At 39.6% G+C, this 53614-nt stretch overlaps 2 protein-coding genes across 3 annotated transcripts; both read left to right on the top strand.

Moving 5' to 3' along the window:
• The first annotated feature begins 2722 nt into the window (after positions 1-2722).
• On the top strand, positions 2723-7285 carry SPP1 (secreted phosphoprotein 1). The gene is made up of 7 exons (XM_026064843.1): positions 2723-2769; positions 4042-4108; positions 4212-4262; positions 5327-5431; positions 5579-5623; positions 5859-6110; positions 6597-7285. Exons 2-7 carry the CDS (start codon positions 4055-4057, stop codon positions 7008-7010), a joined length of 921 nt encoding a protein of 306 aa, XP_025920628.1. The 5' UTR covers positions 2723-2769; positions 4042-4054; the 3' UTR covers positions 7011-7285.
• Positions 7286-8044: 759 nt separating this feature from the next.
• On the top strand, positions 8045-35987 carry PKD2 (polycystin 2, transient receptor potential cation channel). Of its 2 annotated transcripts, XM_026064855.1 has the most exons (16): positions 8235-8320; positions 15010-15123; positions 18235-18368; positions 18736-18986; positions 19733-19957; positions 20664-20892; positions 22774-22944; positions 24133-24314; positions 25409-25529; positions 28101-28199; positions 29217-29338; positions 30247-30364; positions 30602-30765; positions 31507-31654; positions 32711-32897; positions 32978-32994. In XM_026064855.1, exons 2-16 carry the CDS (start codon positions 15030-15032, stop codon positions 32986-32988), a joined length of 2256 nt encoding a protein of 751 aa, XP_025920640.1. In that variant the 5' UTR covers positions 8235-8320; positions 15010-15029; the 3' UTR covers positions 32989-32994. The 2 variants fall into 2 exon arrangements, with proteins under 2 accessions (XP_025920649.1, XP_025920640.1); XM_026064864.1 differs by having other exon boundaries at positions 8045-8320; positions 32711-35987.
• The last annotated feature ends 17627 nt before the right edge of the window (positions 35988-53614 follow it).

Consider the following 53614-nt stretch of genomic DNA (forward strand, 5'->3'; position numbering starts at 1 on the left):
GGACATTGCAGATCACTGCAGGCAGGCTGGGATTTCCCACGCAGGCCAGAGATATTACTGGGCACTGTGCTGGTGTCTCAGCTCAGGATTTTAGGTACGCATGGGAGGTTGCACGGGGAAGCACTGATAGCGCTTCTGTACAATAGAAAACAGCAGTCTAACCACGTGGTCCTAATGTAGCCCAAGATGGAACAAAGTGTGGTCAAAAGCTTTGTTCAGCCAGATAGCAGGATAGAAAATCTCACCTACAGGTAACAAATTACAGCCTGCCATGGTCGTCTTCTGCACAGACCCTGACAGTTAGTTCTTGAAAGCTAAATAATGTATCCTCCTACCTGTACAGATTCAAGTAAGCTGCTTCTGCTGCGCCTCTGCCAGCCAAGCACTCTCTCCAGAATTAAGCATTTTAATATGGGAAGTGAAAACGGTGAAAGTCCCCCCATTCTGCTCTGCTTGTTCCTTATCTCTGAGAGGACAAGCACTACCCTTCTGCCCAGGCAGAGGAATTTCTCAGCTAGACAATGATTTACAGGGTGAATAACCACATAATGATAGGCATGAGACAAGTGCTAAATTTACTACAGTTCTGCATTGGCTGATCTTGCATAAAATGAAGCCATTTAGAAACTGTCACTTCACGTCCTGCTTCTGGATTACTGCAAAATATCACTATTGTTCCTTAGTTCTTACGAAATCAACCATATAGCTTTGGCAGCAGGGCTCAGAAACGCTGCCATCTCCCGGTACTTTGGAAATATCAGTTGTTTACCAGAAACAAATCCCTGGGGGTCACACAATGTCTCTGCTGGAGAAAGGTGTTCCAGGTACTCAAAAAACATTTGCTTTAAATAGCCACAGTTTTAATTTACTTGTACAGTAGGGTATTTAACAAACTGCGGGAAAACTATTTCTAATGGATCTGGGCTTCTCYGTCAGCATGACTGATTTCTGCTGCTTAACTTGGTGAGAAAAAAAAAAACTCACAAATTTTGAAATATGTATTTTACTAAGGCTAAAGATCTGATAGACAATAATACACCATTTTGCATATGGTATGCTCTGGAAGATCTCATGGTTCTTGTTCTGCTCAAAGAACAGCTCTAGGGCATTTTTCGGTATAATGTTGTTGTTCAGTCTCATGTTTCTTGATTAATGGTTGGCACAAAGTAGATTTTTACAGGCTCAAAATGGGATTCAGTGTATGCATTCTCCCAATTCTCCTCCCGCATATTAGAATACTCTATTAAACCAGACTAAGTTAAACCTCCAATTGTTGTTAATCTCAGCTCACCAACATAATTAGATAGATCCATGTGATGCTGTGATGGGCAGCCGCAGAACTAACTTGGGTATGTTTCTCATGGTGTTTCTAAATGTGCAACAGAAATGCTAGGTACAGAATAACTGGTTACGTGAGTTGTGACAACCAAGTGTCTATTGCGTCACTGCTTGACTAAGGACAAATATCAATTCCATCACAGTACTAAAATATTCACTGATGTTAAACTACATAATTAAACATTAGCTGGGTATCAGAAATGAGGAGAAAGATACCAGCTTCAAAACAGTCATGAATATTTTGCCTTCTCAAAGAACTAGTTGTAAGGTCTTTCTGTGTTTGGATGGCACACGCAATTCTTATTTTAAAGGAACAGCAATGGGAAGAGGGTGTGTGAGTCTTACAACACATTACAGACAAAGGAGAATCTATCCAAAGCTATGGATATCTAGGCAAGGCATTGCTAGAATAGATCTGTCACCCACCAGCAGGGATGTGGCACTCAGCAGCAAACAGGGGACGTCATCCCATGTTGTCCCTTGCTTCCCAATGCTAGCCATGTCACTTCTCCTACGGGAGCTGCGGCTGCTTTTTGCTTTCTTTAGTATTCAGAACCTAGTCCCAGAAAAAGGTTCTGGAACAGGCTTGGTGTGACAGACAACTGCAGCAGATGACTGACCTGAACCCCCTGAAAGGGTGAATGAAACCAGAAAGGACTCAGATGATGTACCAACTGAATAGAAAAGAAGGGAGAAATTTAAATAAYGGTGCAAAAACCTTTTTTAATTAGAGTGTCAGTGACTCTTGTATACCTTTCCCATCAAGTTTCTGGAAGCAGAATACTTGTTGAGACACATCAATACTATTTTGACTCTGTATAGCTTGAAAAGGCAGAATGCCATAATCTACACCCTGTCTTTGCAGTTCCTTTTGAAATATGTACCCTGGAGATCAACGCTACATCTTTATGGAAGCATTAATACTTTTTTGGAGAGTTTTATGATCAGGTCTCCTTCTTCCTACCAACTTTACATATTCTTACCCCAGACAGAACAGGCAGTGAAAGGTTTCTGGGAAACTGGATACAGCCTTTTCACAAAAGTAGGATAGATGTGCCCCGAAGTCCTCCTACATGATACCAAATGCTGTGTGCATTCAACAGACCTGCTGGTTAATGATCTTGCACATAAGTAATGTTTTAACCATACAGTAGCTTTTGTTTGCTTCAAAAGCCACAAAGCCAAAGAGGAAGTGTAGGAGAACGTGGGCAGTACGGTGGCAAGAAGCCTCATGACCTCATCCTTTTCCGCCACACGGGGATTGGCAGCCGGTCGCTGGGACAGGGTTTAAATTCCCCGAGGTCGGAGATGTCAGGCAGTCTGGGGGACGAGGGGAGAAAGCCTGAGCTACTCAGAGGCAACTGACTGGAGCTGTTGCTGGGAACGCTAACAGAGCTCCTGTCGCAACTGACTCTTCCAGCATCCGAACAGGTAATTTCTCATTTTCTTACCTGACATGTGCTATTATGTCCATAGCTTTAGTCAAGGAAGCCTTGGGCAGGAGGGCTTCCAAAACTGCTTTGCTGAACAAGAATGTTTAATGTTTTTCTGTGGAAAAAGGTTTGCTTCTAGAGCAACAAGGTTGCTTTAGAGATGCAAGGTACTATAAAGAATTGCAATTTTAAATCTCCGACTGCTGATAGATGTCAGGAGGAGGTTACTGAAATCCCTGCCACTGAATCAAGTGCTAGAAACTTGAAGCTGGTACTTGAGCTTAGAAAGCTTCTTCGCTCATGTAACCACTGCCTTGCAATATCCCAGTTTATCCTGGCAGGCTTGCAGTTTGTGCTGCGCACTACTGAATGGATGGGGCCAATTCTTCTTTATTTAACTCTTGAAATTGCAATGCTTCAAATACAGTGTCCTTTTCCAGAGCCAGCCTTATATATGCATTCTAAATGTGTCTGTATCCTTCTCTCCTGCTGTGATTTACTCAGGTTGTAAATGCTTCTTGTTCAACACTGAATCAGCTTAACTTCTCAGAGATGTTGTTTATCCTGGAGATTGGTCAATCAGCACCAAACTTTAGCTCAGCACTGCCTATGTTTCATCAGGAGTCATTCATCTAATAAATTGCTAAAACTGCAATGTGAGCAGATAAATTTCACTTCATCTCTTGCTGGAAACACAGGTTGCTTTGTTCCAATTTCTGGAGGGGAAAAAAAGTCTATCAATAAAGGCAGTTTCTGTTTGTATAAATTGAAGTTACTTACAGCCACTGCAGTTAATAATTCTGAAAACTAGTTTTAAAATAAACAGAGAGAGTCCGAGCTGGGTTTGTTTTGGTCTCTCTCATTTTTGACGAAATGCTTTGATAAACCTAAGCTGGTCCTTTATCAGCACTTTGTTTTTCAAAGCTTTGTCTTTTACCAACTCAGATCAGTAGATAACAGAAGTAGTCTATTCATCTTCTCAGTGGGGTGCTCTCAACACTGCTCAGCACTTTTCTGGTTTTTAAATTCCTGTAGCTCTTGAGTTGAGTTGCCAAGTCATTAAGAAGAATCTTGTATTCCTGCCCTGCAGTTAAATGGGAGGTGGTGATGGGGGGGGGGGCAGAGAGAGGAAAAAGATAGGCACAGACAGCTTGAATCCTTATTAGAAAGTTCATCTCAGCACAGTGAAGTACAACAGGAGAAAGAAATAGCCTGTGGCATGTTTGCAGTATTTTATTTTGTTGACTCACAGTTCCAAAATACTTTCTAGGTAGAACATCACAATGAAGGTGGCAGTGCTTTGTTTGTGCCTTATCAGCATCACCGTTGCATGGCCAGTGAGTAAATCATAGATGTATATTAGCATTCGCTTACATATTTCCTTTGCACATTAGCAAGGAATTATTACTGACAAACTCTTTTCTCTTTCCTCCCTTCAAGGTGAGCAAATCCAAGCGGCACGCCATTTCTGCCAGCTCTGAAGAAAAATATGTAAGCTCCTTTTGTCTTTCTTGCCTATATTCTAGTTATTTTCTTTAATGATGCCATTTTGATTTATGCTAATACACATTGTGTGATACACACTTTATGATTGTAGCCGCTTGCAGAACATACCCTAACCTGGATATTATGAGCCAGTTTCTCAGCTAGACAAATTGGGGGATTTCCACTGACTTCAGTAGAATTATGCTATGTTAGGCAGCCTGGTATCTGGTCTTGTCTCTTAATAAGGTCCATCTCTGGACCACCACTGGAGAGCTTTTTTTCTTTTTTAACAAAAAATGTGTAAATGTGACCTCTCAGTTTGAAAAAAAAAAMCCAAAACACCTACAGTATAGCATAGCTCTTATAACCCACATTCATTACTGTGGATCAGATAATAATAATTGATGTCAGAAGAGCATTTTGGTCCAATTTCCATTAATTTTTGGAATTGTGTGAGTGCAGACGTTAGAGCCTTCTCTATCAAACTGCCACCTRTTCTTTTGAGTTAGCACAGAAATGAGCTAATACTATGCAAAGATGAAGAATATTGTCATATAAAGGATACTAGTCTTGCATATAGCTCTTTGATTTATACTGCATAGTAGGTTGCTACTAAAGTAAAATTATTTATCTATTTACTCTGAGAATCAGCTATTGAATTTTCTTATAGAGTTTCGATGATGTGGAGATAAAACATTGCTGGGAAGAGAACCTGAAAATTAGTAGAAGCCATGATGCTTAGTAGATTAGTAGAAGCTTAGATCCAGCTCCAAATTTCATCAGATTAAAATGAGCTGGAAAAACTGATCTGAAATTCTCCAGGCTCTGCCACCAGCAGTCTGAGAGGCACATCTTCAGTATTGTACTGTTTGGGTATAGTGTTAATCTGGGATTGTGGCTAGTTCTGAATTCTCTTCCTATTGCAATGAATAGTTGAAGACACATCTCATACCAAAAGAGTGTGTATTGCAGATGCCACACCTGCACAAAAAGAGATCCTGTGGTGCATGCAGCTTTACCTGCTCCTGTATGCTCCTTTGTGGATTAAGACCTCAGTTTTTCTTTTGAAGGACTCCAGGGGCCATCGTTCACACAGACAGCACCACCACCACGTGAATTCTCAGTCTCATGAGAGTCTTCTGCGTCCACGAGATGACCTGGCATCACCTCAGCAGGTACCTGTGACTAGTTGGAAGACAAAGTAGAGCATCCTTCAATGCAGACTTGCAAATTATGATTGAGTCCTTAAACTGCCAACATTTTCTATCAGCTCTATTGTATGTGCCTCTGTGTGCTAGTAATGAGTTTTCTATTGCTTTCAGACTCTTTATTCTTCAGAAGAAAGAGCTGATGTCCTCGTACACCCGGTAAGTGTTTTCAACACCAGCTAAATGAGTGCTGCGTGGCAGGCAGTGTGTAGCAGTATTCATTCTCCTTACTCAAATGCAGTTCTTGTGCTAACATCTCCCCCTAAATAAAACAAAGTCTCAGACAGGATGAGGCAAATTTAGAGCAATTTGTCCACTTAGATCTGCAACAGTGCATGAGCACTGTACATCCTGTATATGCTCTCTTGCATGATGCATCCTAAATGTTTTTCAGCGTTTTCCTGGCTTGTTAAGCAAGAGCCGTGAAGATCCAGATGACGATGTAGATGATGATGATTCCAATGACACAGATGAATCTGATGAGGTTGTCACAGATTTTCCCACCGACGCTCCTGTAACTGCACCCTTCCCTCCCTACCCTTTCACCCGGGGAGACAACTCAGGCAGAGGTGACAGCGTGGCATACAGAATTAAGGCAAAAGCCACAGTGGTGAAGTCCAGCAAGCTCCACAAAGCTGCAAGAAAGGTAAAGAGCACTGAGCAGTGGTGCCTAGGTTATTGTAAAAGGGTAGCAAAGTTCAAAATGGACAAGTGCTTTTGTGGGAATCAGCTGTGAAAGGGATTGGGAGGGGGGAAAGTTGGCAAAACTGAAAGAATGCATTTCTGCTCTCTGCAGATGCCCCAAATCGGTGAGGGCTATATACACACACTGAGGCAGAAGTGTAGCCTGCTACTGCAGGCTGCGTGATATTGTGAGTTGCGCTGTCATGATGTACTTGCACATGAAATCTGAGGCCAGTATCAAATTGAGTTTGCGATACTGTGAAAGCTTCATGCAACTCCATAAAAGTGCACAAAGCTTCAGAGCAGAGACATAGGCTAGAGGCTTTGAGTATCCCTGGGACCCACCCAGGACAGCTCGCTTGGGTGCGGTACTGCGATACCTGGTGATGGATCAGTTGCTCAGAAGTGACAACAGCTCTTTGGCTGTTTTGCTGTTTGTGTAACGCAGCTGATCGTACACGATGCCACCGAGGAGGATGAGAGCGCCCTGGTCGCGGACAGCCACCAAGCGGGGCTCTCCCAGGAAGACCTCGGGGCACGCCACCTCGCCGGGAAGTACGCTGACAGCGGGGAATGGGGGCACAAGAGCCGCGGGCGGGACAGCAACGAGGTGGTCCGCAAGCTGCCCGACTGGAGCGTGGAAAATGACAGCCGGCAGAAATTTGACAGCCCCGAGGTCGAGAGAGACAGCAGCGAGCGGGGGGCCAGAGGCGGCATCCCCCTGAGCAGGGAAAGCAGGGAGAGCCCGGCCCACGTTTTAACTCGGGTCATTGTAGTTGACGATAACAGCAATCAAACCTTTGAGAGTGCTGAAGATGTTCAAGATCTTCGCAGCATTAAAAACAATGAAGTCGCCCTTTAAAGGGAAACGAATCTAATTTTTCTTTCTCTCTGTAATTTTTACTTGAGGGGGGAGTAGTTTCATTTCAGTAATTGTTTGTAAATGTAGAACATGTGGTGATTTTTTTTCCCCCAAGTTTGGGGCAGAAGTTAGAGGCAGTTTTATTACCCAGGCAGTCTCCTGTATGCAATGCTAGCTCTGCTTTCTATTACGCAAGTGTAAGCCCTCCTCGCTGCATCTGTTACTGTTCTGTTTGAATGTGATAAAGTATGTAGGAGCGAAACAAATGCTGGTTTACGCACAGAATGAATGTTACCTCCTTGTGATACTGTACTCCATAATGCCAGTGTATATTTTGCTGTAACTGAATTTAAATAAAACGACAAAATCCTGTACCCCTGGGCTGTGTTGCTACATGCTGGGCGGCTGGTGAGGGGGGAGTAGGGGCAAAGAACTTCCACCTTTTTCAAGTTAGGGAACGGTTACTCCCCAGCATGGATGAGGTGGTTAACCCCCCTCTTAGGGGCTTGCTTCTGCTACTGCCACGAGTTAGCAGCGAGGGGGCCTGTCAGAAATGGGTTGCTGCGGTTCCCTCCGCCCGGGGGGGGAGGCAGCGGGGGCGGGGCCCGCGCGCGCCGCACCAACGGTCGCGCTAACGGTCGCGCCGCTGCCCCACGGCCATGTCGGGGTGGGCGGGCGCCGCGGGGAGGTGGCGGGGGCGTGGGGATGGAGGCGCGGCGCGGCCGCGGCCGCGGCCCCGCTCGGAGGCAGGACAACTACATCTCCCTCCGTGCTCCGGGCTTTCCGGGCTGGCGCTGGAGCCGGGCCGCGTTGGAGGGCGGGGAGGGGGCGGAGGCGGCGGCGTCCCGCCCCGGGCAGTGGCGGCGGCGGGCTCATGGCGGGCCGCGGGGGCTGCCGGCGCGGGCGGGAGCAGCTGGAGCTGGAGCGGCTGGGCGAGCCGGCGCGGGCCGGCTCCTGCCCGCCGTCGCCGCCGCTCTCCTCCTGCTCGCGGCAGGCCTGGAGCCGGGACAACCCGGGCTTCGAGCCCGAGGAGGAGGAGGCGGCGACGGCGGCGGGGCCGGTGGTGGAGATGGACGTGGAGTGGGGCAGCCCCGGAGCCGGTGCTTCGTCGTCGTTAGGCAGCGTCGTGGCGGGGCGCGGCGGCAGCGGGCGGCGGCAGCGGCGACTCCCCGCGGGGCGCGGCGGGGCGGCGGCGGCGGCGGCGGCTGCAGCGGGCGGGACGGAGGCGCCGGGCCGCCACCAAGTGCCGCCCGACGGGGTCGCGCCGCACCGAGCGGCCTGGGCCAAGCGTCTGGCGCGGCGCCTGCGAGGTGAGAGCCGTCCGCCCGGCCTCCGTGCCCCGACCCCCCCGCGCTCCCCCTCCGCTGGTAGCGGGCTCCCGGCCTGCCTCGGTCGGACAGCGCGGTTGCCTTTTCCTGGAGATTTACGTGGAGAGGAATACTTAGGAGGGTTGTTTATTTTTTTTTAATTCCTTTTGCTCTTTCTTCCACCCACCTCTTTGCCACTTGTTCTCTTTTTCTTCCACCTGTCTACTTTYCTATCCCACATCTCTCCATCCATGCTCACCCTTTCCCTTCTCCCCACATGTTCATATGCATCTGTCTCCTGCTCTCTGATCTGGTTATTGCTCCCATCACACACATAAACACCCACCTCCCCCCTGTTTTTCCTTTTCTACGTAGCAGAGAAGTCTCTGCTCCCCTCTCCCTCCCCTGCTAGCCCTAGTCCTGGCTGCTTTCRGTGTCAAAGACTGTCCTGGCTAAGGTTTCAGAAACGTGGATTTCCTGATCCAACACCAGGTTTCCGGGGGGGGGGGGGACGGAGTACTTGTGTTTCTCTCTTTTTTGGCATTCTCTATCTTATAAAGAGGCTTTGGGGGAGATGCTGATGCTTTAAGAGTGGGGTTGTTGGGAGGGTGTTACACTTGCCTCGTTTTTGTGCAGTATTGTGCAGTGCTCTGTGAGTGCCTTCAGTTGGTGAGAGCTGCCTGTTGAAGTACAGCTGGTGACCAGGAACGTAGCCTGAAACATAAACCAAATGAGCTTTATACGCTCACCGTGGTAACTCAGTCCTGAGCTGATGGTGTACAGAGCTGACTTGACACAGCAGAGAAAATAGTGGTTGGGGAGTTCCCTGGGTTTAAGGTTAAGGGGGCTCATGTGAGAAGCCCCCTTTCCTCTTCAGAGAAGCCTAAAATTTCAGCATCAGGACCTGAGGATTATAAATGTAGCATTTGTTTACAGTGTCGGAGAAAATGTTTTGAATTACAAAGCTGTGGCAAAAGTAAGCTCCTCTTATAAAATAAGGCTTCTTCTTATAAAACATGGATTTCCTGAAGTGATGCAAAGCAGCGTTGTTGACTGTCACCACATCAGCAGAAGTGTTTTAAGCAGGGACTTGCAAATTGAACTATTATGTATCATTTATATGTTCATTTTGTGTCTCATGCACATTCAAAAATCACTTGCTATAATGATTTCTGTGACTTGAGCTGTATTGCACCAAAATAAATCCCTCTTGATCACTGTAGTATTTTACTTGGATGCAAGTCAAACCTTCAGAGATTATGGAATAGACTATGTTGTCTTTGCAGCAGATTTTATAGGGAGACTGTTCAATGAAATGAGTCACTTTATAGCAAGAGACTGGAATGTCCAGGAAAAAGTATCAATGAGAGTTATGCCTCTTATGAGGCATATGAGCTAACTGACATTGCTGTGTCCAGTCTGTCCCTGAGGTACATAAATGCTTAAGAAAGGAGCTGCTTAACATGGAGAAAGTGAAATCTTTTTATTAAAAAAAGAAAAAAAACCATCAACACACAGCTAAATAGTAACATAACTGTTCAAATATTCCCTTTCTGCTAGCTGTTGCTATTGATGAGAAGGAACCGTCTGTATTTGCTTTAAACTAGTGAAAAATAGTGTTGCTTGAACATGAGCATGACAGTGATTTCCAGATGATTATACAACATGGCTTGTCTAAATTGCTGCTATTTGGTCTCAGTCATGGCTTCTGGGGTAAAATTGAAAATAGATTATCTGCATTTGGACTGTTTTTGGTGCTGGTATCAGAGTCATGCTGAACTTGAAGGCAGAGCTTAAGGAGAGACCATTCTAACAAAGGTTTGAAAAAAATGCCATATTAAATTGTCGATAGTTTATCTGTTTCTACAGTTTAGGAGAGATTTTGGGGAATGAGGGGTTCTTTTTAGTATGTGGTTTTTTTGTTTTGTTTTTTTTTTAAATCCGCTCTTGCATTTTCACCTATTTCAGCTGAGTGAGCAGTAGAACCAAGAGGAGTTGGTTTCTGGAGAAGCCATCTGCTGAGCTGGGCAGGATGAATGGAGCTGAAGCCTTCAGTGGCATCAGCATCAGGCAGAAGTTGCCAGAGGAGGAGATGTTTAGGCCCTGTTCTGACAGACTGGTCCCTTGCCTGGCCTGCTGCCTAAGCAACAGATCTTGGGCTAAAGTAAGCAGTTTGGGAACTGATGCACAATCAGTAACTTGAACTTTTAATTTCTGTTTGCAAATCAAAAGGTGAGAACCACCTTTGATATTGGAACGTTATGCATCCTTTTGAATGGTGATGTTCCCTTTGTGCATCTGGGTGTGAGTATATTAATAAAGTTTGTGCTCTGTGGAAAATAGTGGAAGTTACATGTTCTTGAAATGGAAGAAAGCAAAAAGAAAACTTTCAGTCATTGCTATATACCAAACTGCTTCTTGGTGTTTGAGACAGTCAGTGTGCAGTACTAATGTTCTACTTTTAGCTGCAAAATAAAAAGACTTGGTTTTGTGTTCTATGAATATTGGGACTAGATTTATTCATGTGCTTGCTATCCACAGTTTCTGTTGACTTTTTTGACCTGTTTATTTTGTGTTTGTAGCCAAGCGTAGCCAAAGTTACCGTAGTAGACGTGTCCCTTTCTAGTTCCTTAACATAGAGAATGTTGCTGCCATTAATTTCATAGGCACAGGAAATGGCTAGACGTGACTTTAGTGCTGTTACGCAGGGTGCTGGACTTGCCTGGTGCATAGGTAACTAACCTTCTCTAAAGAATGTGATCATTGCAGACTGTGTAGTGAAAGGGTGATTTCATGCCTGAAATTATAATAGGGTATTTGAAGGATAACTTAAACTGAGGTTATATTACTGGAAACAGAGCTTGACAGTTCTTTTGATATTTCATGTATAACAGCAAAGACCTTTGACTGGAAAATGGCAAACTGAGTGCTCTGTTTTTAGATCTAACAGAGATCTAAAAAACAAGTTATACTGCAGTCTGAAAAGAAAGTAGGTAAAGTTTTAGTTGAGTTTTTGTGGAATTGTTGAAATGAAACTGGTAGTTGCTTTAGAAGATAACTAGAGGAAAGTTAGCATGGATTTATTGAATGAAATGCTGTTTGACTGGACAGAATTGAACACAAGAGGGAGTAATCATTTGGATATCGAATATGATAGTGTTACCATGGCTAAACATGTTGCCACTCATCATCTGAGTGATATTAAATGACAGCTTATGTTTTTATTGCTGTCAGCTGTGAAATAAAAATGCCTGCAAAGAGAATTTAAGGTAATGGGTTTTGGTAAATGTGATGGACAGGAAGACTGTGCACCATCGTAAGTGAACAGAAACTCAATCGCATATGATTACCTACCTTTTAGTGTCTTGATTTTGGGGATTCTTTTAAAATTCCAGTGCAAGTCTCAGTGAAGTTCCTTTAGTCCCTCTAGCTTTGCAGGTCTGTTTATCAGGCGTCCTGTCTGTTTTGGGGGAGGGGGTGACTGTTCATCTCAGCTAATGAGAAAATCATTAGCAGTTTTGATGGATGAGACTAAGGTCCATTTCCAGAGCCACACCAGGAAGGGAATCTTCCCCTAAGTGCTTTATTCTGACACCCAGTGTTACTAGATCCACATGTTCATCAATACTGAGCAGTGTACGCAGGGGTTTTCTGGAAAGATTTTATTAGTTATTGTTAATTGGAARTATCACATACTATTTTCATTCATTCATCAACTGTAATTTTCACAAAGAATGCACCATCGGAATTTTTTTGAGCTGAACTAGTGCAGGCTCTGGTAGTACCTTTCTAAAGAATGTGAGCTTCCAGTTGAATGTAAGACTTACTTTTTTTTGTTTTGGGAGAAAGCAGCTCTGTCTGAGGATCGTATTCCTCTCCTGCCCTCAGCCCCTTCCTTCCCTGTAATCTTTCTGTATAGGCAATTTAGTTATTTATAAGTATCAATATCATATGTATTGGATGTGTACTGGATGTATTGCTTGCTTTTGTCATGTTGTAGGATTTTTTAAATTGTCTTTACATAACTACTGAGAACTTTCAGAATTCAAGTTAGGTAACTTTTTCATAAATCTAAATTATTTTATATGCTTTCTATACCACATAAACTCATTCATGAATATAAAGGTATGTAGATATGAAAACAGAAAGGYTTTTGTTTCTTGTGTTGCCTGGAAAGTTAGAGTTTTTATTGCAAGATGAAATTTTATCTTCTTTTTTTTTTAGTTCCCTTTAATTTTTTTCTCTCTTTTCTGAATTAGTACATTCTTTAGGTAAGCCATTTGGGCTACAGAAYGGGTATGAGAGAAGCATTAGTTGCAGACATGTTTGATAAATGAATGAGTACACAGATCCTTCCAAAAGTTGATGAGTAGCAAATTAATGTAAGGCATGAACTGAAAATGATTGATCAAGGCTAGAAATGAAATGTTTTTGTTGCTCACAGTAAATGTCARCTTAAATCCACCACTGTGTGCTGCCACTGTTCTTGATGCATCTTAAACAATATTCTAATATGACAAAGAGGCTAAAAAATATATGYGTCTTCTAAAAACGTGGCCACTAATGAAAGCTTCGGGCTAGTGGTTGGATAAATGCAGAGTTCATTTAATGCAAAGATGACTGTGTGATCTYGGGTGCTTTATTTTTTTCACATATAACTTTCCGTTCCTTGCTGACTTGTAATAATGTTCTAATATGACAGAATTGGAGCTTGCAAACTTTCTGCTCGCTACATTTCTTTTCAGTGAGTAATGTGCTGACAGCCGGGACTCTGCTCTCGTGCCAGCTCAGCTCACTGGTCCTTCCAGCCTTTTCTCTGCTCTGCAGTGTTTTCCTTCCTTTATTATGAACGTTGCTAGTGCAACGTGCTGTATTAAAGGCTGGACTTGTAGAGTTCTTTATTACTAGTGACTCTGTAAATGTTTTTGTGTTTCTGTCTTCTAGAATGACCTAATGGTGAGAATTTGGCATTTTGTGTTGTAAAGCTGCAGTCTTTATCTCCAAGTTTTCAGACTTAGTCTTAAAGAACAGCTTTGAAAAARTTCTCTTCTTTTGGGGCAGGCATCACATATTAATGATAGACATTAGTGAAGGGTATAATTGACTAATTAAAGAGTATGAACAGAGGGAAATTAATGCGGAGACCGTTAATACTTGCAGTGCTTATGCTGGAGAACTTTCCCAGTTGACTTTGTGGCTAGATCCCATCTTGAACTGCAATAGCTGAGAAGTCTTTATAAATATCTGGCGTGTTAATCTCTTCTTGAACCTCAGCTTGCAGGTAGATGGAAGAGCTCACTTATTCCTGTCTCTTTGTTAGCAATGAAGTTCTGCAGCAGGCAGCTTAGCCATTTGCCTTTCTTAGTCTTTGCAGCAATGGCTGGCACTAAACTTCCACTTCACTGTTGGCTTTATAATCTGTTTTGGCTATCCCTTGTTGCTTTTCCATTTGACTTCAAATTACTGTGGTATGTTTGATGGATCCAAGATCTTTTCCAAGGGATTTTGAGGTTACTTCATTTCCATCCGCTAGGAACATAAAGGATGTTTTCAAGGGCTGGCCATTTAAAATACCTGAAAAGGAAAAGGGTGGAAGCTTGGCAATGATTTGCAAGAGTGAATTTAGTTATGTACGCACAATTGTAAATGCAATTTATATACACATATACTACTCTCACACACACACATTTCTGCTGTCTTTCCGCCCCCGTAAACTAAGGTCATATTGACTTGCTTTATTTAATCTGAAATAAAGAGAAGTTGCTGGAAGGTAGCAGTTCTGGACTGAACTTCAGCAGCTGTTCCCAGCTTTTCTCTGTTCTGTATTAAACACAGGAAATACATATGATGGTTACTAACTGCTTTCTATTCTCAGATTGTTGTTTCTTTTGGTGACTCCATTTAAAAGCCAYTTTTGCTTCACTGTTACCCTTTTGGAAGGGATAACCAAAGTTCAGTAAGTTCTCTTATACGATCTTCTTGAGAATGTCAAGTATAATGTCATGAAGCTAGTGACATCCCCAAATAGTTCAGTTAATACAGTTGCCCAGTTTGACAGCTAAATGGCAGCTGTTCGTTAAGACCACTAGTAACATTTCAGTGATAATTCTTTGTTGTGCAGGGAAAGAAATTCATGTAGCAAACCTCACCAAGATCCCTACTGTCTCATTAGTGGACATGTCTTTCCTGTCAGGGAGAGGAACGTTACAGTTTTTTTGTGTTTTCTGTGTTTGTTTTAAACATATGTTTGACTGACCTATCCTCCTTTCAGGTAGAAAGTTAATGCTTTCATAGGCGTATTTTAAAAAAACCCACTGCATTGCATTTCTTGAAGGTCGGCTGTCAATGTGTGTCTTTGTATACTTAATTTTTTTTCATGCCATCTGGTTTTAAATGACAGCATTCTTGGCAAATATTCAACAAATTCTGTAGAGTTCTGCTGAGCTGTTACTAAATAAATATATGTGAGATGACATGGGTCTCCTTGGACCTACAGGAGGGCAAGCCAAAGAAGTTGTTCTTACGGTAACTTAGATCAGTTCAAAATCTATAGGAGAACCTGCAGCAGACACAACACGRGTTAAGTGTTCAAAGCCAGCTGCCCAAGCAAGGCATCTCTTGATTARTTAGGTATCTAGCACATCTAGTATCAGACACTGTATTTATATCATTATGCATGTTTTTCTTGAAAGGTCTGTGGGGCACAAGACTCATGGAAGAAAACAACACTAGCAGAGAGCGATATCTGAAAAGTGTTTTACGGGAGCTGATAACATACCTGATTTTTCTTGTGGTCTTGTGTGTCCGTAAGTACCGTTCAGTGTTGATGCTTGCAATTCTGTACTACCTGTATGCCATCTGTAATTCCAGAATTAAAGTTGTGTCAATGATGTAGGAGAATAATTAACGGGTAGGTGTGGAGGCAAAAACTTGGAATTACTGTTTTGTTCTTTTTTCTTGTTTCTACACTCACTGTTGCTTGAGATTGAAAATATTAAACTTTCCGTGCCTTAATATTTTTTGAATCTTTAAGTGGGATGATAATGTGCATGTTCTTTGCTTTTTAGGGAGCATTTTGAGATCCTAGGGTTGAAGCATTTTTTTGTGTAGTACTGGATTGGGGTGTAATGCTTCTGTTATGCATTATGAAATTACTAAATGGAACTGTCTTTTGTTAAAGTAGGAGTTAACCACCTAGGGCAAAAAATTAAACATAAAAAATCACTGAGTTTCAAATGTATCACCAAATTTATGTACAGATCCTTAAGAGTAGAAGTTCTTGATGGTGACTGGAAAGCCAAGGATAATGCTAGCTACTTAGAAATATTTGATAATCTGAGTTTGCCTGACACTGGATGTTTTAAACACATCTGCAGTCTCACTTAAGTGTTGGGCATGAATTATGGCTGAAGACTTCCATGCTTTAAGTGTGTCATTTGTTGTCTATGGTAGTATATGAAGCACAGTAACACTGTAGCTCTGGGAGTTGCGTACAAGTGCATGAGATAACAGTGTCTGATTTAGGAGTTTATTGATCAGTTACAGGGGAAGCAGAAGGCAAACCTCAGCCTGTTCTCCTTTTACTTTTTTTGTTTTTAATAATTTTTATTTGGGGCTTTTAGAGAGGAGATTTAATCCCTGCTTCTGTAGTCAACATGGAAGAGACTATTAATCCATTGTATTAAATATGAACTTACTACACAAGTGAGCCTGATGGRTCTCCAGCCTAATACCCAGCAATATTCCTGTACCCAGGGTAGTCTGAAGCATGCAGAATAGAAATGGAGTTTAAGAATGCAGTCTGCACTGAGCTTTTTGTTCTTTTTTGAGAGGTGAAGAACCTTAGAGATGTTGGAGCATCGATCGTATAGGATGCTTCTCACAGGCCTCACATAGCACCATGAAGGCTTATGGCCTGAATGTCTAAACTTGGTATATAGTATAACAGTTCTGAGAACAGTTGTCTTTTCTGGTCTTGGAAACTTGAAGCCATTATACAATTTTATTTCAATATTTAAAAGTTTTTTTATATTTATAGTCAAGGCAATTTCATGTATATATATATAACACTTAGTAAGACAGCTCAAAATAAAACTTACTACAGTATTGATGGAATAAATGTTTTATTTGGTTATTGGGGGGGAAAAAAACAACAAAAACTGTGTGCATTAAGTTAGCATAACTTTGGAAAGCTGATGTTGTGTTTCAAGCCCCCAATTTTTAGCATGGACAATTCTATTCTATGTGCCTGACTTGTCAGTGACTTTTRAGCTGTCTTTTATGATTAGTTGTAACAGGACAAGTTTTTGTTTGGTTGGTTTTTGGATTTTTTTGTGAGAGTGAATCTTAATTTTTTTTTTTTTTTAAACTATATTTGTAGACTGGCTTTGAGAGCAAGTCTGCCTGGATTGTCTTTAGCAGAATTATAAAAACAAAGCAAAACAAACCCTTCATATGGTTGGCACAGCTATTTTGGTGTTGTATTGTGGGCATGCTTATATACTAAATGTCAAGCTTATTTCCTTCTTGAGTCATTTAAGAATGCCTAGTGCAGGTTTATGGATATAAGGTAGCAAGAATGCCTGTGGCTGGTATGCTGTATCACCAGGAGAGGTGTAGCAGTGAGGGATTTGAATTAAAATAAAATGAAAATTCCTAAGTCGTCAGTTTACATAACTTACATTTTTACATAATAGTCAGCTGAATAATTTGATGTGAACTTGCAAATGAAATTATCGTCAGTGGAAAAGATTTGTTCATGATTTATTTTACTATAAAAAAGGTTTTGGTAACAGAGTGAAGGAAAAGTGTAGTATGTTAAATATCTACAGACATTTCTAACAAACTAGCCTCTTAAAGTTCTGTCCTTTTCAGTTTTACACTTAAGCAATAGCTATGAGACATACCGGTCTTTGGTTTGGCACAACGTACTAGCGAGCTTTCCAGCGCAGGCTAAATGCTATTGACATTTCTTGTGCTCTTGTATTTTTGAAAGAGCGTATTTAGAGACAATCCAGGTATTTCACAATCAAGTCACACATTCCCTGTGCCACAGCAGAAGTTTTTTACAAATAGTTTGTGTTCTCTGCTTGCTAAAGAAAACATGTTTTGTCCCTGTAATAAACATTTTTATCAAACTGTCAAAACTAATGACAAATTGTGCAGTCTGGTYGTAACCAGTCCTCTCCAGAGTTGTCACAGAATCGGGCTTCAYAGAGGTCTAGTCTTGAAGCATTTTTAAGTAATTATAGGCAGTAAAAGCATCTGTGCCAAAGACTGCTCTCTTAAGCCATCTTGGCTTTGTACATCACTTTATGCTCTGTGGTCTTCGGCCAAATATTTGGCCTTGYGTGAGGAAGAGAAGTAATGCGTAGCCATTATTTTCTATGGAGAGAGTCTCTTAGAACCARTGCATGTCTGAGAGGGAGTTTAGTTGTCTAACCACAGGTGTCTAGCATCATTTGAGATGCCCTGGGATATCCTGGTTGACCATCGTTTTCTGCTCAAGCAGGGCATGGTTCTCCTGAGGTCTTGTCATTCGTGCCAGCTCTCTACAGATGCCTTGGATACCACAAGACAGCTAAARTGGCTCTAGCTTCCTCTGTTTAGGCTGCTGCATCCCACCTTTGTGTTTCTTGAAGTTGACTTTTGTAGAAATATTAATAACAGATAAAACTTGGGAAGGGAGAATTTGGTATTTTAAACTGATTGACTGATCTGTTCTTTGCAGATTTTATATTATAATCACTTCTTGAAGACAAACGCTGCTTACTGTGGATTTCGTTCTGTTCTGATGCTTAGACTTCTCAGTGCAAAATCTATTCAAATACAACCTGATGTATTCAAAATAAGCAAATAAGTACTTTTGTTTTGTTTTTCCACCTCCTACCCCTCACCCTATACCAAATCTTGTGCAGTGACTTACGGGACAGTGAGTTCCAGTATGTACTATTACACGAGGGTAATGTCGCAGCTCTTCCTGGAAACACCTGTATCAAAAATGGAGAAAACTGATTTCAAAACTTTGTCCACAATGGATGACTTCTGGAAGGTACTCTATAAAAAAATTGGTATTTYGCTGTTGCTGTGATTTGTCCTGTCTGGATCTGTGAGCTTAATCTGCAAGGTCTTTTTTCAACATAGAGGATTTGTCCATAAAGATCTCTGTGTATGGAYGATGTCAAAGCACTAGAGTAAAACTGGCCTTTCATAGGTCAAAGTTTAGGATTTAGATAATGCCAATGGGGCAGGGCAGGGCAAGGTTAGGGAATGTCTTTGGAGGACAGGTAACATAAAGGCAGATACTTTGCCTTAACATCAGAAGAATTATCAATTGCAATCCTCACATTTCAGCAGAATTAAGATCTATGAAAACAGTGCTGGCAACATGCAAACTAAAATTCTCTCTTCCTTCCCAGTTCACCGAAGGCCCTTTGCTGGATGGTCTTTACTGGGAGATGTGGTATAACAACAAAACCATGGCTGAAAACAAAAGCTTCATTTATTATGAGAACCTGCTTCTAGGGGTGCCTCGCATTCGGCAGCTGAAAGTGAGAAATGGTTCGTGCTCAATACCTGAAGATTTAAAGGATGAAATCAAAGACTGCTATGATGTCTATTCTGTAGCTAATGAAGACACTGCTCCTTTTGGGCTTCGAAACGGAACAGCGTACGTAGTACTCTTGTAGACACATAGGCAGATGTGTATTTCCGTGCCCTGGATATACTGAATTTCTGCTTCACAGAGGCAACTCTGTAATCACCACATGTTCTGTCTGTAAGGCTAGCTAAATATGGAGCTGCCAATTCTGTTTACGGAGAAACCTTACCAAACCTSAAGAGGTCTGTGTTCTTAACCCACTTGAGTTTAGGTGCCATCATTGTGCCATCGGTGGCTGTTTTGTTTCAGCACGTGGCAAATGCAGTGTGGTCTAGGTACAGCTCTCGGAGTCATGAGCACCTGTTCCYTATTTCATGATTGTATTACTGGAATGGGTTTTGATGAATCATTTTCCCYGGCCAAAAAACGGGGATAGTACTGTTTCTCTTGGAGGACAATGTGTGGGTTACATTATAAAGGGTAGCTATGTAAATGTTGATTTTTATTTCCCCYAAGGGGATATAAATGTTGTAAAAGTGGATTGAAATGTTCTGTTTTCACAGATAATTGACTTGTGACCTGTCTCTATCTTATTTTCTTGTTTCTGTTTGTAAAATGAGCTTTGTAAACCCTTTTTCCGGGGTACAAACATCAAAACTTTCTACAAGTATCTCTTAAATGAAAGCAACTTTAAGTAATTGATCCAGGGTATTCTGTTGTTGGTTTGTGGGGTTCTTTGTTTTGTGGGTTTTTTGGGGGTTAATGATAAGTAGAAACTAGAAAGACTAATCTGCTCTGTCTCACTGCTAAACTAGTTGGACATACACCAATGAGAAGGATTTGAATGGGAGCAGCCACTGGGGCTTGATTGCCACATACAGTGGAGCTGGTTATTATCAAGACCTGTCAAGGACCAGAGAAGTGACAGCTGTGCAAATTGCTAGCCTTAAGAAGAACCTGTGGCTGGACAGAGGGACAAGGGCAGCTTTCATTGATTTCTCCGTATACAATGCAAACATCAACCTATTTTGTGTTGTTAGGTACGTACAAAACCATTGACAGTGTTCACATAGCACAGTTGGGGATTTACCTGTGATTACTTTGTTTTGAGGGCATAGGTAAGTGTATATGTTACTTAAGCAGTTTGGAACAAGTTCTCCTTTAAGTGCCTCCCACTTGATTCTTTCAAACTGTGTTTTGGATGTCCCTGAAAGTAGAGCTGTGTTCTCTTTGATCTGGATAGGACTTTTTCCTTTCTGTCTTCTCACTGGCATGCTTCTGGTAGTGCTTTGTGGCAGGCTTCCCTGTTCAAAGAAGTGGGACTCCATATTGCAGCTGCACTCAACATCTGGAGACAGTTGTGCTTCTCCTGATGCCCCAAGAGTTTGGGTACATTTCAGTTTGCAGGTGACTTCTCTAATGACCTGGCTCACTAAAGTACACAAGGTAGATATGCAACATGAGTCTTTCATTTAGATAGCACGTGAGAGATGGAGATGCAGACGGGTCGTTCTGTCTCTTGTTTGCTCACTGTTCTTGAAATGTCTTAGGTTTAGTCAAAATTGAGTGAGCGGTACCSAGGTTTACACCCTCTCTTCTGCATAATGTCTTACTTGAATCATATATGGACTTTTTCCTGTCTCCAAAATAAAAACAAGTATTTTAAGTATATTCAGTAGTGCTTTTCAAGGACATTCTTTCAGTGAAATGGTTTTCTGTGTTTTTTTTTTTTTTTTCTTTTAACAGGTTGTTAGTGGAGTTTCCAGCAACTGGAGGCCTTGTTACATCTTGGCAGTTTCAGCCAGTGAAGCTGATTCACTACATCTCCACTTTCGATTTTTTCCTGGCAGCCTGTGAAATGGCATTTTGTCTTTTTGTTCTTTATTATATGGTGGAAGAGATCTTAGAAATTCACATTCATAAACTGCACTACTTCAGGAGTCTCTGGAATTGTCTTGATATCCTAATCATTGTGGTAGGTAATATTTATAATAGGGTTAAAATTGCTTTCTGGAATGCTTTCTGTGGGAGACATTAGTGACTCAGCATTCATATTGTGGGTTTAAGGGATAGGGCCATCATCCTCTTTGTCCTRTTTGTCATTAGTGTCATCAGGCTAGTGAGCTGTTCGGTCTGAGTAGGACAAGTTTAGTCTGTGCTTTTGAGTATTTGTTCAGTATACTTTCTCCCAGTTATTGTGAATATAGACACAGCCCTTATGGGAGATAAGAAACCTCCCCATGTTTCTTCTCCGTGTATCTGACATAATATATTGCAGCAGAAAATCATAAAGTGGTGCTTGGCAGTTGGAGAAATGGGACGGGGTTCTGAATATATTTGCAAAGAACAGCTAACAAATTTTATTTGATATTAAAATACTGGCCAGCTAATAGCAAGTTTGAAGAATAGCGTCTTGTAATTGTRGAGTCCTAGCAACTGTCAGGATTGTTTTCTTGGTAAAGTAGACAGTGTTACCAATAAATAGTGTCTATCTAGCAGAAAATCTGGGCTTTGAATTTAAAGCTGCACAGTATAAATCACTCTACTTATATCAAGCTGTTCTTACCAAAAGTATACGAAGCCAGCAATGCTGAAACAATTCCAGTCTTATGCTCATCTTTTATGTTCAGGCTTGGACAAATCTAAGGTTTAAGTATTGAATTTGACACCTCTAAGCTGGAGAAAATATGCTTGCATCACAAGGGTTTGTAAGTGAAGAACTATTTAGGAGGATGTTTACTTGAACCATGTGCCATTTTTATACTTACCAAGGGGAAAATGAGACATTTTGCTGCTATGATCAGTGAGGTATATTTGAGTCTGAAATTCAGTTCACATAGAGGGTTGAATTCTATGTTTATACTTTGTCTGAGGGACCTTGTTTAAATTTAGGATTATATACTTCCTGACTGTTTACAGTGAAAAATTCACTTATGCTAATAAAAAAAAGATGTTTGCAGAGATCAGGGAAAGAACTTTWTCTATATGGTAAAACTACAGATTCTGTTTTTACTTTCTATGGGCAGTATTGATCAGTTTGTACTCTGGAGGAGAAACTCTATTTTTTGGGGGGGGCGGGCACTGCTGTGTGTCTGCTCTTTACTCTCTTTCCCCTTTGTCTTCCTGAGTCTTCGCAGGTTGGGGCAGGGGGGTGGCGGGGGGCGTGGGCACTCTTTTGCTTTCGTATATGCTTACTTCTCTGCAAAGACTGCATTTCTGAGCCCACTAGGCTTCACCATGATCTTGTTCTCCCACTGTGGCAAGGGAAAGGTTTGCATATAATCTTATTCCCAGGCTATTTGTCTGTAGTCTGGTCACGGTTGCCTTATGGAATGCATTTCCTGGTTTATCCAAACATCCTACTTTTGGATCCTATCTCATATAGCAGCCACTGTGCTGTTTAATTGCTCTTGAGGGAAAGGTGGCGAACTCCAGCCTTCCCTGTCCCTGCAATTGCCTGACTGTCAGCACTGATGTCCTCAGCGACAAGTTGGGTTGACCCTGAAGGGTCAGGAGAAGCTGATATCTCTGACCTGATCCTGGCTCTGTGCAGTCACTAGCAGATATTTTCCCATTTAGAAGTTCAGCTCTGCAGCCAGGAGACCTTGAAGCAAAAAAAAAAAAAAAATATATATATATATATATAAATAATAATAATAAAATATATATATACACACACACACTTTTTTTGCTTTTACTTAAAGCTCACACTGTAGCACTGTTATGAATARCATGAAGTTCATCATATCTATCTTTATCTTTATCTTACATACCTGGCTAAAACCAATTGCTTTAAAACTGTACTTCTAAATCACTTCTAAATCTAAATATGTTTTTATGTTTCTTTTCTACTCAGCTCTCTGTGGTAGCTATAGGAATTAACATCTATAGGACATCAACTGTAGATATGCTCCTGAAGAAACTGCTGGAAGATCAAAACTCATTYCCCAATTTTGAACCTTTGGCATATTGGCAAATACAGTTCAACAATATTGCTGCAGTCACTGTGTTTTTTGTCTGGATTAAGGTAACTTCAAGACATATATCCTTACTCTAACATTAGAATGGAAGCATTTGAAATGTTCTGAATTTTGTGTGTTTATTTCAATGAGTTTTGTCATGTTTCTCCTAAAATTGGTCATGGGAGAAAGTCAGAGCGGAAGGGTGACTTCTTGCAGATTAAAAACAAGGTTATCATTTTGTCACTGGGTYAGACAGTCCTTGTTTAAATCTAGAAAATACAATCAGTGGTAGTGCTTTGTCACGGCATATATGTGAAGAAATGGTTTTATTATTCTTGAGTTGGTAAGTCAGTACTTCTTATTAAAGGACTATTTATTGTAAGTACTTCTTATTATAGTACTATTTTTTCCCAGCCTGGTTTAACTGTACCTGTTTTCTGTCTTCAAAATTTCTGAATCATTAGAAGAAGTAGTGTAAGTCCAATTCATATCCAAACCAGCTACAATGCAGTAGTTAATCTCTCTATTTTACTGTCTCCTTTCTGATGCTACTGCTCTTCAAGTCCACACTCATTTTGCTGTCCTCCATATGTAAAAAGTTGCAGAGGAATGTTTAGTTAATAAATATCTAATAGAAAACTTAAAAATGATGACTTGAATTTCCACTCTACTCCAAATTGATCCATATGTTATCAAGTAAGTGTTCTCCTACTGTGTTATAAAACAAAGTTGCATGTAATTTTTACACCACAGTTTAAAAATTAAAGTGGCTCATTGYAAGAAATAACAATTAATTGCATAATCACAGAATAATTCAGGTGAGAGGGGACTTCAGGAGGTCATTCAATCACCTGCTCAAAGCAAGGTCAGCTCCGAGATCAAAGCAGGTTGCTCATGGCTTCATCCATCAGGGGTCATCATTCTTGGCTTTTTAATACTTGACTTMTAAAATCTGCATTGAAAATTTAAAAATAAAGGCCTCGTTCCTTTTGCCCTTCAGATAAATAAACAGGCTTTTGCTAGCATCTCGGTAACACTGCTATAAAACCAGGGGAATGGAGGAGTGCAAGCGGACAGGCTTTTCTTCACATTTCAAGCCTTAGTGTGTTTGGAAAGTGATATATTTCTAAATGTGGATTGACTGACTTTTTGTTTCCAATTGAATTCAGAAGGACACTTCACGTGTAAAGCCCTTGTGGTAATAAATAGTTGTCTTCCTTGTCTTCACAGTTRCTTCTTTTCTCTTTTAACAGCTTTTCAAATTTGTGAACTTCAACAGAACGATGAGTCAGTTATCCACTACCATGTCTCGCTGTGTCAAAGATGTCATTGGCTTTGCTATTATGTTTTTTATTATTTTCTTAGCATATGCTCAGTTGGCCTATCTTGTCTTTGGCACTCAAATTGATGACTTCAGCACTTTCCAGGACTGCGTGTAAGTACAGTAATAAATGCAAAGAATTTCTCAGTACTTTGGTAAATGGATTTGGCTGCTTCATCAGAGACTAAACAAATCCTGTAACAGCCTTCTAAACAGATAAGCTCTAGGGATCTCACTGTTGATATAGCTCAGTATCAATAACTTTTTTAGAGAGGCTTTTTTTTTTTTTTAATCATTTGTTGAAGAACTGTCTCCAAAGCCAGGTTAAAAATAGAATATAATTAAGTCAGTGAGCTAAAAATGGCAGGTTTTAGCTGGCGGAAGTGACAGGGTTCTTACAGCAATCGGTCACATTCCTAGACAAAGCAGCAACTGTATCTTCAGCAGACGAATTACTGTACAGCACCCTATAATGCTTGCTAAAACTTTGCATGCCTAATAATGCTGTGTTCCTGATTTTATGTTTAACTGGTTGATTCACAAGGGGATTCTGTGTTTAACAGCCAACTAATAACATCCTGAGTAACTGGCAGAGTCCATGAAAAAGAGGGGACTTAGCTGAGGGTTGTTAATCAGTTTTTCCTTTCCTGATGTCATGCAGTGTAATCTGATTCCAAGTGAAGTAATTATCAGGTTGTCCTGTTACAGGATTTATTTTATTTTACGTTATTCCCACCCTGCCTGCTGCCCATACTGTGGAAGAGTGTTGCAGAGTTTCCTGTGGAGAAGTGGRGGAACTTGAAATATGCTGGTAGTGCTGAGAGCCTCTTTCAGCCTTGGCACTGTATGGGCACACTTCAGAGGGCAAAAAGTTGGGTTTATATATATGTGAGAGGCAAAGGGATAGGGGAGGGGCAAGGTGGGGTCTTTACGCTTCAAAATGGTAATCATTACTTGTCACTGCTTCCTCTTGCCCCCATCATCAGTTGTGACCAAAAGCCAGAATTAACCATCTTAGTTTTGCTGAATGTGTTGCGGAGTTCAGTTGTATGGGCATGAAGGTTTGACGACTGCAATGCCTGATCAGTATTAAAATAGTGCAGACCTCTGTGCTGCCCATCAGCCAGGCTGTTACACTAAAACAGACTGAAAACTGCACAGCTCCAAAAGCATTCTTCTCARCTCCTGCATGTGTTTTGTTTTTTAAGATTTACTCAGTTCCGCATCATTTTGGGAGACTTTAACTTCACAGAGGTTGAAGAAGCTAATCGAATTTTGGGACCAATTTATTTCACTACATTTGTGTTCTTTATGTTCTTCATTCTTTTGGTATGTACACCTTTGTTTATGCGGGRTGGGACATTTGTTTTTAGGTAAATTGCCATTTTTGTGTCTCTTGTTCTTTGGGGGTTTTTTTGTTTCTTTGTTTTTTCCTGTTACCTGAGGCTTATTTTGGTAATGGTATGTGTGCAGTATGCATAGGAGTCTAACCTTTGCRTAGCCTGTCGCTACACTCTCTTTTACTTCATCTAAAATAGATTTGTAGTGTGTGTTGTCACTCCCTTATAGTGCTCCATGTTGTTGTTTTTCATTATTATTATTACCAAGATTTTTGTTAGCATTTCTACAGTGTAAGCACTGACTTGCTTGTAAACAGCGTGCACAGCAAGCCCATACCTTTTGGTGAAAAGTAGCAGTACTGTTCCATACAGGCTCTTTGTTTATAAAATGCTCTAATGTGTGGCCAGCGGTTTCACAATTGTGTAGTTTGTGCATGCAACACACAGCTTGCCTGTAGAAGAACCGAACTCAGCAGCAACGCAGCAACTTTCAGATGTGGAAGTTTTCCAGCAAAGGCCTCTCTTTCCTCTCTTCCTTTTCCRGGGCAGAGTTGAGCCCTGTCTTTCTCTCCATAGCACAAATGGGAGCTCACCTTCCCTGTGCAGCATACCTAAGTATTTTTTGAYGAACAGTATTTTAAGAGGCTCAGTTTATCTGGGAGGCAGTTTGTGGACATGATAGTCTGCCAAATAAATTCAAACAGCGAGTATATTGGTAGTGAGCATTGTTTTTTTTTTTTGTGTATCCTCTATTAACCCTGGTATTGAATTCATATTAGTCTTTTTAATAAGGTATATAATATGAAGTAGAGGGAGGAGAACCCCCTCATAGATACCTAGGAGAACAAATAAACTCATTTTTTATGCCAATGCAGGTAAAGAGCTGCAGTGTCTTCTACCTGTACATAGTTCTCAGTTGGTACTAGCATTACGAAGTAGTAACCTCATTTCTAATGATATCACTGGAGTGACATTATTGATGTGAACTACAAATCCTCAGATTATTCCCAGAACTGGGTATCTCTTGGTGCTTTGATAAGCTGATAACTATTAAAGCAGGTTTTTATTAACATTAAAGTTGGCCATCAATCCTGYGTCATCCTAACTATGATGATAATGACCTCTTATACCTAATGAGGCTTTTTATTATTCCTTGGGAGGAGGAGAAATGGGGCTTAGATGCTATTTGTGCATATGATGGGAGAAGACTTTATCTAGGCTATTCACTAGTAATGAATTGGAGAACCTTACGTGTTCAGTGGGATGGAAAAAAAAAAATCAATTGGCAAATAATACATGGGTCACTCTAACCAAAGAAGAACATGAAGCAGGTTTCAGACTTGCCCTGAAGCGCTTCACAAAATCCAGAGAAGTGGAGGCTAGTGATCAGCGAAGGGGGAGTAACATTTTTATTTTTTCTAATGGGCAGCAGGAGAGTGCTAGTTAGATTGCGAAGGCACCACAGGTTATCCGAAATACTAACTACAGGTTGTGTGCTTATTAATGTGTGCAGATCCTGCAATTTGTGTGGAGTGAAATGTTGGTGTGGGCTCCTTAAAACCAGTCTGAAACCTGGTTGAAACAAAGCTAGAGAAGACAGGCAGAAAGCAGCATCCTTAGCTCTTACTGTTGGGCAGCTGAAAGCAAAATGAATGCTAGTAAAGTTATCTCTTATTTTTCTGTTATTGGGCAAGAATCGATAAAGACAATGAAAGATTGTTTTTCTAAGAGGATTTTTTTTTAATTCATGGGGAAATACTGGCTAACACAGCCTTTCTGCAGGAGAATGGCACATTTGATATGCCAATAACTTGACTGATTCCTTCTGACTTGAATGTCTGGCTTGTAATGTAGTGGTGTTTGTTCCATGTTCAGCAGGACCCTTTCAGTAATAACAGTATAGGCCTAGCAAATTAAAAGTTGGGCACAGCAGCAGTAAGACTAATTTCTTTTCTTTTTCTCCTTTTGTCTGAACAAGCAGCCAAACTCTTGTCAGAATTTGTGGCGCACATGCCAAGTAGCTGATTTTAATCCATTTTCTTCATCTCTASTCTGAACCACAAGCAGACCTGTAGCCAGATAAGCATCTTGTGTGTGTGTGCTGGTTACTACAGAATAAATAGTTAACTTGCATCCTCAGGCATTTCTGTTGGTAATCCAGCTGTGTTGCTTAGATGAAGTCACAGGTGCTAAATGGGAAAGTTGGGCCTCACAGGTAGAACAGTTTGTTGCAACTGCTGTGTGTAGACATGAACTCTCTTTGGAATGTAATCTCCCAGTTATGTCCTTAACTAGTAGTCTTGATTAAAAGTTCTGGTACTGCAGGTCATCATGTTTTCAATATCTCAGGTGTTTGATATTACTGCTAATTAAACACCCCACCATTTTCTGCTGGCCCCTTTTAAGAAAAAAATTCAGATGCAGGTCTGTATATGAAGGTCATGGGAGTAGTGGGGCTCAGGCTTATGGATATATATATATATATATATATATAAAATTGTGTGTGTGTATATATGTATATATATTTTTTAAGTGGGCTTTTTATTTCTCTTCTGAACAGAACATGTTTTTGGCCATTATCAATGATACATATTCCGAAGTCAAATCAGATATGGCACACCAGAAGGCAGAAATGGAACTGTCTGACCTTATCAGAAAGGTAAAAGTTGTGTTTCGTTTGTCTCGTGTCTTGTTCCTCACATCTGAACTTATTCCATAAAATGCTGCATAAACTATACAAAGTAAAATTGGCAACAGCTAATGAAAATGTACACCTCTTAGTTAAAATAAATAATTCAGAGCTGAACATAAATTAAAAGTATGAAAACTTTGCATCGCAACTCATTTTAGTCACTTTAAAACACAGCTTTGCATCAAAGGATCGGCCTACTGAATACGAGATAGGATATGCCTATCCAGGTAGATACTGAAATATTAAACTGATGAAGCTAAACCACAATTGAGTTTGGTGACAGAATTCTGAATTACTTCTTACTTCGGTCATGCCTCATTCTGTGCAATAAGATGACTCAAGTCTTGGATTATGTGTTGGGAGCTCCCAAGGGCAGCTGCCAGTAAGACTGTCTAATACACAGTTAAGAACTTGACCTGAATCCCAGTTTAGGGGAAACACATGCACCTGCTGGCATGGGTACAAGTGCTGTACCATGTGCAGAAATGTCTAAATGCACGCTCAGCATGACCAGTAATTCAGTCTTTAGAACTTGGAGACTGGTTGTTGAAACCAATTTAATTAAAACCAGTTTATTAGAAAGTCATTCCTCAAACTGAGGAATCAGAAATATTCAAAATGACCACAATAAGTTGTATCTGGCTTGTCCTCATTATTTAATGCTGTCACTTAACTATTGTCAGTAACTGCCAAAGGTGTCTCGCTGGGACAAAACATCCCATTCCTGCTGATCTGTAATGCAAATTGAATGATGAAAACCTTACCTTTAGCTGCAAGGGTATTTATGTGTTGTTCATTTAAATACTGAAATAAAAAATAGATAAACTGGAGGAAAAGATAGATTTGTGCAGAACTTTTGGAACACACTGAATGGAAGTGTACACTAGTGGGTTTTTGTGTTCTTAAAAAAAAATGCGGTCATGAGAAATAAAATGTTAAAATTTCATGAGAGGTAAAACATTAGAATTCCACTTTTTCTTCTAGGGCTACAACAAAGCCATGATCAAACTTAAATTGAAGAAAACTACTGTTGATGACATTTCAGAAAGCCTGAGACAAGGTGGGGGGAAATTAAATTTTGATGAACTCCGACAAGATCTAAAAGGGTAAGGAAGCTGGTATTAATCTTGAATAGTGCCTTCACAGACTTGTGATGCAGAGTCTTTGGTTCAAGCCTCTCTTGCCTCTGTAATGCGGCAAAAGTGCATGCTAATGCATATAAAGACAACACAGAAGAGTGCTTTTTGTTTCTGTTGGTGAGTGGGAAACAAAGCATTTGCTTTTCCTGTGTCTGATGGGAGGTTCATGTAAGCAAAGAGAAGTTTACAGGCAAACATTGTCTTCATATGGATCTGTGGGCACTGCAAAAAGGAGAATTAAAAAAACTGTGGCGTGAGATTGGGGAAGGAGGGAAGAGGAAAAAAATGTGAGGTGAATGGCATATCAGTTTGAGATGACAGACAAATCTTGGCTAACGAGCTCTACTGAGCTGTGGACTCTGTACTATGGCTGGTGTCACTGCAAAGAGGCAGTATCCCACACTGGAGGAAGGAGTTGGTGCTTTGGGGACCACCTTCCTCAAGCTGGTGTATTGTGGGGAAGAGAGGATTTGAGGAAGCAGAGGTCTAAACCCTTTGAAGCATTAGTAATGTTTCTGTGCGAGCGGGAACAGGAACTTGTGAAGAGGCAGAAGCCCAAGGAAAGGGGAAGAATCAAGGAGATATAAAAGTGTGAGTTGGGAAGGAGCAGGGTACAGTCTAGGGGAACTTGATGCTGTTAAGAAAAAGAAAAGAAAAAAGGAAGATAAGGTAGAGGTAAGGGCTGAGCTTTTTGTTGCAGTCAGTGCTTTGAATTCCTGGTGGGGAGAATTTATAGGCAGTTCTGGATTCAGTTGTGTCTTTGGCTTGAGGATGAAATGTTTTGTTAGGATGAAATTGTTTTTCTAAGACGTGACGTTTGTTCAACGTCTGAAAAACTAAAAGAAGTAAGGGATCTGTTTATATGGCCTTTTCAGGAAGGGTCACACTGATGCAGAGATTGAAGCAATATTTACCAAATACGACCAGGATGGGGACCAGGAACTGACAGAGCACGAACATCAGCAGATGAGAGATGACTTGGAGAAAGAGAGGGTGAGCTCACCATTGGGAGTGGTATACCAACCGCACCATCAGCCAGTCTGTTCCCCATGCTGGTTTGCTTGTTTCTTTTCACATTTGCTTTCATCCCTGGCTGTCTGAGCAGAACTGTAAAAAGGCAAGAGGAGATCATGGAGGGCAGGCTGTCTTCAGCCTTGCCACCCCCTGTCCCCTGTGTACAGATGAAAGTCTTTTATATCTTGTCTGTCTGTGGCTTGTGTTTTCATGAAGGAGGATCTCGATCTGGATAGGAGCTCTCTGCCACGTCCTCTGAGCAGCCGCAGCTTCCCCCGGAGCTTGGATGACTCTGAGGAGGATGAGGATGAAGACAGTGGACATAGTTCTAGGAGGAGGGGCAGCAGCTCTAGTGGGGTTTCCTACGAAGAGTTTCAAGTGTAAGTTTATCCTTGTCGGTGAGTGTATTTGCATGGTGGGTTTTTTCTGTTCTGCATTTTTTCTTTCAGATATTTAGAAGTCTCTCCTATAACTCTGAATATTAGTCAAATTATTCAGAAAGGCACACGTTGCATTTTTAAGATTCTCGGGTTGCTCTTTTTAATAGCTGTCAGGTAATACCTGAATTTCAAGTACTTTAGAGAGGCTCAATACAAGAATCAGTAAGAAAACCAAAAACCTACTGTTTTTAAAACCTTGTCATTGAAAAGACAGAAAATGTTTGGGTTACAATAATGGCAGAAGATTGTTCTGCTTTTTCCATTAATAAGATCGTTCAGTGAGAACTTCAGTGATTACTTTTAATTGATTGATATTATTTGTGATTGTGTGTTTTGGCTAAAGTGATAGATCTCCATAAGATTTAATTATACCAACAGTAACTGAATGAAGAAGATTGGTAACTAGAATCAATAAATTCTGAAGATGTCCCCAAATCAGGGGAAACAGAATAGAATATGTACTCTTTTTTTTTTTTTTTTCATTCTGCCTTTATCCCTGTGTTCTCGTCTTGTTCTTGTGTACCTTTTCCCTTCCTGGACAGTAGAACTCATTGTGTCAAGTCAGATACCTGTCTTGAATTAAAATGCCATCTCATCCTCATGCATTTTCTCTGCGTTAATAYGCTAGAATGACATTGATTTGGAAATGTCAGAAACGCTGAAGCTTGCACTTGTTCTCAGGCTCATGAGGCGGGTTGATCGCATGGAGCATTCTATTGGCAGTATTGTTTCCAAGATCGATGCTGTTATTGTAAAGCTCGAAGCAATGGAGAGGGCCAAACTGAAAAGGAGAGATGTGTTAGGGAGACTGTTGGATGGAGTGACGGAGGTAAGAAACCCATATGCTGTTGTGTCTCATCACTTGCTGGTAACAACCTGCCTGGGTTGCTTATAGTTGGTGCTTTGCTTTGCTTTGCTTGGAAGGATCGAGGGAGTTGTGGTAAAGTTGAGGTGGGTGCTTTGGCCAGGCAATTTATCCTTTGTGTTAATGGAGAAGCATGATCCAAGAGACTGGTATTAGAACTGGTCTTCTAGCAGGCCTGTGTCATGCTGGGATGACAGCACAGTTTGTACCCCTGAACTGGTGTTCAGTAGTGGCTGAAGGAGCTCATTCATCTCCTGCTCTTTAAGCTCCTTATGGACTAGTCTGGCAGAGTCCAGGTGATCCAGCATGGTGGACCTGGACAGCTTATTCTGTTGCCAGGGAGAGCTGTATGCAATGGTCTTCTCCCAGTTGATGCAGAAATTCGTGCACATGCACACAGTTAGGATCCTGTCTTTTCCGGAGTTGCTTCCAGGGTTGTATGTGGCAAGGTGGGAGCAGGTTGCTTCTGTCACTGAAGTTATCTATCCTCTTTTACCTCCCCTCCCCCACCTCTTTCCTGAGGACCCTTTGGGAAGAGGCAGTAGGCCAGATGAATTATTTCTCCGGACAGTCAGCCTTCTGATGGGGCAAGGACAGGAGGAATAGGGCAGTTAGGGGTGGATGAGATGAACTGTCTTGGTGGGTTACCTAGGTCAGACTGGCAGCTGCCCTGTCACAGATACGGTGTCTCTGGTCCTTACTCCATGTGCAGAAAACAGTCCTGCTTGATCTTYGAACTGGAGCTGTTTTGTTGGTGTGCTGTCTTCAGTACATCTTATGTTTCTGGAGGTGGATTTCATCAATATTAGAAACTGCAATACAAAATGTGCTTTCATAAGTGAAGGTGACAGTCTGGGAGGTACTTTATTGGAAAGAAAACCATCTAGTGCACTAGTTGTGATTCTCCACTAGTGCATGGAAATGTTTGAGTGGTATTAGGGTTTCCCATATTTGTATGGTGTTTTGATTAGCCTATGGTTTGGAAACTGCATTTCCACCTTGTATCTTCTATCTGTTTAGGATGAAAGACTGGGTCGAGACAATGAAATCCACAGGGAACAAATGGAACGGCTTGTGCGAGAGGAGTTGGAGCGCTGGGAATCAGATGATACAGCATCCCAAATGAGCCATCGTTTGGGTACGCCACTTGGACTGAACGGCCAGCCTCGTTCGAGGAGCTCCCGACCATCTTCCTCACAGTCAGATGGTATTGATGGAGGAGGAGGAAATGGGGGGAATAACATCCATATGTAAGATTAACTTTGTAGTTCATTCTRTATGTTTCAGGTCATTATTAAGCCAGCAAATACACTACTTAACTGTTTCCCAAAGTGAGGTGATCACCCTGATCAAACCATTAAAGGAAAGCATCAGTGGTGGGTAAAAATAAGTATTTTCTTTGTAAGGAATTTTCAAAACTACATAAGCCATGTGTCAGGTTAAAGTTACCAGTAGAGAGATTGGTTAGCCTTGGAAATGAACATCCAGAAGACAGAATGGAAACCAGGTGTGTCAAAATCTTTCTGCACAGAATTCTGTTTCTTTACATATGCTACAGGGAACAGTTTCTTGAGGGCGACAAACTATAGACAAAATTTGCAATAGGTACTTACCGTGTTCACAATACTCCAATGAAGGAGCATGAGTTTTATGCTTTCCGTTGGAAAATACAGTTCTAAAATGCTAACTCTAAAGTAGATGGGTGCACCTGGTACTTTTAAAAAAGAGGAACTGTTTTTTTTGTTGGTGGTGTTTTGTTTTTTTTTTTTACTCTGAATTTTTACATACTTCCCTGGAATCTTTCTTGGTATAATAGGGTTTTAATTAATTTTAAATGCTCATTTTTAACTTGCCTGTTTTTTGAGAAATACTGCGTTTCTCTAAACAGAACTGTACTTTGCTTGTAAACCTGTTAATCATGTTTTTCTGTAATAGAGACCATATGCAGTACATATCTTTTATTTCATTAGTATTTTAGAAGTAATGTTCAAGAACAGCCTCTTTGCCCAACTAATGTTATCGCTGTCAACTTTGTTGCACTGTGCCTATTTTTTAATGCCACATTTTCGTGATCTAAGTATACCTGGAATGAATATTCCGCACTTTATTTTATTAGATAAACATGATCACTTTGCAGAAAATATATTCCTTAAAAGCACATGAGATGGAAAAACCCCTTCCCTGTGTTTGAGGGGAAAGGGGACAGGGAAAAGTTGCTGACAGTTGGAAAAATTCAATCAAGTGTTCTGTCAAATACTAATCATTTGTCTTGCAAATTTAGCCTGTATTTATGTTTAACAGATCTGCTTGTAACATTATGAGATACATTTCTACATATGCTTTTTTCCTGGGGTGCAATGCTGCTTCCCTTTGGCAAGGTGTTATTTAGTATAACCACTGATATTTTTTTTTTTAGTATTTCATGTCCTGTGTTTTCTGAGACTGCAGAAGACTTCTTGTGTTTGGAAAGAGATGCAACACTGAAAATATGTAGGATTTCTATAGAAAGCATCAAGGCATAGTATTTATAGTTCTGTGTAGCAGCATGTTTTGATAGGTGGCACATTGGGTTGGGAGGGAGGTTGTCAATTGTGTGTTGTTTTATTTTTTTCTTGAAGATGGCAGTCTTGTATTAAAGATTTACAGTTGTTTAAAAGAAAAATGGAAAGCTACATAATCAAACGCACATTTTAGCTATTAGTAGAGAATACAGAGAAAAATGCCTGTTTAACAAGGTATAAATAGCATTAGTATTTTATGTTGGTGCTTTTTGTACTGCAAAGCAATTGTTTCCAGAGGTTAACATCTCATTCTTGTGCTGGTATTACTTAGGCAAAGTTGCATATATTCTTATAACAGCATTGCCTGGACTTACAGTGACTCAGAATACTTTCCCTCTAATTAGAGCACTTGAACTTGATAAAACTAAATAGATTTCCTAATGCCTTTTCCTATATGTAAGTTTACAAGAAACCAAATGTACAGAAACGTTCTTAATGCAAGATGGAGCAGAAGGAAGTTTGATGTGGAGACTGGACTTTCCTAGTAGGCTGTGGATCAAGAATAGAACAAAGCGGGAAAACAAATCATGATTCTTGTGAAGGTTTTTCTCTCTCCTCCTTCCCCCCCCCCTTTTTTTTTGTCCTGCATTAAGATAAAATTCAAAGACTTTTACAAAACAGACCGCTGCCATCCCAAAACAGCCAGCAACGCAATGGTTAGGGTGTCTGTGTGAAATGAGAGTCACTCAGACTAAGCTCTCTTTTGTCTTGACTGGAAGTTTTTGGACCTTTAAAGCCTTCTTGAGTAAAGCTTTGCTTTGTTAAACTAGCATTTCTGATGAAAAATAAAAAATTACTAGGTCTATGCAAGGCCAACTGGTGTGCAAGGACAATAGAAAATATAATCCAAATGAATTTACAATATACAAAATCTTGTCTTTGTATTCATATCCCAGATGTGTAGCATGTTGATAAGTGTCGTCATTCACAATTTAAACTTTGAGGCATGCTAACAAATTATGCTTGTGTAACACGTAACGGATGCTGGGTTTACAGGGTCAGCAACTGCCTAAATGCCAGGATAATATTTAAATAGACCGTGTACTTAAAATTAGTAGCTGTGTTCAAATGACCCAACTTGAGCTTTCTAGCATTCAGCTGAAATGCTACTAAGAAAACCGTGTGTTAAAAGTTTTGTTTCTGTGGCCTTTAAAGCATGTGGCACACTGCTGCTGGGGTTTACAGCAGCTGGAATTGGGGAGTGCAGAGAGGAAGTGGAGTAGCAGTTATCTGTTGGTGAGGCAGGACTGCCTTGAAAAAAAGCAAAACAAAACCTATCAGTATGTTTTTAAATACATTTCCTGTAAAAATGTATCTTTCAGCATGTAAACTCAATCACGCAGCTCCTCTTTCTTTTGTACTATATGTTTATTATGAAAACCAAAATGTTTGCTTTCATAGCTGTATTTGTTCAGGTATATTTCTGTAACGTGTCGTTACTTAATAACAAACTTCATCTTGAAGTGCAACAAGTTTTCATGGGGTACCCGTGTGTGCTGACAATGGGCCTTGCAGTAAACGCATGGCAATTTGACAAATGTTTTGAACATTTTTATTATGGTTTATTTTCCAATTTTAGATTTTCTAATATCGTTTGTCACTTATTATTAAGGTAAAGTTGTTTGCATAGGAAAGAATGTAAAGTCTTTGATCTTCTTAGGAAGCTGTTAATTATGCAGGTCTTCTACAATGATCAAGAATTTATTGGTCTGTAAAACCGAGCACTTTACTTCCTAATAAACGTTTTATATAATGTATAAAACCAAAATTGTGCAATACACTTGGATTATTTAACATGAAATATTAAGAATCTCACATTTTATTTAGGTGTGTACTTTCCCTTCTGTTATACCCTGTTCTAAAAATAAATAATAATGTAAAAAGGGGATGAGCAGAGAGCACTGGGCTGATCYACTGCTTCACTGTCCAAAGAGAAAAGGTCTGATTAGGCTCACTTGCTACGTTTTCTGAACCAATGAWTTAGGGAGAGAACAAGAGTCTTCCCTAATTCACTTCAAGTGCTTTCTTTAACAGTTGATTTTGTATTTTTGTATAAATAAACAGATCTATCTTCTGCTCTTGCAGCTATCTACTCCCACTGCTAATAATGCTCTCCCTTTAGTACTTCWGAGCTTATGTTTAAGTTAACRTCTCTACCCTTTTCTCTCTTTCCSTTGTCTTCCCTTTGATCTGAGGGATCCTACAGTATTCTTTGGAGGATTCCGTGGTCCTTGGAAATCCCAGATTCAAATATAAATTTGATAGTTTTGTCTAGACAGCAGATAATAGGTAACTGCCTCACTAACACAGAAGTAAACCAAAAATAATGAAAATTGAATGCTTAATGCAAATCCATCAGTCTTTAATGAACTATATACATACTGAATTTAAATACTAAACCTTTAGTAAGTGTGCTCTAAAAGCCACCGCATGCRGGAGGTGGGAGGCTTTTTTTGTTATGCTAGTGTTGTTGACTTATGAAAACTTCTTCAGGATGCGCAGTTTGAGATGGGCAATTTTAAGGAAAATGAATGTCATGGAAATGAGTCATGTAATTCTTCCACATTTTCCAGGCAGTCGCTTTGCATGCCTTGCATATTCTTTTCCAGTACATCTAAACAAGAAAAATTTAGAAAAAAAGAAAAAAAGTTAACCTTATGCAAAAAAAGTCTGCAAGTGATTGTGTCATTTGTATATTTAGGCAATACTGGGTTTTTTTGGTTCCCCTCCCATACGGAATATCCAGTGCAAGCAATTGGAGATGGAGGAGTCCTTCTCTAGCCTCAGGTTCCCCAAGCATTTCTCCAGAAGGAGGTGTAGGCTGTTTGTCCCCCTCTCCTCTGCTCGTTCCTGCCCATCCCTGTCTAGGGTTTGTGTGGTCTGCCGGGACAACAGGGAGCCCCCTCGGAAACACAAGTGATTAGTGGCTGGAGGAGCCAGAAGCAGCACTGTTTTCAGGTACGAAGCCAGAGCCTAACGCTTCAGAGTCTTCAAGTATATCATGTCAGTCTCTTTTCTAAACTGAACTGCCAAAATTTTGATGCTTGCAAATAATTCTTTCCTTTCTGCAGATAAATTAATTCAGAACCACAGTTGCTTTATGTTTTGCTAAATCATTTAGCAAAGAAAAATTTTCTTTAATGTTCCATGTTGCAAAAGRTCTATGCAGTTTATAGTTGGTTTGCTTTTCATGTGCATCATTTTTCTTATCCATTTTTAGTAGTAGCGCAGACCATGCCCTGTTTTCACCTGAAAGACCCTGTGGATGGCTGGAAGAAAAACCAGTTCTCAATTGTTAGCAAACAAATGATGAAGTTTTACTAATCCATGGGAAATAGAAGAAAACATTACTGGTATGTAAGCCTTCAATAAGAGTTTGGTTTGTGCTCTGGGTCTTTCAGAAAAGATATAATGGGATTATTTTGAAGGGAAATAAATGGTTTGCAAAGCAAATCAGTTCTCCATAATGGAGAAATGCAAAAACAATGTAAAAAACTTTTTCCTTCTGCGTAATCTTAAGGAACAGCAGCTTGGGTTCTGACATATTTTCAGGAACTTATTAGGAGTGCAGTAAAAGGCTTCTGAATAGGATGCTAATTTTAAAATTGTYTGTGTACCTCCTTTGCGGTAATGGTCCTTTCAAGGGTTAAGCACTGATTATGCAAAATAGGTACTGAAAGGCACTTTGCGATTAAGGTAGTAGACTGACATGCAAGAGTCTTCTCTCTTCTATCTATGTTGCCTCATAGTTACCTCAAGTTACTGCACAAATTCAGATGGTCCCATCTTGGTTCAAAGGGCTGTTATAAACATGCTGGCACTGAAGTGTTAGTAATGSTAATACAACAGTGGGGTCAGAAGAAACTTTTGTTCAGACTGGAGATTTCTGGCAACTCCTCCCCGTCTGTTTTGCTTCTACTGTAAGGAATATTTAGGGAGACTGAAACTCTTCATCACTGGCAGCCAAGAGCTGTCATTAGATGTATTGAATGCAGCAGACCTGTGCCTTTCTGTATTAGGCCTGAATTGGACTTAGTCTAAGAGCAGCCAGGTGTTCAGTTATTTCAGAGCAGCTGATGGGGTGCTAGGGGAGAGCAAGAAGTTCAGTGACTCGGGCAGTGTATTGGGGCCTGTGCTGCCAGCAAGAAATTCTTAATAATAAATGCATACTTACATTGTAAAAGGACTCTGATGCTGGCAACTTGCCCCAGTTATGCTTGTGACATTTCAGCAAAAGTTTAGAGGGGTAAATTCATTAATTTGCAAAGCCTTGAAATGAATAAAAAAAGATTAAGAGATATTCAAGGAGGGACTGAATGTTCATTAAAAGACTATTCATGCAAAACAAGTAATAACAACGTTAAAATGTTACAGAGCTAGAATTTGGTAAAATGCTGTCCAGATTCTGGGACTTGTACTCTTGAAAAAATCCTTCCACAGAGAAGAGTTTAGCTTTGTTTTCAGATGAGTCACATTAAGGTATTTTTAAAATATTCTAGCAGTGCACTGACTGGCAGAAATGCCCACTTGTGTTAACACAGGCTGCTACTTTCCACTGTTGCTAGGAGAATGGTTTAATGAAAACTCCTCTGAGAAACACTCCAAGTAAAAATGCTCCTTTCATCAGCATTTAAACTTGAAATTAGTTCATTCCACTTCTGAGGTAAGCACGCATTTATACTGTTTTCAAATTTCCCAAAGATGTTTTTAGAGCTGCATCTGCCTTAATGCCATATTATTCCTTTCTTCTCTTTCTCCCCCAAATCTGTGTTTGRAATATTAAAAAACACTCTGCAGATTGACAGTTACACCTGTAATATTGAGTTCACTGTCCCCAGAATTACACATGGTTGTATACTGAGAGATGAGACTGAGGCAAACTTGAAGATCAAGGAAAAAAAAACTGGGAAATGTATAGATCTGTACTGTTCAAATCATTAGCCACCAGAGGCCACTGCTGCAGCCATCAGAGGAATATAGCTCTCAGATTAGCTCTGGGACTCCCCTGCAATCTTTATACTCATTTGACAGCCTGTGGTTTGTTAGCTGGTACTGTGTAGATGCGCTTTTCTTCTCGACCTGGCCATACACAGGAGGAGAAAGCCCTGGATCTGACAATCTCTCAGCTGAAGTAGGTTTTGATATATATCATGATAATCATACTGTGTAGAAAACACATGCAGTTATTCTAATTTTAAAACTATTATATGTTAATGGGCCTTATTACTGGTTTGGGGTGGTTAGACTKGCTAAGCTGGGTAAATATCAAGAGAGGGAAAGATTCCTTTAGGAGGAATTCTTTTCCCAGTGTGACCAATTTCATCACAGTAATGCTTACCGAGGACTGATGTGGACTTGATTTAGGCATGTTCTTAGAAACTTGAGGACAGATAATTTGCCTAAAATTTCTGACGCTTCTCCCCTTTTTTTTTTAAACTAAGGAACAAGTTGCCTGTAAAAGCCCGATACTTGAAGTTCCATTTTGAAAAATTATGATTGTCATTGTGACACTCTTTCCCCCCCCGCCCCCRAAGAAAGCAGGGAAGGAATCTGTGCACGAATTGAATTTCTTACCAAGAGAAGTATACCTTTTTCTTTCCATGTTCAGTGATGTTAGAGCTGTGTAATAAAGGCCATTTAGGTTTCCTGAAAAGATGTTCTTTGTCATTTAATACAGTTAGCTAAAGAAGCAGATCTGGCAAGGGTTTTAACTGTCTAACTGGGTGTTTAGCAATTAATGCCCAACAAGCCATAAGAGGGACACTCTAACTGGGAGAGAAAATGCATTTATGTTATGTTCAGAAATCTTCTTCCTTTTTTGATAGCTAGCAGTGAGATGAATCTCAGTTCTATAGGACAAAAGGAGAACTCCTTAAAAAAAAGGAGTGAAATGTTTAGATTAAAGGAAGTTGTTTGCATCCATAGGAACCATAAGCACACAAATACATAGTAGATTATTTAGAAAATAAAGATCTGTGTCACTTGGAGGATCCAACAGGATGACTCAAGGAATCATTCTTGGCACTGCTGATACTTACATTATCGGAAGATTGCACTGTCTCATGCTGTGCTATACTGTTTGTATGAAAATACATAGATAAACACTGGGAGAGTGATTACAACTTACTGAACCTTCAAGAGATAGCAAGCTGATATTTATGAAAAYGGCATTTACCGGGTAATATCAGAAAAACATTGTTTTTTTTTTTTTTTCCCCCAAGTTAAATTCTGGCCTCTTTTAAAAGATTTATTCTAACAAAATGTGTAGAAAACCTAGCAGTTACTGTTAGGCTATAGCAAGGAATTCGGAAATATTTTATCCAGGATAGAAAACTTCCAACACTTGTAACGTTTACTAGCAACCCAGTGAAACRTGCAAACAGAAAGCATGCATCACAAATCCAAAGCAGGGATTGTTTGAAGAGGTTTGAGATGCCTTAGACTGATGTTGTGCAGTGTCCAGAAATAATTTTCATTATTGTTACCTAAGACACCTGTCTGCAGTCATACAGAGCAGGGTATAACATCCTAACAATTTGACTCTGTGCCCACTAGGTCAATGGAAATATAATCATCAACTCCTTGCAGGAAGCAGGTAGTAATCCCATATCAGAGAGGGAGAGAATAATTGTAGTGTTGTATTATTTAAAGCAGGTTACTTATTGCAGGACAGCTTCTCTTCTCTTTGGAGAGAAACAGTCAGCTTAGACACCATGACTCAAGACCCTACTGGGTTATGGAGGCAAAGATTATTTCTCTCAAAATATGAAAGAAAAGCATGAGACTAGAGAAACATGATTTTTTTTTTTTTAATAGGTCAGATTAGGCAATAGTAGTAAGTGTGGTATTCCACAGCAGGAATGGAGTCAAAAATGGGGGCACTCACTCATAGAAAACAGTTGGGTGTGCGAACATGTTTTGATCTGCCTACTCCTGGGTTCATTAGCTATCAGGGTGAATCAGTATGTCTCATGCCTTCTTTTGTGTGACAGCATAGTCAGACATTATTCCAAATAATATTCTAAACACTACTCCAAATTTCCAAGGGGCTACACTGAATTGTTTTAAATATGTGTTAGCCTACTTGAAAAAAGTATTTCTAATTATTTGTTATATCAAGTATACAGGAGAAGAAGCTGAAAAATCTTCTAAGACTCACAATCATGAAGAAAAAGCAAATATGAGATTAGCAGCAGTCACCACATTTTGTCCAGTTGCTATTGCTAGAGCCATCGAACTGGCTGCATAGGCAATTAGGATGAGAATAATCATGGTGAAGAATACTCCAACTGTTGGCTTGAAACCTGCAAAATAAAGAAGTTGTCAGTCAATCTTTCGCCAGACAAGAGCTTTCTTGTTTTGGTGGCAATGCTGTGTGTTGTTAGCTGTTGTTTACGCTCAAAAAATTCTTTCTAAAYGAAGTTCATGTTCTGGACATGTCAACAAACAGAAGTGACTACCTGTATTCAGAATCTCTTGGGATTTATAATTTCCTTTTCCTGTAGCAGTAGAGATTTGTTACAAACAGAAATGAGATGGTGGGAGTATAGATGAATATTCTGAGATGCTACAGAAAGTGGTTTTGTAGCTGCCTGTCTGGTGTTTTGCTCATTTGCTCAGCATGCTGCTAATCATTAGATTTAAGCTCTGGAAGGATCAAGTTGGCAGCAACTTTAAATTTTATAGTTTGGGTTTTTTTTTGCCATCTGCTGCAGCAGCGGTTACTGGTCAACTCTTAAGATACCAGCTCCCTGACTCTTCAGAGACCCTGGATATTTGCAGCATAAGGTGTCACCCCTGTTGGAAACATACTGTCTTTGGAGGACTAGCATACTTCAATTTTTTAAAATCAATTTACTACTTTTTTTGTTCTATCCGTCCACATTTCAGCTCTTTCATTTTGTTTCCCATTTGTGATTTTAGCATCTGGACCATTTGCTCCTTATCTGTCTAACACTTAAAATAATAGTGACTAAAACTCGCAACAAATCTTTCTAATTGGTTTTGTGACCTAACTCTTGATAATTCTATCATTTCTCCCTACAGTTTTCCTACTCTGTATTTTCCCATTTCAGGGACAGCTTTTTCTGCTTCCTTCCAGGTGATTGGTTCCTTATTCTATAAGTTGTCCTGTAAATTTTATGAGATTAGTTTGCAGTCTCTCTGGGATGACGCRTCTTAATGCAATCATCAGTACAATTATATACACTTTTTTTTTTTATTATGAATGATATTTGTTAGCTGATATAAATYAGTAACTATTGACATTAATAGAGGTAAGTGAATGTATCTTAAATCAAGAGCCATTCCAAAAATTATTCCATGAGTTATTATATATAATTATAAAAATATTCCCTGGGAGGGAGCCTAAACATAACAGGAAAGCAGGGATTTTCAAATTCTGTTTATAGTCAGCTTTTCCGTAAACTGCTGCTTTTCCCTGAACCATTTAAAGSCCCGGGGGCTGTTACACTCTGCTTTCCGAATTGCTTTGCTTTGTTCTTCCAGTCCCAGAGTACACAGAAATCCAGACTTAAAAAGTGACTATTGCACATTTACTCCTATGCTATGAAAGCAATGCTGTGAAATCCAGATTGCTGGCAGAAGCATAACTTTTATGATAGGGAGCAATAAGCTTGTGGCTATATCTATTAAATATACAGTAAGAACCAGCAACATCTGATGCTGGGGTTTTAACTTTGCTGAGACAGGGAGAGGTAGGGAGTGCCTCTCAGGGATTCAGTCAGTCCCTGCCTCCAGTCCTAGAATACTTGGGATTTCTACAGAAAAGCATCCTAACATCGTAATTATCATTAAATGGAATGCAGTAATTCACGTCTGTCCCAGAACTTAATGATGATGTTTGCTAGACCTGAAGAAAGATGACAGATAGAACAAAAAAAAAGTAATTAAAAAAAAATAAAGCAATAGATGGTATTTTCCACAGGCAATGATTAACCTACATAAGTGTATTTTTTTCTGTGACACAAAGTTCAATAGTGGTAATGCTGTTCCTACACTGATTGGTAGTCAGAAAAATAATGCACTGACACTAAATAACAAATAAAAGTCACAGATTCGTTGTGCAGGTTTTTCAGTTCCTGAGGTAGAAGGAATATTTCAGTGGGACACGTTAAAGTAGAATAAAATAAAARGGTAACTGTACTGGTAATACAGATCATTTATCTTATGGTAAAAATGCATCTCTTCCTGACTGAAACCAGGTAGGAGYTACCTAACTAGCCCTACCTAACTAGTACAGAGCTCTGTGCAGAGCTAGCTACGTTGCTAGCTCTGTTCAGGTTTGGCTTCAGAGTAACATGCATTACTCAGGCTCTAAATACCTTGTGAAAAGGGCTGTCTGTGTGCCTGCTCTACAGGTATGGGTTCCCTGATGCCTCCCAGAAGACCCAAATTAAACAAGTGCTTCTTTCCTTACAGGTCRCGAATACATGGCCTATGAAGTTCTTACCAGCGTACAAGGCAAGAAAGAAGAKGGAACTTCTCGTGCAGCCCAGAGAAGCCAGCCACTATTAGGAACTTGATCAGCAGAACAGGTAAGTCGGTAGGAAGAACTTGAGTCTCTTTGGCACTTCTGAAATCTTTGCTTGAGCCAACACAATTTAGAAAGCCTATGTACAGTGTGAAAAATAACATGCTCAATCCCTGAGCGTTTTCCAGTGTAACTCTTGGGCCTTTTAGAAGTACAATTTGAAAAGTCAATAGTATAATTTCTTTATAGTCCAACTACATATAAATATTTTCTAGAATCAATTAAAGGAGTCACTTTTAAACATCATTTTTGAAAACTAGGCAGCAATTCTTAAAACTTAATTTATTTTCTATAGTGCCAAAATTTAATTTATTTTCTATAGTGCCTAGTATTCTGCTTACTTCATCAGAAGATTAGAAAAGAAGTTAAAATGCTTCAGAAACAAGCCTTATTAAAATAGTTACTTGAAGGCCATTCATATTTTTCCACCACCAGGTTTACTAACCTGTTTTGTATACCACTGGAATCATTTTTTTATTCCAGCAAAAATTGTTCCAACAATTATTCCCACAAAAGTTTTTTAAGTAGCTAAAAAATAAGAAATATGTATTCTATTAAAAATAAAATCTTGTTGAAAGCTATAATAACCACAGCATAAGACAATAAAAATATTAATGAAAAATAATAAAAATAGATTTATAAAACTCAAGAATTTTTCAATCTAGGAGGTTAATTAGTAGCATAACAGTAATTTTTTTTATGGTAAGAAAACTTGCGTGTCATTCCCCAAATCACTCTTCAGTCAGCTTTCTGATGATTTGTATAGTCAGTAAAGGCTACTTCTATCTATTTAAGTATTTGTAATTAGGATAAAATGCCTTCAGAATGGTAACTCACCTTCCTTTATTTCAGGGAAAAAAAAAAATAGTACACAGGATGTATTATTAGGAGGTACCATTAGGCATTTTGTTTTCTGTATTGGTAATATTTAAGACTTCYGTGTATTTCCAAAATGGTAAGAACTAAAATTGTGATAACTGAGTCTGAACTTATAGACAGCAAAAACCATAGGCTATGACCTGGTAAATCCTTAATCAAGTTTGCTAATRTGTTCTAGTTCAAATGTAGATTGTTCAGAAATCTATCCAAACTTGTGTATCATTGTCACGGTAATGTGAAATCAAATAGATCTTTGGTTATTTGTATAATTGTTGCAGTTACTTTTCATTTTTGTTGTTATTTTTAAACTGCATTTTATCTCCTAACTGGATACTGGTGACTTAAGATTTGTCACTGGCCTGTTGCATATTAAAGGTTCTCAAATAATACATGCTTTCTTCTTATGCCTCTACCAAAAGTTAGGTCAATTTTTACCTTTATTCTTCTTAATAAATAAGCATGGAGCTTTTTCAAGCTTCTCCAAAGTAAGGCATATCACAAACTAAATTTTTTTGTTGTTGTTGTTTTTGTTGTTTTTGACCTTTCACCTTTCTCAGTTTTTTGTAAAATATGGACACTCRACTTGGACAATGACTAAGGCTATTCACACCTTCTGAGGACTACTGAACAAGACCAGATCCCTAATGAATCTAATGATAATTCTGGTAAGAATTGTCTATAGAATCTATGACCTTTAATCTCTTAGTAGGTGCTGTAATGACACCTATTGTTTAAGCACTATATGGCTGTGACAGAAGCAAGAACTCTTGATAGAAGCCTTAGTCTATTGCACCCAACTTTATCAACTCATAACCTGTCAAACAGTAGTAACAAATTCACCTGATAAGATCTAGTTTTCCACTTAAACTTTAATGGAAATTGGATTTCCTTCCTATAATTATTTATTACTTTGACAGGAGGACCTTAGGCAATCAGTTCTTGTAAAATATGTCGAAGAGAAGAATTTGTTGGCCGAGCAGCACACGTGGAAGCATTAGTTGTATCTAGCCAGTTTAATGTCTGTTCCTGCTTGTTATTTAGAAAAAACATCAGGTGCGTGTTAATAACAGAATTCATGGCTGGGAAATTATAGCAATTGATCAAAATGATGGATAAACTGTAATTAAGCCAACTACAAGAACTACAAGAACGTTCATATATCAGCAGGCTGGAAATGAGAGGCTCACATCAAAGACGTGAATRTTATGGAAAAAAACACCTACCATTCCCTCCTTTGTTTTCTGAGGAGAATCGGGGTGATTTAAAAAAAACCCCACTCTACTGTGCAGAAATCATATGTTATGAAATGATACCTTACATCCAATGGACTGTTCTTTACAGGGAACTATGATGCTACTGGAATTGAAAAAATAAAAGGTCTACTTTTTATATTGAAAGCAGTAGTTTGTAAAATTATTGTAATCATAAAGCTTCCTTCACAGTAATGAATTCAAAGTAATTATAGTATTTTTAAAAAGTAGCAACCTTCATGTTGTAGTTTATTATTAATTATTTTAAAGTTGATTAGACGATGAATTTAAAAGAAAAATCTTAAACCATATTGAGTAATTTCACATAAAACCCATAGTCTTTCAAAGTTTCCTAGATTCCAGGTAAAATCAATTATTGTTAAATGTAAGCAAACAGAAATAAGAGTTTTCATACACATAAACACATTTTCAGTGTAGAATCAGATATAATCAGATAATTCAGATATAATCAGAATGATTAAATTCTGTACATCACRAATTTTTAAGACTAAGTACAAATGACAAAAATCTCAGAAAAAAACCAGTATCAGGCAGTTCTGTCAGTTTTAAGCCCGAGTGATGCATGAGTCTTAACACCATAAACCGCTTGATCCACGGTACTGTATCACTAAGATCTTGCCGAAAGGACCAAATGTCAGGGATAATTCCGCCTCTAAGCCAATTGTAGTGGAAGGCAAGGATCATATCAAGACCAATTTGGAGCAGATTAACGAACAAGGCTTAATGAACTGTGTACCACTTAAAGAATGCATGTAAAATCCCTCCGTAATGAGGGTGAGCAGATAGAAAAGATTGTGAGAAAAAAGTCAGGACCATTAACCTTGGGGTATTATAAGATCCTTGAGAGTATAATTCTTGTCACAAGGTCAAGCTTTTACAAAGCAATTATTACGGATCTCCATAATATCAACACACAGACACATACACAAAGCCTTTTAACCTAAGGGATTCTGCACTCATTTCCTTTCTGCTTGTAATCACTGTGGTTTTGGGGTTTTTTTTTTGAAAGCTCTTGGGTTGGGTTTTGGGGTTTTTAGTCACCTTTATTGCTCACAGAGATTTATATCTCCTTGCTTGCGTTGAATGGTGTAATTGTCCTGYGTGTGCCCCTCTGCTGGAATGAAGAAAGAATTCTCATCTCTCTCCCATAGTAGGCCTGCAGTTTTAACTATTATTTTGAATATGGAAAGGTTGGCATTGGCAACCCCTGCCAATTTGGATGGACTGAACAGAATCTTCCCAAAGAGAGTGCTGCGTCATAAGTGATCAACTTTAAGCAATTTAGTAGTCCTATCTTCTTTTCATCCAGTTATGTAGAATGCGGGATAAAAAGAGAAAAACAATCTTAAACCCATCGTGTGATAGTCAAGTCTGACAATACTAGTACTGTAATTTCTGCTCATGCAGCTAAAGTATAGAATATTATAAATCTCATTACAGAGTAGCAGAGTTCAGCTAACAGTTTGAGGGCCAGAGTGTGCTACTGTTAGCTCATTAGTTTATGGGTCTTCTCATTAGTATGCCTGGGAGCAAGTAAGCTACAAAGTGATGCATCTAAGAGTAGCAGAGTCTGACCTTTCACTGAGATTAACAAGAATTCTGTCTGGGCAAGAACTCTTGGATTTGGSCTGAGCACATGGGCCACTTCTGTGGAAATGAAATCATACAGGCAGTACCTTAACTTTTGTGCACAGTGAAATATATAGTAAGTATTGGACAGTGTAGGAAGAAATATTTATTTCATGCAAATATATTTTTATACATGGCCAACTGCTAAAATAAGTAGTATAAAGCATGAATGGTTTAGGGGTTTCGACATTGATACAGTATTACACAGACAGTATTTAAGTCTGTTCAAAGTATGTTAAGTTCATTTGATTATTTCCTTTTTCAAAAGCCACTGTTATATACTGAAATTTATTATATATTCAGGTAGAATATATAATATTCAGGTCAGATCCCATTTATAACTCTTGAARTGTTAAATGTTGAAATGTTAAAGACCAGCTACAGTTRCATGGGCTGTAGAGTTCTGTGGGTGGCCTATCAATTTTTTAAATGTGTGCCACAACACCCACTTGAGCTGATAACCAAATGAAGTACTGTATATGTTTGGTTTTTTTTTTTAATCTGGGCTGATGAATTTGTTTTCTAAAGACAGCTTATCTAATTCTGCTTTTGTTTCTGTGTAGTATGAGGACATGGAGTACTGTTCTGCAAATTTCTCTGCAACAATCACATCACTGTTGATCCCCTCAGTGTTTCCTTCTGCTTAAAAAGGAAAAATGTGCAAGTAAACTGATGTTGCAAAACAGTTTCTGGTAGTTTTTGTACTCTGAAGGCTTCATTTTTCCATAGCAGCRCTACCTCTTGCCATCAAAGTAAAATTAGCTGCAGCAAGAATCCTGAATTCATACTTATCAAAATGCTACGGTTAGAACATAACTGTGAGCTGTCCAAAAGCTTAAATCCTTTCATTCACTTAAAAGTACCACCCCAGCTCTGAATGAGATCAGCTCAAATCTATAAATACAAAACAGCTGAAAGTTGAACAGATTTATATTTTACTATCAAAATTTACCTGATGGTGCATGCTTGGAGGTACATGTTTGAGCCTTGAACCACAAATTCTAATTAATTCTGTTCTCAAGAAAACAATCTCAGTGGAAGATTGTACTCATCAAAGCTCTGTTATCCTCCRTTCACTTCTCCATAGCCTTCTGCACAAAGGAAGGAATCAATAGTGAAACTCATACTGTGGCAATGCCATGAGACAGAGGCTTAAATGAAGCAGGACTAATGAACTCCTAAAAATGTTATGTTCTCAGAGAATGCTTCCACAGTTTGATTATTACAACTATCAAGRAAGCTGCACAGATAAAGAAATAAAGAGTTCGTCTTTACTACTGTAGATACAGCACATATTTCTCTTGGGTATCATGTCTAATGATGTTAGATATATTTTATAGGATAAACTGATTAAACTTGCAAAAATACACCACAGGACTTCTTCTCATGATGTAAAGTTCCCCTAAGTTCTCTAGGAGGTTAAAATACAGTATTGTGTTATAGTCTTAGCAGCTCTGATCCATGCAATCAAGCCTTAACTGTATCCACAAGTACTCATGGATGCAAGCTGTGAAGTATAAGTTTTAGTATCTGCTTCARTTTGATTATTTTAATAATGACTGACTCAAGTCTTGAAGTATTCATCATGTTTTAATATATTGAAATATTGTTCAGTRTTTCAATGGAATACTGAAAGGCAAAGGGGTTTTTTTCAGCCACTTTTTCAAAAAAAAATAGTGATTTTGGGAGAAGAGAATGCAAATGCAAAATTCCAAAAATTTCAAATCCCAAGTGAAAAATTTTCATTTCCTCATAAAAAAGATACCAACAGGTGACATGCTGGGAGGCTTTTAAACCCAGAAAAACATTAAGGATGAGGAGAAATATTTTTAAAAGAATACTGTACCAAGTCTCATCTCCTTAGATATAATACCTGCCTGCTGTAGCAACTTCTTGACAGCTGTCTATAGAAATCTGTAGTAGTGGTTTTTTTGTTTGTTTTTGTTTGGTTTTTTTTTTTTTTAGAAATAACATCTAGGTTTGCATTAAGACTAATCCAGCCTCAGAATTTTTTTTAAAAGGGTACTGATTATCTTAATCCTATTGGAAGTAGACTACCACCTTGCAAAGTAATGTATTTTAATGTTTAATTATTAATGTTCCGTATCCTCAAGCTGTGAAAGAAATTTTTGCAGTCCCTTGGGTTGTAAATATAGATTACTTAAAAAGCACAATATCAATACATAGTATTATGTCTAAAAATAAAGGTGGGGATGCAAATGTATATGGGCTGGCAAAGTGAAGGTAAGGAAACAGTCTGCACTGCAGTACATCTCCCTCTGTAGAGTCTTTCAGAAATCAATTGGACAAGACTGARAAGAACCTGATGCAACTTTGAAGTTGTCCCTGCTCTGGGGGAGGAGGCTGGACTAGATGACCCCCGGAGATCCATTTCAGCCTGTTTTTTTTATGATGCTATGAAGAATATCAACTGAAGAATCATATGTGGAAAACAGAAGTATTGTACCATGCTAATCATCATAAAAATGACCTGGTATTTTCTTACTTGGGAAACAATGCATTTTGCTTTGATTTTCTTTGAACAGCATGATTTATTAAATCCAGTTTCATCTGTGAGCATTCATGGCTGCAGGCTTACAGGAATATTAACATGAAGTTTTATATGCAACATGAAGTGTCAGAAAAGGAAAGAACCCAGCACTATTTTTTTAACACTATGGTAAGGCTATAGACATAATAGTCGGGAAAAAACAAAGATTTAAATTGCAAAGTGAATGCACTTGATTTGACTATCAGCAGTCATATTTCAAAGTGGAAGCACTTTTAAAGATTTTTCCTCTCAAATCTCAAACRTTCTAATTGCAGTTATTTTGTTCAAATGTTGCATGTTTAGACCCTTACCTTTATCATAATTAAGCTTTTGGGGGTTAACTGTCTTGTCATGTCATTACCTTGGAATCTGYCACCTTCTTCAAACCTTTTCCAAGATGATTTGGTTAACTTBCTGTTTTTTTTTCCTGTGTAGGCATAGAGCTTTGTAAACAAAGTGCTGCTGAGAACTTCAAGTTTTCTCTTGCTGTAAGTGTCCCCATCACCACATCATCCTTAGAAGATAAAAAGAAATCTTACCCAGCTTTACTTTCCCTTTCATAATAAAAAAATGTTTAAGTGTTAAATTGCAATTGCAAACTGGCATTTTAATTTGTARTAACTTTCCAGGTCAGTCATGTAACAAGTTCTCATAGCTTAGACTAAATAATTTAAGGTTTTCTTTGTCATGAAGAGTTCAAGAAAAGGCCACCCCTTTATTCAACATGGCATTTATTTCATTGTTGCCAAGAATGTAAAGTCATATGGAAAAAGGAGCTTCCCCCAGATCAGGRATTTCTGACAGGAATTAATATCAATTATCAATATATCAATGTATGATATAGAAACCAATATACAGGGCTTTTATCACAGTAAATTTCATGTCAGACATCTCAGTGCAGGTCCGCATGGAATGTCTCAGTTGATTTTAATTCAGAAGTGTCCCTTAGAATAGAATTTAAATAGCAAAGGCAGTATTTACCTGTCCCACCTATCCAGAGGTACATTTAAAGCTGGCAGGCTCTGGAGCTCCATCTATCAAAATACTTCCACAGGGCCCATGTGGATCTTCCCTTGCAGCCAAAATATCCAGGCACCTAAAAAGAAASAAAATCATTTTGAAGAGAATCTAGAAGAGTAAATTAAAAGGGGTAAAGTAAATTGGCATGTTAATCTAGTTAATATAAAATGCTTAACCCAGTCTATTTGTTAAATATATAAATCAGAACTCTCCAAATTCAAATTTGCTCAGCCAGTACGTACAGCTGGAACTGCCATGTTGAGAGACCTGATTTTCATTTTGCTGATCTGCTCTGACTATGTGCCATCTGGCAAAAGTCTCAGATTTATATCACAAGTAATATTTCTGCTCTACAAGTCATGTCACTGAACATCAAAACACCTAATCTAAGCAAAGAAAGTACCATAAAGATTGAATATATATATCTCAGATTCTGGGTTTGAATAGGAACAAGTTAGAATGCTTTGAGTTCTTAAATCTATCCATAGCAAAATCTTGTAGTCATATGCTGCTTGCTGAGATGTCTCTATACAGTAAATACAGTTGATGTAGAACAAATCGTTTGCTTGAACATTTACGAAGATTTGTCACTCCCAGTGAGTCCTGAGACTGCATTAAGGACAGGTCTCAAAATCGCACTGTAAAACAAAAACAAGATTCATTATTTTATTTATATATGTATTTTGTTAATTTGAAAGTCTGCCCATTTTGGTATACTGCAAAATCAGAATATTTCAAGAACTAGTAAAATGCCTGAGTAATACCAAATTGTGATTTCATTCATATTTGGTTCTAATTTTTAGAGTAGAGAATCTGTCTGGCAGTATAGTTCTGTAAATAAGGCAACCATTTCCTGATAATCTAATAAGAACAAGAGATTTGTATTTTCAGAAAGTTAAGTTTTTTACTCCTCTACTCCTTTACCTTTCCTCCTCTGCCCTGTATCTGTGTCCCAAGTCTGTATTACTGCAAAATACAGCAGCACTGCTTTCAAAGAAAATATTTTTTTTTACAGGAAAAAGGAGTATGYATTCATACTGCTTCTCCATCGGTGTCATTACCCTTGAATATTTTTGAACCATAACCATACTAGGAGTGGTAGAAGTTTCCTAGCTAAGTAAGTTCCAACACATTTCTTTAAAACCTGGTTGAAGAAAAAGACTCAAATTACTGAACTACACTGGGAAAAAGGCAGAACTTAACTATTCCAGGTGTTTGGCAGCAGCTGATCTGAGTGAAGCTGCAGCACATGCTGCCTTTTCTGCCCAGCAGCAGTAGCTTAGCTCCTTGGCAGGAGCTGAGATTAGTGATGGTTTTTGTGCACGGAGAAGAGCTGCAGAAAAACGAACAGAAATCAAAAGGATACCAGACTTCATTTTCGTTGCCTGGAGAGTAACTGGTTTTAATATACTGCAACTTGTATGCAATGCTGATCTTCGAGAGAGAAAAGCGATGCAAGGATTTGAATTACGGTTAATTTTCCATTTCCTGTTGCTGTGAAAGCTGACACAGTTGTTATCAGCCCATATAAAAACTAACACAATTCAGGAAGCACTAAGGAATTGCCAAACAGGGCTGTATATGTTTCATGTAAACCAGGGTAAACATTTCACAGGTAATGAGATTAATGATAACGACCAAAGTAAAAGGTGCAAAGTTGTTTTACTTACTCTTTGGATCTGTTAGCCTGTAGTTAATATTCTTTGCACGCCAGTCGTTTTTTCCTTACTGTTTGTCTTGAAATGATAACTGAAAACGTGTCTGATAAGCGGGTAGAAGGTTATATGTTCCCCCAGCTCAGAATGATGCCGTGGCGTAGCGATAACCTTGCACCGGATACACATTGGAGCTTAATGAAAATTGCGGACTCTCTCCTCCTTCCCCTCCCGGGGAGGCGAAGAGAAGGCTCCACTAACCCCGAGTCCTGCTCACCACACGCGACCGCCAGCAGCAGGCGCCCCGCCAACGGCCGCCGCGCGGCAGCCGGGCACCACGCGCCCCGCCAACGGCCGCGCCGGCGCCGCCTCATCGCCGCCGCCTGCCGCTGCGGGCTGTGCGGTACGGAGCAGCGGCCCCCGAGCGAGGCTGCCCCGGTAGGCCGGGCGCCGCGGGGGGCTGAGGCGGAGCGGCGGTTGATTGGTTCGGGGGTGCGGGCGGCGCGCGCGGCGGGTAAGGGCTAACGGTTAACGGCTAACGGCCGCCGGCGGGAGGGGGAAGGGACTCGTGTGGTAGCGCTGCTCGGCTGCCCGTCGTTATCTCCTCAGGGAGCACCCTCGCGCCTTTGCGTGTGTGACTCAGGCTACGAGACTGCGCTTTTACACGCTTACAGGGCATGAGCCGCTCACAGATCCTCAGTGCCTCCTGAGACTGTCAGTCCGATGGAGTTCACTCAGTGCTTAATAAGTCCTAAAGTGCCACAGAAACCTTTGCACTGCAGTCAGTAAGCTAGGGAGATCAAAG

Source organism: Apteryx rowi, unplaced genomic scaffold (genome assembly GCF_003343035.1).
Source record: "Apteryx rowi isolate R43461 unplaced genomic scaffold, aptRow1 scaffold_1018, whole genome shotgun sequence".
In the NCBI taxonomy this organism is placed as follows: domain Eukaryota; kingdom Metazoa; phylum Chordata; class Aves; order Apterygiformes; family Apterygidae; genus Apteryx; species Apteryx rowi.

What these genes read in the sequence shown, in the direction of transcription:
- SPP1 (XM_026064843.1), top strand. Translation starts at nt 4,055, where the DNA reads ATGAAGGTGGCAGTGCTTTGTTTGTGCCTTATCAGCATCACCGTTGCA. An exon ending in CCAGCTCTGAAGAAAAATAT is followed by an intron (nt 4,263 to 5,326) that starts GTAAGCTCCTTT and finishes TTTCTTTTGAAG; the next exon opens with GACTCCAGGGGCCATCGTTC. An exon ending in ACCTGGCATCACCTCAGCAG is followed by an intron (nt 5,432 to 5,578) that starts GTACCTGTGACT and finishes TATTGCTTTCAG; the next exon opens with ACTCTTTATTCTTCAGAAGA.